The sequence below is a fragment of the Sus scrofa genome, chromosome 9, assembly GCF_000003025.6.
Source record: "Sus scrofa isolate TJ Tabasco breed Duroc chromosome 9, Sscrofa11.1, whole genome shotgun sequence".
Taxonomy (NCBI): domain Eukaryota; kingdom Metazoa; phylum Chordata; class Mammalia; order Artiodactyla; family Suidae; genus Sus; species Sus scrofa.
The window spans coordinates 27,118,682-27,179,629 of NC_010451.4; the positions used below are offsets into that span (position 1 = coordinate 27,118,682).

Genomic DNA, 60,948 nt, shown 5'->3' on the forward strand with positions numbered 1-60,948 from the left:
TCGGGCAGAGCAAGTTGCATTTCCCTAGGAGAACAGAACAGAAGGAAAGAAAGCGGACTTAGACTCTCCGAGCTTCTCTCCCCGCCCTCCCCGGATGACAGACAGCCCCAGCTTTTGACAGAGCTCCTTGTTTAAGGCTACCATGTCTCTGCTAGTGACCGAATGTTTCTCCCTCAGCGTTCGCTTTATACAAGACAATGTGACTTGTGTTTGTGGCTAATTTTAGATTTGCTGCAGATGCCCTCATTGTTGGGCCATGGGTCCCTGGGGAGCAGATTCATAAAGCAAAGACAAGGGCCTCCAATGCTCAGTAACTTCAATAGCAGGCCTTGCTGTAAGGGGCACGGGGCTCATGCTGGCTTGGGCAAAGTGAGGGGGCAGGCCCATGGGAGACCCAGGAGTGGAGGCCACAGCCTGGATGTCTTTGGCACTGCAGGCAGGGCTCTTGGAGGAAGCGGGTGGGGTGTAGAAGCATCAGAGGAGGAGTCTTTGTGGGGAGACAAACAGCAGTGTGGTTAAAATGACAAGCCATCTCGTCACCACTGGTGGCCAAAATTAGGATCCCTGGGGAACCAGACAGCAAGTCTAGGGAGACAGCAGATTTTTCAGCGAACATGGCCGATGTCATGGTTCTTTCTGCTCCTCTCCATTTTTTTCAATAAAGCCTTCTGAATACCAATCAGAGGAGGCTCGTTGTCTACCCTGCACCTCCCGGGTCTTAGCGGGGACTGCTGGGACTTTCTTTGCCCCTCCTTCATCTTCTTCTTCTTCTTTTTTTTTTTCTTTTTATGGCCGCACCTGTGGCATATGGAAGTTACCGAGCTATAGGTTGAATCAGAGCTGCAGCTGCAGGCCTACACCACAACCACAGCACCGCCAGATCTGAGCCACATCTGCAACCTATACTGTAGCTCACAGCAAGGCTAGATCCTTTAACCCACTGAGTGAGGCCAAGGATCAAACCCTCATCTGCATGGATACTGGTCAGGTTCATAACCCACTGAGCCACAATGGGAACTCCTCCCTCATCTTCTTATTGCAAGATAATTTGTGTTGTGGTTTATTTTAAAGTATATTTTATTGAGGTATAGTTGATTTACAACATGTTAATATCTGCTGTACAGCAAAGTGATTCAGTTATACACACACACATATATACATTCTTTTTCGTATTCTTTTCCATTATTATTTATCACAAGATATCAAATACAGTTCCCTGTGCTATACAGTAGGACCCTGTTGTTTATCCATTCTGTATGTAATAGTTTGCATCTCCTAATCCCAAACTCCCAATCCGTCCCTCCCCCACTCCATATTATGGTTTTTTTTTTTTTTAATATCTACTGAATGTGCTTTGCTCTGTCTCTCAAATTTGTATTTTGTTGCGTGAACCCCTGGGGGAGGTTAGTGTCTGACTCTGTCGCCTGCTACAAGGACCCACATGCTAGCAGACCTTCTCCTAATGAGCATTTTCTTCCTACAGTGATCCCAGAGCTGGTGCCTCGGAATGCTACCTGAGACTTGGTCAAAGCCAGTGGATCAAGGGTATTTTTGGGCTTAGGAGGGCTGTGCTGGAAAGTCGCTATGCTCTAAAGGTACTCTCTTGACTTGGAATTGAATTGTCAGTTTGAATCCTGCAGTGAACCTGTTTATAATCTGAGTTTAATCTTTCTGAGAATAAAAGCAGATCCCTAAAAATACCTGGCTTTTAAATTCCAGATTTTTGGTAATTGCATTTTTTTTTTTCCTAAATGAAGTCTGACTACCTGCCTATAGGGGATTTATATGGAAGAAACAAAGTAGCATTTATTGAGCTTTGCTGTAGATTAAGTGATTCACCATGTTTAGTTCATTTAATTCTCAGGTCAAAAATATGAGGAAGGTATTATTATTCTCATTTTACAAATGAGGGATTTAAGGCTCAAAGAGCTCAATCAGCTTATAAGTGGCAGAGCTCAGATTTAAATAAAAAATATCCTGATGCTCAAGCATTTGCCTTTTCCATTTATCTGTACTTCGGGAGTTCCTTTGTGACTGCCAGATGCGGTTACATTCCGACCAAGACAGACATATATAGACAGACATAGGACTGAATGTTTTCCTTAATATTTTTTTCTGTGATAAAAAATAAACAGCAATTGTTTTAAATTCATAAGTAATTACAGTGGATTAGATACTGAGGCAAATGGATTTCTGAAATAAATGTTTAAAGTCCTGTGTTGAAAATCAAGAGGACCTGGTAGAAAGCCAGATTATGAGTTCTAGGTCAGCTGAGACTCTTTTTTATTCCCTCTGTGACCCCAGTAGTCAGCACTGAGCCTAACCCACAGCGGGAAGGGAGACACTCAGTGTTTGTTGAATGAATAAATAAGTGTCTTCTCTATGCACATCAGTATTTGGAAGAGACCATTTACTCACTCAATTAATTTTTTATGGCTGCACATGCAGCATATGGAGCTTCTCAGGCCAGGGATTGAATCTGAGGCACAGCTGCAAACCGTGCTGTCCCTATGGTAACACCAGATCTTTTAACCCACTTTGCTGGGCTGGGAATCGAACCAGTGCCTCAGCAGCGATCTGAGAACCATGCTAATTCTTAACCCAATGCACCACAGAAGAAACACCCCCATCTTAATTTAAAGGGACCTCCTTCACCCGCTGAGCAGACTGCTATTGCCAACAATACTGCCATAGATGGAAGGTTTGTGTCCTATGCCTGCCCCCCCCCACCAAATTTCATGCATTAAAACTTAAGTGATGGTATTTGGAAGTGGAGTTTTGGGGAGGTGATTAGGTCATGAGAGTGGAGCCCTCATGAAAGGGATTAGTGCCCTTATAAAGAGACCTCAGAGAGCTTGCTTGCCTCTTCTGGAATGTGGGAACACGGCAAAAAGTCAACCTTCTGTGAACAGGAAGTAGGATCTTCCCCAGACACTGTCTCTGCTGACACCTTGACCTTGGACTTCCCAGCTTCCAGAACAGGGAAGAAATAAGTGTTTGTTGTTTATGATATGATACTTTGATATATCAGCCCAAATGGATTAGGAAAAATACTAAATAATATTAACAGGGGTTAGGCAAGAGAGCCAAGCCAAGCCATATCCATAACAGGAGAAGGTGGATTTTGGTTATCTTGCTTCATCAGAACCTCTATTTCATGTTTGTATTATAAGGAAGAATGGCTCAGTGCCTTGGTGATCTATGAACAACTAGTGAAAATGGAATACTTTCGAAGTTTCTCTAAATTTATGTTTACTAAAGCTACAGTGGTTTCCAAACTTGAAGTGAATTTAATATTATTTGTCCTAAAAAAGAATTTCATTTGTTCTCTTGTAAGATAGTTTCTTTTTATAAAATTTTAAATATACAAAAATAAAATAAGTTTGCTTACCTATCATGCAGAGACAATTCTTGAACTTTTCTTGACCTTTGAGTATCCTTTGCATATATTCACACACTGTGATTTCACCATGCTTCAGTTTTTTTATTCTACTTTTCTAATTATTCTTCCTATCATAAACATATTAATAGGACTTCATTTTCCTTTTTTCCCTGGAAATAAAAAAAAAACTTTATAATACAAAGGCAATATATGTTTGTTCCGGTTAAATAAAACAGTACAGATGAAAAATACACAGATTACTCAAAATTACTAAGAAAATTTAAAGTGTAGAAGTTTGAAACAGAATATGCTGCTTTCTCATGTTGAGAGTCGAACCCATTTTAGAAGGGGATGCAGTCAGTAAGAAACAAAAAGCCAGACGCTTCCTTGATCCTCTGTCGAAATATGTAACATTCACTCACATCTGCATATCTGTCATCAGCATAAAATCCTTTTTGGAGCCCAGAAGTTGAGCTGATTTAAGGTTGGTGGGGGAGGCTTACAGGACTGGCCTCTGAGGTTCACTAGAGCATCACTGGAAATTTGGTGGCATTAAAAAAATATGTTTATTGAATCTTCTCTTAGGAATAGAGCTCTCTATGATTAAAAAACACAACTCAAAAAAAAAAAAAAAAAAAAAAAAAAAACAAAACGGGAGTTCCCGTCGTGGCGCAGTGGTTAACGAATCCGACTAGGAACCATGAGGTCGCGGGTTCGGTCCCTGCCCTTGCTCAGTGGGTTAACGATCTGGCGTTGCCGTGAGCTGTGGTGTAGGTTGCAGAGGAGGCTCGGATCCTGCGTTGCTGTGGCTCTGGCGTAGGCCGGTGGCTACAGCTCCGATTCAACCTCTAGCCTGGGAACCTCCATATGCCGCGGAAGCGGCCCAAGAGATAGCAACAACAACAACAAAAGACAAAAAGACAAAAAACAAACAAACAAACAAAAAAAAACACACAACTGATTGGTCATTTGGGGGACAGTGGCCAATGGTCATTATCCTCCCAAGTAGAGTGGTTGATTAACTTAAGACTTTGGGTTTGGAGTTCCCATCGTGGCTCAGTGGTTAATGAAGCCGACTGGGAACCATGAGGTTGCGGGTTTGATCCCTGGCCTCGCTCAGTGGGTCAAGGATCCGGCGTTGCCGTGAACTGTGCTGTATGTTGAAGACACGGCTTGGATCTGGCTTTGCTGTGGCTCTGGCGCAGGCTGGTGGCAACAGCTCCGATTAGGCCCCTAGCCTGGGAACCTCCACATGCCGAAGGAATGACCCTAGAAAAGGCAAAAAGCCAAAAAAAAAAAAAAAAAAAAAGTCTTTGGGTTTGCTCCCTGGTGTATGCAGTTTTGGGGTCAAAGCCAGATTTCTGAGCCTCACAGCAGAGTTTACTTCTCTGCTGTGTCTCGAGCACCCAGCTTCTCTAACAAATGTTTGGGAAAAGAGTATTGACTTAAAGGGGCACCAAAGTTTTAGCCTGTCCAAGGTTCCCACATCTCAGTGGGTCTTAGTTATATCACCTTTCTGAAATCTTGGCTAAGATAAAGGGATAGGTACCAGATGCCTCCTTGAACCCCAAGCCAGGTGGTGAGAACAGCTTCTCTCTTTCCAGGGAAATGAGTCAGTCATGTTATTGTTTGCCATTGCTACTTTGGACATTTGTTTTAAAATGAGCTATATGGGTTGGCTCAAAAAGGAAATATTGAAAGGGCTTCTCTAAACCAAAAAGAAAGGAAGGAAAGGGAAGAAAAAAGAAAAGAAAAAAAAAAAAAAGAAGAAGAAGAAGAGGAAGAACTAGGACTGAGGAAACTGCAATCAGAGAGAAGTCACTCAAATAAGCCAGCATACAGATTTAATCATGAACATGCTTCAAACAAAATAAAATTAAAAAGAAAAAAATAAAAAAGAGTCATCAAAACCATAAAATGTGGGCAAGGGATGTCAGGAGGTAAATAACCCTTTTTGTTTATATGTATGTCTCTCTTCTTAATTTTAATATAGTAATGAAGTGGTTGAACTTACAGGACCATCAGGCTAAAACACACATTTATGGGAAGGGGTTAGCATACTTAAAAAACAGGGCAATCACAAGCCAAAACCAAATATTGCATTTGCAAAAAATGAAAAAAAAAACCACTCAAGCAGATAATAACAGGAGACCATCCAACCAAAAAAAAAAAAAGAAAAAGGAGAACCATAGAATCAACTGGAACACGAGGTTCAAATGGCAATAAATAATCATCTATCAATTATCACCTTAAATGTCAATGGACTGAATGCCCCAATCAAAAGACACAGAGTGGCTGAGTGGATAAAAAGGCAAAAACCTTCAATATGCTGCCTACAAGAAACTCACCTTAGGACAAAAGATACATATAGATTGAAAGTGAAAGGGTGGGGAAAAATATTTCACGCCAATAGACATGACAGAAAAGCAGGAGTCGCAACGCTCATATCAGACAAAATAGACTTTAAAACAAAAGACATAAAGAAAGACAAAGAAGGACACTATTTAATGATTAAGGGATCCATCCAAGGAGAGGATGTTACTATTGTCAACATATATGCCCCAAATACAGGAACACCCAGATACACACAACAAATATTAACAGACATAAAGGGAGATATTGATGAGAATACAATCATAGTAGGAGACCTTAATACCCCCCTCACATCAATGGACAGATCCTCTAGACAGAAAACCAATAAAGCAACAGAGATCCTAAAGGAAACAATAGAAAAGTTAGACTTAATTGATATCTTCAGGACACTACACCCAAAAAAAGCAGAATACACATTCTTCTCAAATGCTCATGGAACATTCTCAAGAATCGACCACATATTGGGACACAAAGCGAATCTCAATAAATTTAGGAGCATAGAAATTATCTCAAGTATCTTCTCTGACCACAATGCCATGAAATTAGAAATCAACCATGGGAAAAGCAAAGAGAAAAAACCTACTCCATGGAGACTAAACAACATGCTACTAAAAAACCAATGGGTCAATGAGGAAATCAAGAAGGAAATTAAAAACTACCTTGAAACAAATGATAATGAAGACACAACCTCTCAAAATCTATGGGATGCTGCGAAAGCAGTGCTCAGAGGGAAATTTATAGCAATCCAGGCCTTTCTCAAAAAAGAAGAAAGATCCCAAATTGACAACTTAACCCTCCACCTAAACGAATTAGAAAAAGAAGAACAAAGAAGTCCTAAAGTCAGCAGAAGGAAGGAAATTATAAAGATCAAAGAAGAAATCAATAAAATAGAGACTCAAAAAACAATAGAGAAAATTAATAAAACCAAGAGCTGGTTCTTTGAAAAGGTGAACAAAATTGACAAACCCCTGGCCAGACTCACTAAAAAGAGGAGAGAAAGAACCCAAATAACCAAAATTATAAATCAAAAAGGAGAAATCACAACGGATACAGCAGAAATACAAAAAACCATAAGAGTATACTATGAACAACTGTATGGCAACAAGTTTGACAATCTGGAAGAAATGGACAATTTTCTAGAATCTTACAGCCTGCCAAAACTGAATCAAGCAGAAACAGACCAACTGAACAGACCGATCACTAGAAATTAAATTGAAGAGGTCATAAAATCACTCCCTACAAATAAAAGTCCAGGACCAGATGGCTTCACAGGTGAATTTTATCAAACATATAAAGAGGAATTGGTGCCCATCCTCCTTAAACTCTTTCAAAAGGTTGAAGAAGAAGGAATACTCCCAAAGACATTCTATGAGGCCACCATCACCCTCATTCCAAAACCAGGCAGAGATACCACCAAAAAAGAAAACTATCGCCCAATATCATTGATGAATATAGATGCAAAAATTCTCAACAAAATCTTAGCCAACCGAATCCAACAACATACCAAAAAAATTATACACTATGACCAGGTTGGGTTCATCCCAGGTTCACAAGGATGGTTCAACATACGCAAATCAATCAGCATCATACACCACATTAACAAAAAAAAGGTCAAAAATCATATGATCATCTCAATAGACGCAGAAAAAGCATTTGACAAAGTTCAACATCCATTCATGATCAAGACCCTCGCCAAAGTGGGTATAGAGGGAACATTCCTGAATATAATCAAAGCCATTTATGATAAACCCACAGCAAATATAATCCTCAATGGGGAAAAACTGAAAGCCTTCTCACTCAAATCTGGAACAAGACAGGGATGCCCACTCTCACCACTGCTCTTCAACATCGTTTTGGAAGTCTTAGCCACAGCAATTAGACAAACAAAAGAAATCAAAGGCATCCATATAGGAAGAGAAGAGATCAAACTGTCACTGTATGCAGATGACATGATTCTATACCTAGAAAACCCTAAGGACTCAACCCCAAAACTCCTTGAACTGATTAATAAATTCAGCAAAGTGGCAGGATATAAGATTAACATTCAGAAGTCAGTTGCATTTCTGTATACCAGCAATGAAACATTAGAAAAGGAATACAAAAAAATGATACCTTTTAAAATTGTACCTCACAAAATCAAATACCTCGGAATACACCTGACCAAAGAGGTAAAGGACCTATATGCCGAGAACTATAAAACTTTAATCAAAGAAATCAAAGAAGATGTAAAGAAATGGAAAGATATTCCATGTTCCTGGATTGGAAAAATCAATATTGTGAAAATGGCCATCCTACCCAAAGCAATCTACAGATTCAATGCAATCCCTATCAAATTACCCATGACATTGTTCACAGAACTAGAACAAACAATCCAAACATTTATATGGAACCACAAAAGACCCAGAATCGCCAAAGCAATCCTGAGAAACAAAAACCAAGCAGGAGGCATAACTCTCCCAGACTTCAAGAAATACTACAAAGCCACAGTCATCAAAACAGTGTGGTACTGGTATCAAAACAGACAGACAGACCAATGGAACAAAATAGAGAATCCGGAAATAAACCTGACACCTATGGTCAATTAATCTTTGACAAGGGAGGCAGGAACATCAAATGGGAAAAGGAAAGTCTATTCAGCAAGCATTGCTGGGAAACCTGGACAGCTGTATGCAAAGCAATGAAACTAGAACACACCCTCACACCATGCACAAAAATAAACTCCAAATGGCTGAAAGACTTAAATATACGACAGGACACCATCAAACTCCTAGAAGAAAACATAGGCAAAACACTCTCTGACATCAACATCATGAATATTTTCTCAGGTCAGTCTCCCAAAGCAATAGAAATTAGAGCAAAAATAAACCCATGGGACCTCATCAAACTGAAAAGCTTTTGCACAGCAAAGGAAACCAAAAAGAAAACAAAAAGACAACTTACAGAATGGGAGAAAATAGTTTCAAATGATGCAACTGACAAGGGCTTAATCTCTAGAATATACAAGCAACTTATACAACTCAACAGCAAAAAAGCCAATCAATCAATGGAAAAATGGGCAAAAGACCTGAATAGACATTTCTCCAAGGAAGACATACAGATGGCCAACAAACACATGAAAAAATGCTCAACATCGCTGATTATAAGAGAAATGCAAATCAAAACTACCATGAGATACCACCTCACACCAGTCAGAATGGCCATCATTAATAAATCCACAAATAACAAGTGCTGGAGGGGCTGTGGAGAAAAGGGAACCCTCCTGCACTGCTGGTGGGAATGTAAACGGGTACAGCCACTATGGAGAACAGTTTGGAGATACCTTAGAAATCTATACATAGAACTTCCATATGACCCTGCAATCCCACTCTTGGGCATCTATCCGGACAAAGCTCTACTTAAAAGAGACACATGCACCCGCATGTTCATTGCAGCCCTATTCACAATAGCCAGGACATGGAAACAACCCAAATGTCCATCGACAGATGATTGGATTCGGAAGAAGTGGTATATATACACAATGGAATACTACTCAGACATAAAAAAGGATGACATCATGCCATTTGCAGCAACATGGATGGAACTAGAGAATCTCATACTGAGTGAAATGAGCCAGAAAGACAAAGACAAATACCATATGATATCACTTATAACTGGAATCTAATATCCAGCACAAATGAACATCTCCTCAGAAGAGAAAATCATGGACTTGGAGAAGAGACTTGTGGTTGCCTGATGGGAGGGGGAGGGAGTGGGAGGGATCGGGAGCTTGGGCTTATCAGACACAACCTAGAATAGATTTATAAGGAGATCCTGCTGAATAGCATTGAGAACTATGTCTAGATACTCATGTCGCAACAGAAGAAAGGGTGGGGGAAAAAACTGTAACTGCAATGTATACATCTAAGGATGACCTGACCCCCTTGCTGTACAGTGGGAAAATAATAATAATAAAAAAAAAAGAGCTATGTCCATATTTTGTATCTATATCATCTAGTAAATATTTATGTTATACTTTCTATGTGCTATGTATTTTTCTAAGCTCTTTATATCCTGAATTTCATCACATCTAAGATGTCACTGATCATAAGATACAGCATTATTTGTCATACCACTGAGACACTTAAACTATGCCACACTATCAGTTGTAAATTGCACCTCCTTTTCAGAAGTGTTAAAACGTGAAAAATGCATGTCTTAAAAATCAATGAAACATGGTATATGAATGCATGTCATATTTAAAACAACTCGAAGTTTCTATCAGTACCCTCATTTTGTTGGTGAGAAAACTCGGGTGCCATGCTTTGTCCAAGGTCATACAGCATTTGCACCCAGACTGTCTAACTCCGGGGTCCAACCTCATAATCACTACCCTCTTCTCCCTGTGGATATGGAAAGACAAAAAGGAGTTTCAGAACAATTATTTTAAATATTTCTTTGCCTGAAAGGACTCAAAGTTATTCCTGTCTGGAGTTGCCCCTGACATCTGGACAAATATCTAAAAGACAGCTGAGCAACCAGAAGTACCAGAAGTTCCATGGACCATGTGTCCTTTTTAGCTGAGGCTCCTGGGGCGGGGGGAGTGTGCATGTAGACATGTGGCTTCTTCTACAAGGACTGAGCTTGTCTAGTATTACTTCTAGACATCATCTAAGGCTGAGATTTGCTAGAAAGAAGACAGCTCTGCCCATAGTTTTAGGAGGGCATGACTCAGCCTCCTGTTGGCTTGGGTGTCAACCACCACTTTTGACTCTGAGGCTTCTGACTCTCGCTTGAGGGTTGAGCTGGGCATGCTTTTTTAGGTCTAGTCATGATTTAAAAAAATAAATCAGGCATTCTCACCCAAACAGGATCTACTTCTAAGCCTCTACACCTCTCTTCATCATCCAAATGGGATTTATTTCCTCATTAATCATCAATTTCATACAAGTACTAGACAATCAACAGAGGAGAGAGGCAAAGAAGTAGCTTCAGGGACCTAGAAATGTACTTATTATTCTAGTTTACGAGCCATGGTTTCTTTTTTCTTTTCTTTCCTTTCCTTCCTTCCTTCCTTCTTTTTTCCTACTTTCTTTCTTTCTCTTTCTCTTTCCTTCCTTCCTTCCTTCTTTTTTCCTACTTTCTTTCTCTCTCTCTCTTTCCTTCCTTCCTTCCTTCCTACCTTCCTTCCTTCCTACCTACCTTCCTTCCTTCCTTCCTTCCTCCCTTCCTTTCCTTGTCTTTTTTAGAGCCATACTCATGGCATATGGAAGTTTCCAGGCTAGGATTCAAATTGGAGCTATAGCTGCCGGCCTACGTCACAGCCACACAGGATCTGAGCTGCATCTGTGACCTACACCACAGCTCACAGCAACACCGGATCCTTAACCTGCTGAATGAGGCCAGGGGCTGAACTCGGGTCCTCATGGATGGTAGTCGGGTTGGTTACTGCTGAGCCAGGACAGGAACTCCCTACGAGCACTAGTTTCAACATGCCTCATCCCTGACTATGATTTGCCGCCAGTGCCGCTGTCTTTCCAGAACCTCTTTTCCCCTGATTAGCTTTGGTGACCCTGCTCTGCCCTCAGCACATAGCTCCCTTAAAAGCACGTCTCGCACTGTATTCTAACTGCTTGGCCATCTGTCTTCTCTACCTACTTCAAGGTCTGGGGTGCAAAGATCTGTGTCGTTCTTGCCTTGGCATGGAGCTGACACAGCGCGAAGTCTGCGTTACAGAACTCATGAAAGTTCCCCAGCACTGCCCTGCCCTGCCCTGTCCAGGGCAGGGCGTCAGGTACCTCCAGCTTTCTATCCTGGGTACGCCTGGAGCCCTGCAGGGTGCTGGCGTGAGCCCAACAGAGCAGGGACTGGGTGTAACTTTGTCCTCCACCCCTATACCCAGCATCTAGCTAGTGCTCATGCTCAATGTTTTAAAAACATTTTGAAAGAGTTCCCATTGTCACTCCACAGATTAAGAACAGAGTGTTCTAGAGGATGCGGGTTTGATCCCTGGCCTCACTCAGTGGGTTAAGGCTCCAGCCACAAGCTGAACATGCAGCTGGGATCTAATGTTGCCATGGCTATGGTGTAAGCCTGCAGCAGTAGCCCTGATCTGAGCCCTGACCAGGGAACTTCCATATGCCTCAGATGTGGCTATAAAAAAAATACTCATATGTATATATTTAAAAATGAATGAGGGAATTAGAGCCATGAAACTCCGTCGTGGTTCAGTGGTTAACAAAATCCAACTAGGAACCATGAGGTTGCAGGTTCGATCCCTGGCCTTGCTCAGTGGGTTAAGGATCCGACGTTGTCGTGAGCTGTGGTATAGGTTGCAGACGCAGCTCGGATCCCCACGTTGCTGTGGCTCTGGTGGCTACAGCTTCGATTTGACCCCTAGCCTGGGAATCTCCACATGCCATGGGAGCAGCCCAAGAAATGGCAAAAAGACAAAAAAAAAAAAAAAAAAAAAAAAGATCATAGGGAGGAGAGGGATTGAGACGTCTAGTTGTTTAATTGTGTTTAGAGTTGACAAAATTAATCAACCTTGGGGATCATGTATAAGTCAATGTAATAATATAAATATAAAAAAAATCCTGGAGTTCCCGTTGTGGTGCAGTGGAAATGAATCCAACTAGAAACCAAGAGGTTGTGGGTTCGATCCCTGGCCTCACTCAGTGGGTTAAGGATCCCGCATTGCTGTGAGCTGTGGTGTAGGTCGCAGTCTCGGCTTGGATCCCTTGTTGCTGGGGCTGTGGTGTAGGCCTGCAGCTGCAGCTCTGATTGGACCCCTAGCCTGGGAACCTCCATATGCCATGGGTGTGGCCCTAAAAAAAAAAAAAAAAATCCTATGAAAACTGTCATCCTCACAGCTTCCCATGAGAGGACGTGCCTGAAGTGTACAAGGGTGAGATGACCTGGCTGAGGGACAAGTACCTCATAACCAGGGTCGTCAACTCCAAATCCAAGAGGACTCCTAGTCTAGATGGCTCTGTGACATTATGCTATATGTGTCTGTTCGTCTTTTTTTTTTTTTTTTTAAATTAAGAAACAAATTCAGGTGTCATTTCAGGGGCCAAACCTAGTCAACATTTTCAGATATCAAAGCCTATAAGGAATTTGTTCTTAAGCTCCAAAATGTGCCTGTTAGGTTTGCCGAAGGAGGAATGCACGAGGCCAAGTCAGTAAAGCGAGAGAGATTGACTAAGGCGTCTGAAATGAAGGATGGGCTGAGCTCAGGATAGCATCAGCACTGACTTTGAGAAGAATTTGGTCCTAAAAAGGGCCATAGTGGGCATTTGTGGTGAGGGTCTATGGTAGGAACTCGTGGCAAGGACAATGAAAGGAAGGTTCCACAATTTGGGGAGGGAGTGGGGGGTCAAGTCCCATGACCAAGTGATTGTGGCAGGAAAATTTTAGGGGAAAGGAAAAATCAGAACAATGAGAGATGATTGGAGTCTGAGTCTCACGACCAGTGAAGTGCAACAACAGGAATTGACGTACAGGGGGCAGTTAATCTTTATAGGTGGTTAATCTTTGCAGGCAGTTGTTTCCTGTAGACTGTTGTCTCTTGCTGTCCAACTCTGATGGCTTCATTCCCAGGGAGTGAGTGTGGCAGCGGGAGGTGGGGGGGGCGCTTCTGCCATTCTCCTGGAAACCTATCAGTGCCCTCCTGATAGTTTGGCTCCTATTTTATAGGCTCATCTTACAGATGCGCTGTGCCTTATGGGAAAGGCCAGGCTTAGGAAACAGAGAGGCCTGTTCAAAACTAGCTCTGGACTCACCGTTTGTGCCATCTTAGTAAAGCAAGCCTCAGAACGCTCTGGTCCAGTTCCCCCTGTAGCACACTGGGGAAATAAGATTAAATAATATGATATCCCAGTGGGTGCTCTGGCTCTGTCTCTACCACCACCCTAGGCCAAGCTACCATCTCTCGTCTGTTAATGTTTTTCTGCATTCATTCTAATCCACGGCAGTCTGCTCATTTCTTCCCAGAAAGCAAAACTGATTGTGTCCCCACCAGTGAAACATCAAAATATCCAACATGATTTGTAATATTTTTTTTTCCAAACTGCAGGACAGGAGCCATTAGTGGGTCATAGAAACTTTGTGGGTTGCCACCAGAATGTTTCTTTAAAGTGGAATAAAATGGGATACAATAGAAATACCAGATTGCAATGTCAATTGTAAGCATAAGTATTACTGCATGAAGCTTGTTTCTCATTGTGGATCCCGTCAAAAACAATAGACAGCTTCCAGCCTATGACAGCCTGAATGATTCTCTGCCTCCTTCTTTAGCCCCTTTTCTCACAATCCCTTCCCCCAGTTCTCTGTTGTACACACACCCACCTTCCTTAAATTCCTCCAACACATCCTGTACCCTCCTGCTGGGAGACCCCTCGGCACAGGTTGCTTTCCTCTTTGCCTAGATCATGTCATCCTCTTGGTCTCAATTCAGATGCCACTTTTGCAGGCCAGCTTTCCCAGACCATGCCCTGAATCCCTGGAGGGGCAGGTTTCACAGCTCCATGTTAGTGTTTCATTATTCCTTTAATAGCCTGCTTCTTTGATTAACTACAAGCTTTCCCACTAGGCTTAGTCTTTAGACCACAGGGACCCTATTCTTGTTTACCATGGTACTCAGCTGCCTAATCCAGGTTGACACAGAGGTAATGAAGTAATGAATCAACAAAGGTACCAACCCAGGGATGTTCGCTTGTCGTGTTTCTTTCTTGGTTTTGGTTATATTTTATTTATTTATGTACGTATGTATGTACGTATGTATGTATGTATGTATGTCTCTTTAGGGCCACACCTGAAGCATATGGAGGTTCCCAGGATAGGGGTTGAATCCAAGCAGTAGCTGCCCGCCTACCACAACCACAGCAACTGCCAGATCTGAGCCGCCTCTGCGACCAAAACCACAGCTCTCTCGCTAGGACGGTTCCTTAACCCACTGAGCCAGGCCAGGGATCGAACCTGGGTACTCATGGATGCTAGTCAGATTCGTTGCCGCTAAGCCACGATGGGAACTCCGGTTTGGGTTTTAATACTAACCTTCGCACCAAGTAAACCACAGATAGGCTGTACTATCTGCCTAGGTTAGGAATTTCCTGTAACAGGATTTCTTGGATCTCCTGGCTTCAGATGTGCTAAAGCTACATCAAAATTGTGTTCTTATGCCGGCGAATGAGCGTTTTGTCGGGGACCGGGAGACTGCTTTTCACCGGATTTCACAGGAGGTCCCCGCCCATCCGCTCCAAAGAGCCACAGTTCTGTGGTCCTCTCAAGCCGCCCCTTAGCATCCCTGAGTGTCCCTGGGGCGCGCTAGCTCAGGAGGCTATTAGGCTCCCTGCCCCGGGGACCGTCCCTTCCCGTTCCCTTTGAGTAAGCCGACTCAGTTCAGACCTTTCAGCCTCGGGAGGACCGCCCGTTTCCGAGCCTGCGAGCGCGGACCAGGGGCGCAAGGCCGGGTGCAGCCCAGGGGATCTGGTCCGCAGCCGGGTGCCGGAGCCCTGGCCTGCGCGGCCATCTTCAGGAAGGAGGGTGCAAAGGAGGCGCGGCCTCCGGGAGCGGACCGCCCCCGCCGCCGGGGCCGCCCAGCCCGGCCCGCCCAGCGCCGCGCCCGGCTTCCGATTTCCCCGCCGCTCGGCTCGGCGGCCTCGCGCGCTCCCGGTCCGGCCGGCAGACGCGCCATGGGCCCCGCGCGCTGGTTGGCGCTGGGCGGCCTCCTCGCCCTGGCCGGGCTGCTGGAGGGCCGGCTCGTGCGCAAGGAGGAAGCCGGCTTCGGCGAATGCAACCGCTTCTTCTACGCCGGGACCCCGCCCGCGGGGCTGGCGGCCGCTGCCCACGTGAAGATCTGTCAGCGATCCGAGGGCGCCGAGCGCTTCGCCACCTTGTACAGCACCGGGGACCGCATCCCCGTGTACTCGGCGTTCCGCGCCGCGCATCCCGCGCCGCTGGGCGCAGAGCAGCGCTGGCTGGTGGAGCCGCAGGTAAGCGAGGCGCTTCCCGAGCCCGGCCGCTGGGCTGGCCTCCCCGGGGCGCTCTGTGGCCACTGCTAGCGGTAGGGTGGGGAAGGGCAGAAGGGCAGCCCCAGCCCTCGGTGCCAGGTCGGGAAACCGGGTTTCCGATCCGCCCCACCGCGCCCCCGAGTTGCAGCCTGCCTCGCCCTGCGTCAAAGCCACAGCCAGAGCTCGGTGCTGTGCGAGACTTCGCTTAAGTTCCAGGGGTCCGAGGTCCCCAGTGGGAAGGGGTTCTCCCTGCACTTCAGTGTGGACACCTGCAGTGTCTCATTCGTTTCCTGAATCGAGAGGAATATGAGACCGAGACTCAGGAAACCATTCGGATCTTCGGAAAGCCTAGGCTGGGAGCTCAGAGACCTTGGTGCAAGTCGCTGCCGCAATTCTGTGGGAGTGGGTGGGTGGCTGGGCATTTTCATGCCCAGTTTACAGAAGAGGAGATCAAGGCTCAGGGCGGGTGAAGAGACTTGCAGAGAGATGGGCAGGTCTTTTGGCTAGAAGTTCACTGCCTTTCCTAGTAGGAAAACGCTGCCCTTCTGCACAGGCCACCTGAGCCTGAAAAACCTTTCCTTCTGCATGGGACATTGAGTAAATTCGATCTGAAGTTGTGTTGAGTTAGGACAATGGAATGAAGGTGCAGATTTTTAGAAATGCAATGGGATAGTTACAAATAGCAGGGAAACATTGACTACCTCCAACTAAGAGGAAAGACAAACCAGTTTTTCCTGACTCTTCCTATCCACATTATCTGACCACTTAGAAACCGGGTCATGCCTCAGCGTTTTTACTTCTGTCTGGTGAGAGTGACCAAATATTCCAAGAGGCCCCCAGAGACCCTACTGAACCTGTCTTAACACCTCTTGTCACATGTCTACCTCCAGAGACAAGCCTCTTCTCTAGAACACCCAGCCAGGCTGGCTTGCCCCCTAGCTGGGGAAGGAGCTGACTACTCAGTTCACCCGTTCTTGATGGCCATGGCTGCCCAGGGCCGCACCATGAATAGGGGACCAGCTTCCAGCTGTTTCATTCAGAGCCCTGGGTTGTAATTTCTGTCATCACATTCAGTTATCCCTAGCTCAAGGACCTTGACCAGAACTCAAGCCATCTGCACCTGTCTTCGTACCATCTCCACATCCTGTTGCGGTCAGGACCTATAAGGTCGGGTGTAAACTGTGCACACTTAAGGCATATATTAATCTAAAGTTAGTTTGTGCCCGACTCTACCCCTTGAGCTCGAGTTAAATCTAGAAGTACCCCAGCTAGTGGGTACCCGCTGTGTGCCAGGCAATTGGGGTGCTGGAGACAGAGTGTCGTTCTGGGACTCAGAGCCCCCCTGGTCTGCTGGGTGGAAAGGGGGCATCACCTCTGATCAGGGCCACACAGCGTGTGGAATCAGGCCTTAGTTCTTCCATGGACTCACTGTAAATGTGGGCAGGTCAACTTAGAGGTCATAATGGGAATTTTGAGGATTAAGTGAGTTCCTCTATATAAAGTGCTCTCAGGCGTGCCTGGCACATAAGTCCTAGCTGTTATTGTGACATGAGCAAAACACCCTCAGGTTAAAAATGTAAAAAAAGTCCTATGAGATTTCATCTGTCTTGGAGGTGACAGGGGTAAGGCTTCAGGTCAGAGTGACATTTGTGCTGTGCCTAGAAGATGAGGCATGGTGCAGGGAGGAGACAAGGAAGAGGACACCCCCAGCAGAGGGGACATGCTGAGTGAGCACTACGGGGCCGACTCAAGGATTAGTGTGTAGGGAGTGGTTGGAGCAGCTCAACCAGTGCAAGGGAGTAGATGATGGGCTACTCAGAAGATCAGAATTGAGAGGAGTCTTGGAAGGGAGGCGGCAATGTGGAGGAGTGGTCCAGCAGGGCTTGGGGGCATCGGGGCTGACCCCTATATGCAGTTATTGAAGGAGCCCGAAGGAGCATGGCTCATTCTGCAGAGGGGAAGTGGACAGAACCGTCCTGTAGGCAGTGGAGATCCTGGGCCCCAGGGGATGGGGAATGGCACTGGGGAGCTAAAAGAGGGTGGGGAAGGAGCAAGGGGAAGACTTCCGAATGGCAGCTTGAGACGCGAGAGGTGCAGTGGTTTGGAAAAGCACAGGAGGCCAGAGTTCCCCTCTGGGGAGGTAGGAACCCTCCCGTGGCTGAGCACTGCCAGCAGGATGCTTCTCTCTGCAAGGTGGGCTTGTGCTGCCTACCTCTTCCCATCTCGGTGTCAGGTCAAGTTGGTCAGGAGCCAGGGGGGTATTAGGAAGGAGGCGAGGGAGGAAAAAGCTGCCAGATGCAATGCTGGTGGACCCTGGAACATACTGCAGCAGACCTGCCCCACTGCGGCCAGCCTCCCAGCCAAGGTCCCCACTGCAGAAAGATGCTCAGGGCTCAACGTGGACTTCTGGCTGCTTCCAAGCCGTCTGTAATGCTGAGTCACCTGTGCCCACATCACCTTTTTATGAGGTCCGTGTTACCAAGAGGTGTAGCACACAGAGGAGGAAGAGGCAGGAGACCAAAGGCATCTGGCACCTGCCCTTGGTGGTGAGTCAGGCAGGGCTGTTCTGACTCCGGGGCTCCCAAAGCCCAATTCAGCAACTCTCCAGGCTGGCCTGCAATTTTGCTATGGGAAAGAAAAACTCCTAAATCAAAGATCTTAAAAATGACTCACTCCTGTGGTTAAAACCTTTAGGGTGTTGGCTGCTTAACACCTACAGGACAAAGTTCACCCTGCAGAATGCAGTTTACAAGGCCCCCGTGCCCTGGCTCCCATCGACAGCTCCAGCCTGTCTCCCAGCCCTCCCCACCCTCCTGCAGTGTTCTGGCCTTATCCAGCTGCCTGGAGTGCCTCTTGTAAACCATCCTGCTGGGCACATTTGTTCCTCTGCTCATGCTAATTCCTCGGGCTCTGAGTGCCTTTGGTTTTTTTAATTAAAAAAAGTTTTTACTAAGGTAGAGTTAATTTACAGGGTTGCGCCCATTTCTGCTGTATGACACAGTGACCCAGTCACTCATATATATATGAATACACGTATGTGTGTGTGTATACAAAGCTCCATTCTTTTTCTCATGCTACCTTCTATCATATTCTATCCCAAGGGACTGGATAGAGTTCCCAGTGCTGTACAGTAGGACCTCACTGCCCATCTATTCTTAGTGTAATAGTTCATGTCTACCAGCCCCAAAGTCCCCATCCATCCCGCTTTCTCCCCCTCCCACTTGGCGGCCCTGAGCTGAACGCCTTTTCTATTCTGCCCCTCGCTGCTTGCCCCTTGCTGCCTCCCCTCCTCCATCCTTTAAGACTTCTGATTTGTCACCTCCTCCAGAAAGGCTAGGCCCCCGGGGGGAGGTCCACTTCCTGAGTTAGATCCGCCCCGTGATGCTCCCTATAACGTCTCTATTTTTGGACTCGCCACGTTGGCTTATAAATACCTGCTCCTGGGTCTGTTCCCCCCAGTGTGAGCCCTTGACAGCTGAGGGCAGAGTTTTCCTCCTGCTGGCATCCCTGGTGCCTAGGACACAGAAAGCCCTCGAGACGTGTTGAATAAAGTCACTCGATGTTAGCAGGGTTGGGAAGACAGGAGTGGGTGAGACGGTCAGCTTGAGTTTTCTTGGTGGAGAGCTGCCTGCTTTAGAGGCTTCTCCACACAGCCCGCCCCCTCTCCCCCAGCCCCCGCTGGCCAGCAGCCACTCTTCCAAACATAGTCCACATGCAGAGCAGGAACCTTCTCCTGAATCCACCCCATCAGTTCGCGCTCTGGCTTTCGGAACTACCCCAGAGGCTCTGGCTCACTTCTCTAGATAGTAGCTCTCTAGAGTCAGATGACAGGATCCCACGACGGAGGGGGATCTTTAAAGGAAACGGCGAAAACAGAGGGCTGTTGTGGGTTTTGTGTGCAATGTGGTCACCTCTCAATTGAGAATGGGGAGAAGGCAAGAAAGAGATGGGGCCACGTGTCCCCATTAGCACCATGGAGACGGTCAGGGTGTGCCGCCAAAACTGAGAATAGGGTTTTAGTTTAGATAGGGAGCCTTAAACCTTTTAGTCACTCAGCTCATTTCCATTTAAAGGAAGAATTTTTGGACAAAGAACTGGTGATGCCTTTGCAAAGGGTGTTAATTCAGGCTAGAAGCCAACGTAAAAGACCCTTCTTCTTTTTATAGCCCCACCTGCAGCATATTGGAAGTTCCTGGGCTAGAGGTTGGATTGGAACTCCAGCTGCCGGCCTGTGCCACAGGCAACACTGGATCCAAGCCACGTCTGCGACCTATACCGCAGCTTGCGGCAGTGCCAGATCTTTAACCCACTGAGCAGGGCCAGGGTTTGAACCCACATCCTCACGGAGTCTATGCTGGGTTCTTAAACCACTGAGCCACAATGGGAACTCCTCCTGCCGTTTTATAAGCATTAATACTGGAAGGAGCTGACTTTCTATTCAGCTTATATTTATTTAATCTTATAAAAACACTGTGAGGTAAATCTCATTCTCTTCATTGTAGAAATGAGGAAACTGGCTCAGAGAGGTTAATGGTTTGTGCCCAAGGTCACACAGCTTGGACTTGAACTCATGACTAATTGTTCTTGGTCTGGTGCTCTTTTGATGCACCACGGAGATTATTTGACCTCTCATGGATCCACTGCATTACTGGTCATAGGACTTTAATTCTCATCTTTTATGGGGAAATCTTAATTTCTATTCCATTTCTCTTCCCCAACAGTTGTAGGACAATTGGGAGCGCATATTTGGCCACATGAATGTCGCTCAGGGGTCAGTGGCTCCAGGACGAAGCAGATATTTCTGGTTAACACAATTGTATTTGCCTAGGGCCCGATGAAGTCATGTTTCAGATCTTAGTAAATATATGGGAACAGTTGTCACAGTTAGAGCCTCAGTGACGTCCTTAATCTTTAATTTACATCAATGGCTTCTCACTTGCTCATCCTGAAACTGTTAGACACACTGTTTCATTTATTCCAGCATCCGTCCTCTTGATACTGTGTCAGAGAACAGACATCAAGAAGACCTCATCCACTGCCATCTCTATGTAGGGGACACAGCAAACAGGACAGATCCATTTCTTACTTACAAAACTCATTAAGAAACTCAGAGTTCAGATCCCTGCTCTGCCATGTACACGGTGTGCGATCTTAAATTCTTCTGGTCCTGTTTTTCTGATCTGTGCATTAAAGATAATAACGGTGTTTACTTCATAGACTGGTTGTGCAAATAAACAAGATAACACATATAAGCATGTGACATAGAACCTAGAATGTGGCAAGTTCTTAATAATGGGTATTCTTTATTAAGGTCTTACTCTAATAGGTGTTGGGCACACATGAATGGAATGTTGGATTGGATAAGTAACTCCTGCAGGTCTATAAATCTCTCCCAAAACACAAAGCATTCATCTGTGTATCTTCTCAAATGCTTGGTATATATCCCACATTCATATAACAGGTGCTCGGGAGGTAGGTGGTGAGAGATTGAATGAAAGATGAAGAGGATGGGTGGACGGATGGATGGATAGATTTAGGTGATTAGAAAAACAAAAACAGGTGCCAGAGATACCTCCACCCTCCATGTCTCAAGCAACCAAGAGGCGTGTTGTCACAAAACAAACAGAGAGCAGTTGCATTCCAGCCTGCTGTGCCCTGCGGAGGAAGGCTGGGAAGCACCTGACTCACCGGGACAGTTCCAGCGTCAATTGCTCACAATTTCTTCCTTACTGGAATGCAGATAGAAAAAACAGAAGTCATACCTGCTACTCTTCCTGGCTTTTTTTCTCCTTTCTTAGCTTGTCCTTCATCTTGGAATTTAGTGTTCCTATCTAATCTGTGGTCATTCTCAGGAGCAAGTTAAGGTCCTTGCCCTATATTGGTAGAACATTGTAGTGACATTTTGTCCTGGAAGAGTCTCATGGTGATGGACCTGTATACCATTCCTTCAGCTCAGACTTAAATTTGGACGGTCCAGGAAAGGAGCTCTCATTGATTGATCCCTTACTATGTGCAAGGATCTTCACAAATGAACTCATTTATGTAACAACTCTAGGTACTATGACCCATGGCTTATCATTTCGAGAACTGAGGACCAGAGTGGTTGAGTAACTTATCCAAGGTCACACAGCTGCTGGATGGCAGTGTTTGGACTGGAGCTTACGGCCACTCTGCTCCACAGTGCTCAGCCCTCTTTTTGCTCTGTCACGCTGGTTTCCAACTACAGCATCAGTGTTTTCAGATTCCAAGTTTACTGACTCAATTTGTTATTTTAGTTTTATTTTACCTAATTAATCCCGTTCTTTGGATGATGTTTGGCTTGGCTTCTTCTTTTTTCTTTTTTTTTCCCCCTTTTTTTTTTTTTTTTTTGCTTTTTAGGGCTGCACCTGCAGCATATGGAGGTTCCCAAGCTAGGGGTCTAATTGGAGCTGCAGCTGCCGGCCTACACCACAGCCACAGCAACGCCAGATCCGAGCTGCATCTGTGACCTACAGCACAACTCATGGCAATGCTGGGTCCCAGACCCACTGAGCAAGGCCAGGGATCGAACCTGCAACTTCATCGTTCCTAGTTGGATTCATTTCCACTGCGCCATGATGGGAACTCCTTGGCTTGGCTTCTGGCACACCATTCTGGAAATCTTAGTTATAGCTCATGGTGATTGAGTGGAGCTTGCCTGGAAGAGTAAAGATTTTATTCTTTGGATTTCAGATTCTTCTTCCTTTTCGACTGTCAGCTCTACAAGTGAAAATTGGAGACAGTAAACCCTCCCACTTGCCAGGAGCTTTTGCTGCCAGTGATCTGCTCTTGCTCCTAGAATTCCTGTTAGTTCAAGAATGTTTTTCTTCTTGTTAAGTGTCATGTTCCCTGAGTGGTCACATATTCTTTTGATTCCATAGAACTTGACATCTCTGGCCACAATAATTCATTGCCCTCCGACATATGTGTTTGGCCACTTAAAGGAAGGAGAAATAAAAAAGAAACCAGCTCATAGGGTGAACCCAAAATAGAAGCACGATTTAGGATTCCAGTCATGCTTGTATTGACCCAGTGCCTGACAGATGGGTGGCTCAATCAAAGGAGCTCACATGAGGGCATTTTATGTTTTTAATAAAAACTGAAAATATGAGTACTTCTCATTTTGCAGAGTAAATAGATGGCCGAAGCAGGATTTGGAAATATAATTAGATTACATGTTCCAGTTGCCTTGCACCTTAATTTTAGGGGTGATTGAGTTAACCAGGATGCATGACTGAATAGGGATCATGTAAGGAGATGGCCACTGTTTATATTTCTGAAAGGCTGGTATCCAGTGTGGTTTCAGGACATGCGGAAGCTCGGGGAAAGGAAAGCTGGGTCTATGAGGCGTAAAAGCTCTCTTCTCATTCTTGGATATTTCTATTGCATCTGAAGCCATGGAGCCCATGATAACATTGGAGGCCTCCTCCAGGGCCAAGTGAACCGTTTTTGGGGGGGTTGATGGCCTTGCCTCTGCCCCTCGGTTGACCGACGTCACCCCTATAGACCTGACCACCTGGACCCTGAGGTCCAAGCTCCCATCAGCTTCATTCAGGCTTCTGCAAAACAGCTTCCTGATGGCTTAAACCTTCTCCCCAGGTCTCCCTCAGCCTTTTTCCACCCTGCAGCCAGAAAGACACTCTCACAACTTTCATCTCACTGTGTCTCCAGCGGCCTCACTGCAAAGCCTTTGGGGCTCCCCATTTCCCCTCCAATAAAGACAGGTCCTTATCGGGGTCTCCAGAGCCCTGGGTGGTCGGTCTCCCATTCCCCGCCCAGCCTTATCTGGTGACACACATTCCAGGCCTTAACCTCAGCCACTTTGGCTTTTCTGTTGTTGTTGTTTGTTTTATTTATTTATTTTAATTAATTTTTTTTTTTTTTTTTTTTTTTGGTTCTTTTCTAGGGCTGTACCACGGCATATGGAGGTTCCCAGGCTAGGAGCTGTGGCTGCTGCTGGCCTACACCACAGCCACAGCAATGTGGGATCCGAGCCGAATCTGCAACGTACACCACGGCTCAGGCTCCAGATCCTTAACCCACTGAATGAGGCCAGGGATTGAACCCGCAACCTCGTGGTTCCTAGTCAGATTTGTTAACCACTGAGCCACGACGGGAACTCCCTGTTGTTGTTTGTCATTTCTGTGTTCTCTCCCATCATAGGACCTTTGTACCTGCTGGGGGGGGGGGTTGACTTCTGTGATATTCCTAATAGGTCAGTTGCCCATAATACTCTCTAGTGGCACCAAACATACCTTTCTTTGCCAGGGTGGTACACTTGCACATTAAATTTGTGTGACTCATTGAGTGCCACCGGCTAGACTCTTAAGTTCCATGAGGGCAGGGCACTGACCTATCCTCCTCACCGTACAGTCCTCGTTACCTAACACAGGGGCTGGCTACCTTTTCTGTAAAGGGCCAAATGGTAAATATTTTAGGCTTTAGGATCATATGGCCTTGGTGGCAACTATTTAGCCCAGCTGATCTAGCAGAAAAGCAGCCACAGACAGTGCATAAGCGAGCAAGTGTGGCTGTGTTCCAAGAAATTTTTATTTATGAAGCAGGTGGTGGGCTGGATTTGGCGCACAGGCTGTAGTTTTCCAGCTCCTGGTCAAGCATGATGCCAGCACTGGGTACGTGCTTATTAATAAGTGTTCTTGGATAGTGAGCACATCGTAAATATGGATTCAGCGTGGGTGGTGAAATTTGAAAGTTCTGCAGTCTTATTAAATGGCAGCCCTAGATTTAGACCTACAGACAATTGCAATGAACATTTTTAATGGGGTGGTGGTTCTTTATCATATTTAGGGGTTTTTTTTTAAGAATTAGGAAAGTAATATGTGCTTTTTCTATCTTTTTTTTTTTTTTTTTTGGTCTTTTTACGGCCGAACCCATGGCATATGGAGGCTCCCAGGCTGGGGGTCACATCAGAGCTATAGCTACTGGCCTACATAACAGCCACAGCAACACCAGTTATGAGCTGCGTCTGAGACCTACACCACAGCTCACAGCAGCGCTGGATCCTTAACCCACTGAGTGAGGCCAGGGATCAAACCTGCATCCTCATGGATACGAGTCAGATTCATTTCCACTGAGGAACTCCAGTGATATGTGCTTATGATAAACATTTTTTTCTGAGCATTTTGGAAGGATATAAAGCAAAAAGATCCTGCTTCTCACAGATAGCCAGTCTTCACAGTTTGTGTGTGTATGTGTATGGTGTGTGTGACATTCCAGAAATTTCCCTTACATGTAGAGGGGCTGTGTGCACTCGCATCCTTTATTCTTGTCAAGGTTGAGCAAGAATTGAGCAAATCCCTTTTGGATTCTGTGAAGCCACATCTAACGCCTCTCAGATGCTCAGCGCCGCCATGGAGCGGGAGAAGGAAGGGACCCTCTAGACGAGCAACTTTGCACAGAAACATAAACAATTGGTCTCATTAAGCATTTTCATTTAAAAGCAGAAGTCCTGGGGACTTGAAATGCAAGACTCTTTCATCACTTTTTCAAGTCTGTATCATGTATAACTCAGGGTCAGTCTGAAACAGTCCTGCCTTCCTGAACAGAGGCGGTGTTATCCTTCTCCTCTTATAGAGGAAACTGGGGGCCAGGGAATCCCTGGTGTGTCCAGAGTCACAAGGCCAGGAAATGACACAGGTGACAGATCTCACTTCCAATCTGTGTTCGTCACTCAACCCTGCCAGCCTGTAGTCTCACCTTTAGAGGCACTTGAAGAAAAGCAACACTCACAAAACCCCGAAGAGGTCAAAGAAACAGAAATGATTTTGCCTGGGGGCAGATTTACTAGATGGGAGGCGCCACATTGAGAACAGAGGCTTTAGTTTTGTGCAAAAGATGAGAGGTCTGGAGTTCCCGTCGTGGCGCAGTGGTTAACGAATCCGACTAGGAACCATGAGGTTGCGGGTTCGGTCCCTGCCCTTGCTCAGTGGGTTAACGATCCGGCGTTGCCGTGAGCTGTGGTGTAGGTCGCAGACGCGGCTCGGATCCCCAGTTGCTGTGGCTCTGGCGTAGACCGGTGGCTACAGCTCCGATTCAACCCCTAGCCTGGGAACCTCCATATGCCGCGGGAGCGGCCCAAGAAATAGCAACAACAACAACAACAGACAAAAAGACAAAAAAAAAAAAAAAAAAAAAAAGATGAGAGGTCTGAAGCGTCAGACGCACCTTGAGGAGGGTTGAGGGCGGATGCGAATAAATCCTTTCCTGACAAGAGAGCTGTTCTGCTGTCGACAAGGACCAAGGGCCGCCGAGTCCTCTTTGATGCCCTTTAAGATGAAGGGGGCATTTCACCTCTTGGCTTTGGAGAAGCTCCTCTGTTATGGTTAGTTATACGCCTGCGTGGAGACTGGCTATAATAAGCCTTTTCCAGTTTTCAGATGAAGGGGAAGCACAATTGAGTTGACAGGGCTACCTCGCAGGTTGCAGTTCTGCACTCAGGCGGCTCATTGCCCGGGCCTGTGACTGCTGATGCTTCCTACTCTCCATAAGGGCGGCCCCATTGCCCCTCTGTTCCTGCCCCAGGCCAGTCAGAGCCTGGGAGTTTCCTCACGTTCATTTGCATTATAAAAGTGGTCACAGCCAATCAGCGACAAGAGTTTATCATTAATTTGTTCTCTTCTCTGTCAATGAATTGAGGTTTAAGAGATAAGCATACAGGCTTCCTCAGGGGAAGAAACAAGCTCATCCTGTTTCTTATCTGCTCCTCCATTTGTTCATTCCTGGTCAGCAGGTGAACGGTGTTAGCATTTCGAGGGTGAGTCCTCAGACATCCAGGGGCTGATTGATCCTTTTATCAGTGTTATTATTATGAGCATCATAATCTGTGACTGAGTTCTTGGGATTAAGCCCAGAAATAGGAATCCATGACATGGGGCTGGAATGAGACCCAGTCTCTGCCCTCAGGTGTCTTGTTACTTAGTCAGGAAGGCAGATAGTGTGCAAGAATTAGCTGACTTAACCCTCTCCCACCAGACTCGTAGCCCTAAGGGGGAAAGGAATGGGCACACAGAGTAGTTTGAAACTATGTGAGGTTTTTTTGTTGGGTTTTGGGTGAGTGGGTGGGGGATTTGGCTGCACCCCAGGCATGAAGAAGATCCAGGCCAGGAATCGAACCCACGCCACAGCAGCAACCTGAACTACTGCAGTGACAATGTTGGATCCTTAACTCGCCGAGCCACCAAGGAACTCCCCCCAGTGGGCTTTGTGGTGAAACAAAATTGGGCTGAGTCCCATCTCTGTCAGTTACCAGCTATGTGACCTTGGAAATGGCACTGAATCTCAGGGAGCCTCATCTCCCATCTGTGTCCCAGGGCTCGTAAATCATACCTGCCCTATGGACGAGTTAGGGGGGTTCGATACGATAGCGTATGCAGGAGGCACTCTGCGGTGTATCCACATACTCAGTACATGTAGGGGAAGCATATGGGATGAATAAGTAACCTTTGCTTCCCAGACTGTGCCTGCCTCGGAGACAACTAGAAGAGGGTACCGTGCTCCTAGGTCTGACCCAGTGATGTTGCCCTTTTTCCCTCCATGCTTCTGCTTCATCGCCACCTTGTCTGGGACTGGCCCCAGCTTCTGCTCTGAGTTCAGCTGTTCCTGCATTACCCTCTGTGTTACTTTGCCCCGGGATACTCTTTTCTGTTGAAGAATTTAGTAGGAATACCTTCTGGCAGCCCCCTCTGATCTGTCCCTAGACTTGTGCAACCAAGGCACCCGTGCCTCTTTCTTGGTGCCTGAGATTTGATCCAGGCATCTAGAAGGTTCCTGGCCTGCAAGGTCCCTGCCCCAGTTCCCTTGGGTTCTCCTAAAAGTAGGACTCCTGAGGCTTGTTGGTGCATGAATCGTGAGCTTACCCAGGCTTATTCGGGTGAAGGGCAGGACTGTTATAAGAAATCACTGGTAGATGCACAGCCACAGGAACAGAGATACACACAGGCCTCAAAGGATCCAGAACTGGGAAACTTCTAGAAACCAAAGGGTCCCACAAAGTCTTCAGGATCCTTCTCCCATTCTCTGTCTTTTCTCTCTTAACCAGTTCTGCTTTCCCATGCACCAGCCTGGCTGCCAGTCCTAAAGTCCCCCCAGCAACCTCCACACTCTGACCATTGTCAGGCTCTGAGCTTCTTGGATGGAAAACCCAAGAGAGCCATCTGAGAGGGGGCTGGCCAGATTGGCTGTCCTTTGGTTAAGATGGGCGGGGAGGTGGTAAGAGAGGGTCAGGTGGTAAGCAATACTGCTCTCTTAGAGACTGTGTCAGAAAAACTTGGTTACATTGGAAGTCGGGGTTGAATGTGGTATGTTGGCTGATGGCGTTGGCATACCTGGTGGTTGGCTGGGAGGGCCAGGGTGGGCAGCAGGAATGGTCTACCTAAGAGACCCTCACTCCTCTAAAGAACCTGTTGTTCGTACCAACCCTGTGGGTACTTGATTCTGCAAAAGGTCCTGAGGTGGGGGTGACCTCCCAGGATGGGGTGAGTTGGCATTTTGGAAAAGATCTTACTGGGGCTGTATCAGCCAGGGTCCTTCCTGGCAGGAAACCGTCGGAGCGGAGTAGTTTAACTGAGAGGATTGAATACTATTTACGGAGAATGAAAGGAAGCCACAAGAAATGGTAACGTACCTACCGAGGGCCTAGCCATCACGGGAAGCTGTCACTGTCGCGGGAAGCTATCACCATCCCAGGCCTGCTGCGTCGGGGAGAGGGAGGCTGCTGAGAACCATGACTCCAGAGAAAGTTCGACTGGAGCCAGAACAGCAGGGACCTGGTGGGGAGGGAGCATGGGAATAAATCTCATTCCTGCCCCATCCCATTGGCTGCTCTGGTCAGAAGCCAGAGGGGAGAGAGCTCAGGGGAGGGGGTCCCCAGAAGTCCGCCAGCTGGGACACAGAGAGAGCACAGAAGAGCATGGAGAGTGGATCCGGGAGGCCAGACGCAACCACCCGACAGGGGAGCTGTGAGGTTGGAACCAGAGAGTAGCGGAGTGGCGAGAGGAGTGGCAAAGGCACCCCAGCCAGTGATGACGAGGACGGCAGTGCAGAAGGAGCAGGGCAGCCTGTACACCGAGACTATGAACTGACACGGTTGGGGAATGGGGATTGTTTTGTTCTGGGTGAACATAAGAGACGATGTGTGAGAAGAGGCTGGAGGAACTGGGGCTGAGGGGTCATGACACCTCTTCAATAGAACCTGTGAGATACGAGCAAAAAAAGCATAAACAGCAAGATAGCCTTCTCATTCCATATACAGATGAAGCAGGAAATCCGTGGTATCCATTTTTTGTGTTCGGATATTAGCTGCTCCGATGGGCAGAGGATGCAAAGGGCCCTATAATAAATACTTGATTCCTTTTCTTGGCTTTGTCATCCCAGCTCTTGCAATGCGCTGCTGATACCTCCAGCAAAGTCTTAATAGCGTGAGAATAAATCAAGCCCTGTGGGGCCACTCCCAGAGTTGCAGTGGTAATCATTCGTTTTCCTGTGTCCTCGGACCTCCCGCATCAGCAGCACTTGGGGTGGTGGTGAAAAATGCACTTTTGGAGTTTCTGTTGTGGCTCGGCAGGTTAAGAATCTGACTAGTATCCATGAGGATGCAGGTTCCATCCCTGGCCTCACTCGGTGGGTTAAGGGTCTGGCATTGCCTTGAGCTGTGGTGTAGGTCACAGATGTGGCTCGGATCCTGCATCACTGTGGCTGTGGCGTAGGCTAGCAGTTGCACTCCAGTTTTGACCCCTAAACTGGGAACCTCCATATGCTGCAGGTAGGCAGTAAAAAGAAAAAAAGTGAACTTCTGAGCCCACCTCAGGCCTACTGAAGACACCTCTGGTGTGAAGTCAGGAATCTGCATTTTTAACAAGGAGCAAGTTGCTTCTAATACAAACGGAATTTTGAGAACTATTAAATTGAAGAGAAATCACTACTTGTCTTGCCTAGCCATTTAGGCAGGGGCTTAATTCCACGAAGACAGACAAAGGCCCATCTGATAGCGATCAAGCCCAAGGGGCCTCCACTTAGAATCACCGAGAGAACTTTAAAAAAAATTAATAATAAGCTGATCTCCATGCACCACCCCCAGCTCAAACTTTTTAAAGCTTCCAGGGGATTCTTATGTGCAGCCAGGCCAAAGAACCTCTGATCTTGTTTGAACTCGGAAGGTGAAAAAAATTAGAAACAGTGGTGTCTCAATTGAATGGACTTCTCTGAGTTCTGTACCACAGAGTCAAGTGCTAAGAATAATTGCTCTGGAAAAGAAAGCCAGAGAGGAGAGTGGAAAACTGGCCTCGGGTGAGTAAGCACCAGGGGTGCTGTAAGCGGAGAAGGGCTGGGGAGGGCTTAAAGGAGACCGCACACTTTCTGAGGCTCCCAGGGGAGCAGCCACAGGCTTCCGTGGAGTTTGCCCTCAGGGCCACCTCCTTGGCCTCTTCGCAGGCCTCCGGTTGCCTGCATGCATCGCCCCAGCCCGTTTAGGAATGGGGCTTTTGGAGTTCCCACTGTGGCTCAGCGGGTTACAGACCTTAGTATCCATGAGGTTGCAGGTTCCATCCCTAGCCTCACTCAGTGGGTTAAGGATCCAGCGTTGCCACAAGCTGCAGAGTCAATGGAAGAAGCGGCTTGGATCCAGCATTGCCAGGGCTGTGGTGTCGGCTGGCAGCTGCAGCTCTGATTCTACCCCTTGCCTGGGAACTTCCATGTGCTGAAGGTGCCGCCGTAAAAAGACCAAAAAGGGGGGGGGGACTTTTTTTTTTAAAAATCCTTCCTGCTTTTCTTTTTCTTTTTTCAACTTTTGAAGGAAAAGGGAAGTCTGTGATGGAGGTGAGACATCCTTTCCTTCCTCCTCTCCACCGTTCCCTGGACCCAGACACGAGACAGGCACCTATAGTGTATAGAGCCCAGGGAAAGCTGGGGGTGCCCGCCCTCCCCGAAGGCAGGGAGGAGTGTGAGCGGCCGGGAGCCCAGAGGAAGGGTGGAGGAAGGCCGCCCCAGCGCTGGAGGGCCGTTCAGGAAATGAGAAGCCTGCATTTCTCATTCCTTAGGAGAAGAGGGAAAAAAAAAAAAAAAAAGAAAGGGAAAAGCATCTTTCTAGTTCTTCTAAAGCTGTCTCTTTTCCCAAGAGGTGAAGAATACTTTAGATGACAAGCAGGGAGGGTTTATTTATGTATTTTTTCTTCTCTTAAATGGGTGGGTTGGAACTCTGTTTAAGCCTTTCCTGCGAGCCCAGAGCCCTCCTGGATTTTTCCTTCTTAAATGCCCTTCTTCGGCTCTCGTGGCCCCGCCGATCAGCCTCCCTCTGCTTTTCTGAAAGGCAGCTCTTTCCCTCGCTGGGTATTTTCCGTGGTGAGCCCTCGGATCTAGTTCATTCTGACATGAGGGACTGTGCCAGGGGCCTGTCTGCGGCGTCCGGCTCCAGCTCTGATAAGATTATCTGATGTTCCGACCGCCAGCTGCAGGCTTGGCTCCTGGTGAGGGGGCCTCCGACCCACTTAGTGATGGGCAGCAGGGTGATAGCATCTCTCTAATGCCCCTGTGCGTGCATGCATGTGTGTGTGTGTGTGTGTGTGTGTGTGTGTGTGTGAGTTCACAGCAGAAACAAAATTGGAACACCCACGGTTCAACTTGTTTGATATATAACTCTTTTCTTCTTTTTTTAGGGCTGTACCCATGGTATATGGAAAGATCCCAGGCTAGGGGTTGAATCTGAGCTGCAGCTGCCAGTCTTCGTCACAGCCATGCTTCATCTTGTGGTAACGCCAGATCCTTAACCCCCTGAGCGAGGCCAGGGATGGAACCTGTATCTTCATGGATACTAGTCGGGTTCTTTACCCGCTGAGCCACAATGGGAATCCTGATGATAGAAATTGTGTTGAAAAATAAAACACAGCCCAAAGGCAGTAGCTCCTCTGTCCCTGCAGAGTTCGTTGGGCGCTCGCTACGTCTCTCCCCAATCACTGGATCTTCTCTGAATCATCCCCAGCAAGTGCTTATCTAGCTTCAGCCGAAGATTCTGGGGGAAGGAAACGCCACCCTTCCCAGGGTGAATCATCGCAGTGTCACCACTGTTTCCATGGGCAGATCCTGGAGCAGAACCAGAGGTCGGTCTGTTCTCTCTGGAGCCGCTCTTGTCTCTGCAGATTGGAGGAGACGGGGTGTGCAGGTTGCTGTGGAGCTCAGAGCATTCTTCGACATGTTGAAATTCTCTCACTGCAGTGAAGGGCAGACCCTTCCCCACTAGGTCTTTAGCAGTCAGCGCCCCCCCCCCCCCCCCACAGGACCGTCCCCTCATGTCCCACGCTCCTCAGCACTGTCTGCCCTGGTGTCAGCTGCCCATCAGCGGCAGGGCTGCCCCGAGCCCTCCACCTGTAGCTGTCCTTCTCTTTCTATTCTCTCAGCTGCCTCGTGGTCCAGGCTTTTCTGGCCAGTGCGGGCAGGTATTTCTCTCCCTGGAATTACAGGTCCCTAATGATGCTCTGGCCTCCAAAGCCATCAGGAAATGTCCCCTGTGTACAGGCCAAGTCCACACTTGGAAGCATAGCATTGAAAGCACCAGAAAAGCAGAAGGGAGCAGAAGTGTGTTATGGTTGCCGAAGTCAGGCCACGTGGGTGTGGGACCGCTCCCTCCTCTGGTAGTGTGACATCAGTACCTGACTCAACAATTGAGCCTCAGTTACACTTTCTATAAAGGAAGAAATAGGGACCCTGTTAGGATTTTTTAAAAAAGAGACTTTATGTAAAGCCTTTACCACGGTGCCTGGTCCATCGTGAGCACTCGATGCGTTAGAGTTATAATTATTCTGTGCTTAGTTACCGTAGATCAAGTCCTTTACCCTTGCTGTCCCTTCCAATTAAACCTTTCCCTTTTCCTCACTCAGAATCCCATTTTCACAGGCTGCGGTCTCTGCCCCCAAGCCTTTGTATAGATGTCTTGTCGGCCTTACTATCTTTCTATTTCTCTGAATGTATCAAAATCTTGCACAGCCTCCTAACCTCAGTCATATTTGTTTTCTCCAAAATGTAAGAGGTCCTCTCTGACAGGTTCATTGTACCTTTCCTTCCTCTAAAATCTGATTGCTCTTTTTCTTTATCACATTGTTTGGCACTTAACTGTATCTGCCTTACACTCTTGTTTTCTCTGGGTTTCCGATTTAACTTTGTATGTATCTGTATCTTATTTTCCTAAATAGATGACAAGTTTCTTAATGTGAAGGCCTATTTCTATTTTTGTTTGTTTGAATGTTTGTTTGTTTGCATCCACAGTATGTGGAAGTGCCCAGGCTAGGGACTGAACCCATGCAACGGCTTGGGCCGCTGTGATAGCATCAGGTTCTTAACCCACTATGCCACAAGGGAACTCCCATGAAGACCTATTTTGAGGCTTCTGAAGCAGTGATTAAGAACAGCACCTGTGGGGCTGGACTTCTGAGTTGACACGTGAGCTGCTTGATCTTCACATGCCTCTGTTTCTCCACTTGTCAAAACAAGATCATGACAGCACCTAGGTTTTGTGAGTTTAAATGAGTGAATATTTAGTGTAGCCACTTCCTGATTTAGTACCTGCAAAATTCTTAGAATAGTGCCTGGCATATATACTCGATCAATGTTGATGGTTGTTATTATTGTTATTATTACCAGGCCTGATGCTTTCTGCTCCACTAGTGATCGCACATAAATATGCTTAATGCGTATTGTTGGATGGGTGCCTATTTCCGCTCCAGCCCTCCTTCTCAATTTTCTACTAGTCTCTTTTTCTTTCATGCGTATTAGCAGGAACATTGAAAGTCTCCTTTCATTTAATTCCAGAGCAAAAAGGAAATCCCATGGGTTTAAGAAGCTTTTGCTGTCTGGTATAAGAAAACAGACCAACTTGTTGAGAGAAGCAATTTTTTTTTCTTGTACTAAATTTGAAAAGAAATTTATTGTAAGATTATTTAAGGGGCTGGATATTGGTGGAGGGGGAGAGCTCCTCCTTCTAAAACCTCCTGAACATGTTGTGATTAGCAAAAAAAAAAAAAAAAAAAAAAAAAAAAATTGTTTTCCGCTAAACCCAGGAACTGTATCAGATTACATCGGCAGCCCAGGGGGATCAGGTCAGCCAGAAGGCAGATAACACAGAGCTTTGTACCTGCCCCTTCATCCCGCCCTTCTGCCGGGAAACCCAAGAGAAAGATCACTGGTGCTTGCAAAAGGGCACGTGTAACCCAGAAATTGCAATTCCCTCTTACATCATAGGTGTGTTTTTGTCTTTAGGGAGCAGTGTTGTTGGTAATTTACTGTTATTGCCAGAGCCAGATCATTAAACTGTGGCTACAGAGAGCATGGAAAAATACACCTGCCCTTTATGTGACAGCGTATCAAAGGATATATCACACTTTTAAATCAAATCATCTCATTTTTAGTACAGTTTTCCATACACAAGTCAGGTATTTCAGTTACACACACACTTTGCCCTTCTTTCTGAAAGCAAGAGCTTTCCAAGACAGGATGGTGGTTTTGTAGAATTAAGTAAGCATGATGATGATGGGGAGCTGTTATTCCAATTTTATTTAGATTTTAGATGATTCTTGCACAAATGATATTAGAACACGAGTTATCTTGAGATCAAAAGAAAGTTTTGGGAGTTCCCATTGTGGCTCAGCCGGTTAAGAATCCAACCACTATCTCTGAGGATGCAGGTTCAATCCCTGGCCTCATTCAGTGGGTTAAGGATGCGGCGTTGCCACAAGCTGCAGTGTAGGTCACTGAGGGGGCTTGGATCCTGCGTTGTTGCTATGGCTGTGGTGTAGGCCAGTAGCTGCAGCTCTGATTCAGCTCCTAGCGTGGGAACTTCCATACGCTGCGGGTATGCCCCACCCCCCAAAAAAAGTTTTTTTCATAGGTTAAAAAACTAGTGTTAAGATAGGATGTAGGAATCATAATGGACACACCTCTCAGTGGAGATCAGTTAGCAGACTGTTATAAGGTCCTAAGATTTAATATGTTTTGTAGATGATATGATAATGTAACATACTATACATTTTTTAGTGACTCCCAGTTTCAAAGTACAGAGTCAATGGAAATAAATTTCAGTAAGACAGAATGCCTACATGCACAGACACGAGAATTACAGATAATAATAATTATTATCTTTGTGTAATAGATAACAAAGGAATTGGTCAAAATAAACAAAAACCATACAGAATTGGATTGTTTGTAAACTGGCTGATGTGATTTAAGAAAGAGCTGGGAGGCCCTCTAGCCTATTCTGAGTGAAAGACTTCAGCTTGTAAAGTTCTTGGCACATCAGTAAAGTGTTGAATGATGCTGTTTCTCCTTATTCCAGACAATTAATCCAGGAGTTGCTCTAAGTAGAAAAAATGAGATTTAAGCAAAATCAGTAAATCTATAATGAGTTATGAAAAGAAACATAATCTATAATGAGTTAGAAGAAACTTTTTAAACCTTAGACAGCAGGGAAACAAAGTCCCGGGCAGATGTGGAATTCCTCTCCTCCCAGTACAAACATATAGAGATATTGGATTTAAAAAAAATTAGGTACAAGTGTTCCCATTTGTGGCTCCGTGGGTTAAGGCCCAATGTGTTCTCTTTGAGGATGCAGGTTCAATCCCTGGCCTCGCTCAGTGGATTAAGGATCCAGTATTGCCACAAGCTCCAGCATAGGCTGCAGATGCGGCTCAGATCCTGCGTGGCTGTGGCTGCAATATAGGCTCCAGTTGTAGGTCCGATCTGACCCCTGGACCGGGAACTTCCATATGCCACAGGTGCAGCCATAAAAAGAAAATAATTAAATAAAAATGAAAACTATGTATATATTTAAGTTAAATTCATATTTCAGCAAAAATGTAAGAACACTTTTCAGGTGTCAGAAATGTTTAAGGGACCAAGAGCTAAAGTGGTTCCCTGTGTGGGAAACCACATGGAAGCTCGGGGCTAGGGCTCTAACCTGCCTGGGACAGGAATCAAGGTCACATAACCTGTTCACGACATGGATCTGGAACTAGGCACACCAGGTAAAGCAGAGGGCTGGCAAATTGCTGCAGCACTGCTGAACCAGACAGGAAAACGACCTTCAAGTTGTTATAGGAAGTAGCTGCCCACACCATGTCATTAGTGGAAATAGTCACCTTCCAGAAATAAGCTTAAAGCCATCGTCTTTCCTTTGTGTGGATCCAAATGTGCATTGCTTTTTCCATGTAGAAACCCTGAATGATCAGAAACTAGTTCAGAATCATTGAACTCTTTTGGGTACCAGCAGAGGCAACTGCAAAAGCAATCCTATTAGATTTGTTTTGTTTTCATTTTTTTTCCCCAACAAAACATCATGGATCTCTTATGAAGACAAGCTCACAAGTGAAAATTACAAAGCCCTTAGGCATACCCACCATCTTAAAGTCAACCAGTAGGAGCAAGAAAACAAACTGAAAAACCAAATAAAAATAGATCTTAAAGAACTTGAAGAATGTCTAGACTATTGAAAGATAAAAAAGAATTCCGTAAGAGGAAAAAAAATAGAATTTTAAATAGAACCAAATAGAAATGCTAGAAAAGAAAAAAAGAGTCATTGAAATGAAAAACAAAAAAGCAAAACACCTCAACAAAATACATAGGAAACTAAACATAGCTAAACACAGATTTAGTAAATTGGAAGATAGACCTGCGGAACTCCCCTGGAATGCAGTATAGTTACTGAGATATGAAATAGGAAAAAAAAAAGTTACAAAAAGGATTGAGAGGCTTTGATGTAATTGGATCTTCAAAGGAGAGAATAGAGGAGTCATTCAGCATATGATCTTATTAAACAGTCTCTGCTATTTTTATCAGAGACTTAAGACTGGATTAGATAAACCTTGGAAAATGTCTCTGTTACTTCCTTTGTGTTTTCATTTTGACTGGGTGCACTCGCACGAATGTATATACACTAGTGTATTGAACTAATATGATGACCAGACAAGCCAAGCCTAGAACACCTGACACCGTTTTCTCCATGGAGTTTTGCTCTGCCTGTTCTCTGTTACACCTGCTGGTGTAGAGAAGAAAAAGTGAGTCGCCAAGTGAGGTGCTAATAGGAAGCCAGCCGACTGGTTTCTAAGGGTGGTGGGACTCTGAAACTCCTGTGGCCCGTTGCCTACTGCCCGTGCTGCCACGTTTCTTAGACTGATGCTAGAGGCTCAGTGTCCGTGTGCCCTGGGCAAAGACAGACAGGAAGCACGGGGGCCACCCTGTCCCTATGTCCTTTTATCGTCTCCTTTCCAGTCTCCACAGTCTGGGGACTGCAGCCCCAGAAGACTCAGGCATCGACTTCTCTCCTTGCATCCTTACGCAACTTCATTTATTCCGTGACATAGAGAGAAAAACGAGACTCGAGTGGGGTTTTCTACGCTTTGGTAGAGAAAGCTGGTAGAGCGGTGTCCATTCAGATGGAGGAACATATGGCTTAGTGGTGAAGAACATACCTTAGGAATCAAAAGACTGACCTCAGTTCAAATCCTGTGCAGCTAATGATTGAACGACTATGGAAAAGATATTCAGGAGTTCCTGTTGTGGCTCAGCAGGTGAAGGCCCCCGTGTTGTCTCTCTGAGGATGCAAGTTCGATCCCTGGCCTCCATAGGTTAAGGATCCAGCATTGCTACAAGCTGTGGCATAGGTCGAAGAGGCAGCTCACATCCAGTGGCATGGCTGTGGCTGTGGTGGAGGCCTCAGCTGCAGCTCTGATTTGACCCCTAGACTGGGAACTTTTCCCATAAAAAAGAAAAAAAGGAAGAGAAAAGTTAGTTCACTTTTCTCTGTTTCAGTTTCCCTACCTATAAAATCAGGTAAAAACACCTTCTCTGTAATGTTATATTGAAAGCATTTCATTGATAGTTTTTTTTTTTTTTTTTTTTTTTTTTTTAAATGTGAGTTCTTGACCTCCTGTCATATCTATCACCTCCTGTTCAGGCATTTTTGTCTTGATTTCAGATACTCTATTCTACTTTGTCACCAAACTGTAGGGCCAGATTTGGGGTTCCTAAGAATCTAGTGACCATAGACATGGGATTCCAGAGAAAGCAAAGTGAGGGAACACGCGCTCCCTTCTGCTGGTCCATCCAGAGGGTACAGTTTAACTTGTGCTCTGCGGGGGAGGCCCTGGGCAGGGAGGTGAACAGGGCCCATTGCAGAATTGACCCTGGCCTTCCTAACTGCCTCGGTTCATCCTGGCCCATTTCCCATATGCCTGTGAACTGTGGGCAGGAAAGGCCTCACCTGGTGGCCAGGTGCACGGCTATGGCAGACATCTGGGGCCCCTTGAACTCAAGTGGCCTAAGAGGGTACAGAAGCAACCAGCTAGGTCTCCTCTGACCTTGGCTTTTGGGAGACCATGCTTGCCTGACCTTTGGGAGTAAATCAACCCACAGTCCTGGTTTCTGCCTAAGAGCAGGATATTGTATTTTCTCTTACACAAACGCGCGCACACACACACACACACACACACGCAATCCCTCTCACTCTCTCTTTTTTTTTTCTTTCCCCTATCTTTTATCTCTTCCCTCTTCTTCTCCTGCCTGGCTCTCTTTTGTTCCCTCCCCTTCTTCATCTAAGAATCTCTCTTCTCTGCTTGTGCTCCAGCTGGACTTCTGTCCCTGTAGGCTTTGATTCTTTCCAGGGTGGCCCTTGGGCTGAAGATGAACCACTATGTTGCCTTACACTCTGTCACACAGCTACCAATTAAAACAAAACAAAACAAAACAACAAAGCAGTTCCAGGCTTCCTCTAGATGGGATAAAGAAGCTACACTAGAAATTCCCATTGTGGAGTTCCCGTCGTGGCGCAGTGGTTAATGAATGCGACTAGGAACCATGAGATTGTGGGTTCGTTCCCTGGCCTTGCTCAGTGGGTTAAGGATCTGGCGTTGTCCTGAGCTGTGGTGTAGGTCACAGACAAGGCTTGGATCTGGTGTGGCTGTGGCTGTGGAGCAGGCTGGCAGCTGCAGCTCTGAATCAACCCCTAGCCTCCATATGCTGTGGGTGCAGCCCTAAAAAACACAAAAAAGAAGCTACACCAGGCTAAAATAAAAGCAGACCCAAGGCCCTAGTAGAGATGGAGAAACACACCTCTTTAAATTCCTGACCTGGAGTTCCCGTCGTGGCGCAGTGGTTAACAAATCCGACTAGGAACCATGAGGTTGCGGGTTTGGTCCCTGCCCTTGCTCAGTGGGTTGACGATCCGGCGTTGCCATGAGCTGTGGTGTAGGTTGCAGACGCGGCTCGGATCCCCAGTTGCTGTGGCTCTGGCGTAGGCCGGTGGCTACAGCTCCGATTGGACCCCGAGCCTGGGAACCTCCATATGCCGCGGGAGCAGCCCAAGAAATAGCAAAAAGACAAAAAAAAAAAAAAAAAAATTCCTGACCTTCCACCCAAGCCTACACAATCTTGGCTATGCTGTAACTTGATCTCATGATTCAAGAATGAGGCTAATATTTCCACGGGGGTATTTCTTTCAGTTACAGGAGAGCAGCAGCGGCAGTTTTATAAAATGAATGAACTTTTTATCGATGTCCTATGGGGATACGGTGGGAATGAGGAACATCTAGGTTCCCTTTTAAGACAAGGCTTAAGGGTTGGAGCAGCCTTGAAGGGTGAGGCTCTGTATTACTCCATTAGGCTTCAGTAAAGAGCCTGCCTTCATACCAGCTTGCTCCTCCATTGCCCTCGCCATCCCTACACATCCCTGCGTGAGCCTGCCTACACGTGCCATCGCAGAGCTGGAGAAATGCACGCAGCTCAAATGCACACAGTTGAACTTGGGTTCAACAACAAATTTAGTGAGTGGCACCAACTCCAGAGAATAGGGTAGTAGGAATTTCCTTATCTTAATTACTTTCCTTTTTGTTTTTGTTTTTTCCTTTTGAAAGAAACATGCACATACTTTGTGGGTTGATGTGGGTAGGAAAGGTACAGGGAGAGAAATAAGAAATTAGAAAAAAAAGTTTCCCTTGCATCCCCAGGAGGCGGACAACTATTGTGGACATTTTCATGTATTTCCTTCCAAAGTTTTTTCCTGCCTATTTTTACACTTAAAAACAAATTATCATTTAATTTTTTAGTCTGCCTTTTTCCTTTCAACATTACAGCACGTATTTCCCCTTCATTACGAATGCTTTTCAATGGCTTTAAGATATCTCTTTGATGGATATAACACCGTTTGCTTAACCATTCCCAATTTCAGGAAATGTAGGTTGGTTCGACTTGCTACTATAAATAGTGCAGTGATAACCATCTCAGTTTAACAAGAATGTGTTGAGATTCTAGTATGTGTCAGTCCTTGACTGGATCCTATATATAGAGTCCTTGGTGTCAAGGAATTTACAGTCTAGTTTGGGGGCTAAAAACCGAATTTGGGGTCAGTCCTGAGCTCTTTCCTTTCATCCTTTCAGAATGATAAAGTGAAAGTATATATTATACTGCTGGGGGAAAAAAAAGCAGAACCAAGAGGGATATATACATATACACACACACACACATATATAGGCATATATAGAGAGAGATCAACATATGTATTGATGATTATTGTTATATAGCACATAGCTAGATTGGTCCAGACAAAAAATTATACAATTGTATAATTATAAAAATAACAATTATAAAAAATTAACAATGTATAATTTTTATAAAAAATTAACAATTTTACCTTGTTAATAATAGCAAATTATGAGATTAATTTTGAAGAGCAGTTGGTCAGGTTTAAGCCTGGCCTGGTACGTATCTAATAACTGGCAATGATCTATACATTTCCTCCCATTTGATTTAAATGCTCTGATTAGGGTTGATTGTTTTTTCGTATATCCCAAAGCATGTAAAATCCCTTAAGAATGTGTTCATTTAATTGCAGCCACCTTGATGGCGCATGATCTGAATTGCAGTCCTGACTTTTATGGGCCTGCTGAGATCTACTTTTCCCCTTGTTCTCATGTGTACGATCAATTTGAATCTCATGGGAAAATATTCCCCCAAAGGGCTGTGAAATTTGTAGAACCACAGCAGACTGAAAACCGATGTCCGATGGTGTGTTTGTGTGAGCATGTTGTGGGGCATTTCTGTAGGGCAGGAGGGGTGTACAAAGACAGTGAAATGGCAAACAGCCAGGTTCCCGTGTGCCTCAGTGAGTTACAAACCTGACCTAGTGTCGGTGAGGATGCAGGTTTGATCCCTGGTCTTGCTTGGTGGGTTAAGGATCTGGCCATGGCTGCCAGCTGGGGTGTAGGTTGCAAATGTGGCTTGGATCCAGTGTTGCTGTGGCTGTGGCTGAGGCCTGCAGCTCTGATTCTACTCCAAGCCCAGGAGCTTCCATGGGCCACAGGGGCAGCCCCAAAAGGGGGAAAAAATAGGAACCAGCCTATTTAAAAGATGCTTTCAGACACCAGGACTGTGGACTATTAGAACAAACAGTGTGTGCACTTCCAAATCTATGCCTCAAAAGTGCTTGTGCAACAGAGTCTTCTCTAGGGTCTTGGCAGAATGATCCAAGGACGCCCTGTCCGCAGTGAACTGAGATGCATCTCACTCTTGTTCTCGTCTTTCAGATCGATGACCCCAGCAGCAGCCTTGAGGAGGTGACTGATGAGGCAGATGCCACCAGCTCTGTGAACAACCTGGGAAGCAAGCAAGCCTTGAACGCTGATTACCTGGGCTCTGATTACCAGACAGGACAGCTCTACCCATTCTCCCTCAGCAGTGACCCCCACACGGCCACGTTCACTCTCACCAATGCCGCTCCGATGACCCCATCCTTCCAGAAACAGTGGTATCTGACTCTCAACAGCCTGATGGACCTGGCCCTGAGCCCACAGTGTGGCAATGGGGAAGAGCTCTATATCCTCACAGGGGCCGTGCCCTCCGACCTCAAGGTCAAAGACAAAGTGACCATCCCTGAGTTTGTTTGGCTGGCTGCCTGTTGCGCTGTCCCTGGAGGAGGCTGGGCCATGGGCTTTGTCAAGCACACCCGGGACGGGGAGGTCATAGAAGATGTGATGGTGAAAGAGCTCGAGAAATTGCTTCCATTCAACCCTCAGCTGTTCCAGGACAACTGTGGGGAAATGGAACAAGACACAGAGAAAATGAAGAAGATCCTGGAAATGGTTAACCAAGTCCAGGACGAGGAGCGGAGGGCGCACACTGAGGGAGCCTCCAGAACCCCTTCTAGCACAAGGAGCACGAGATCCGCTCTGCTGCCTCCAGAAACTTCTGGGGAAAAGAGCAGCCTTTTGGGGAAACTCTTGGGCTTCATCACTACCCCATTCATCAAACTTTGCCAATTAATTTATTGCCTTGCCATAGGAATCCTGAAGTACACTGTGTATTTCGTGTGGTATGTCACCAAGCAGGTGACCTATGGTCTGGAAAGCTGCCTTTATCGCCTGGGTTCAGCCACCATCTCTTACTTCTTGGCCATTGGGGAGGAGCTGGCCAGCATTCCCTGGAAGGTGCTCAAAGTCATGGTCAGGATCACCAGGGCCATTCTCCGGATCCTCTGTTGCCTGCTGAAGGTTGTCTGCCGAGTTCTGGGCCTCCCCGTCCGAGTCCTTGTGGACGTAGCCACCTTCCCTGTCTACACCGTGGGCGCGGTTCCAATCGTGTGCAGGGACATTGCAGTGGGCCTTGGTGGCATCATCTCTCTGCTCTTTGACACCGCTTTTGGCACCATGGGTGGCATATTTCAGGTCCTTTTTAATGTCTGCAAGCGGATTGGCTTTAAGATTACTTCTGACAATCCTGGGGAGTTATAGAACTTGAAAAACTGAGTGCCCAGTCACAGTGAATTTGATTTTTTTTTTTTTTTTAAAAAAAGCTGGAAGAGAAAGCTGGAATATTTTATCTATACAGTGGATTTCTGTTCACTGTCAATTATCATAGTTTGGCCTTTGGTGGGGGTATCTGCACATTTTTTGCCAAGGGAGATGGTACAGTTTAGACTTGACCCAAGAGAAATGTTCAGGGTGGGATTGTGTGTAGGTTGTCTGCTAAAATGTGGGTGAACTTCCCAGCTGTAACCTTCAGTTATTCTCTCTGACACAGAGGACCACCTATGATATGCTGCTGGTCATTTTGATCATTAAAAAGTTATAGGAGAGGGAAGAACTAGAAGGAGGACAACTTTAAACCAAAGGGTTTTTGAGAAAAGGAGAAAGGCATCTTGTTCCTCTGATTACTCTCTGAGACTTAAGCAAAACTGACATAAATATTCCTGGCCAGTTTGTTATCATGTGCTTCTCTTTCTCCCCAACTTGGCTGACTTGGCGAGGTGCAGACGTGCTTCCCTATTGAAATAAGCTTTCTTAGGATATAGAATCTCCTATATCCCTTAGCTTTCCATGGCTCCCAAGGACCTGGAATGTTGATTTTGGTGTTTATCTAAAGTTGAATTCTGCTGCATTTTTTTTCCTTTTAGGTAATGATAAGCATTTTATGCCAGTCGTGGCATAACAAATTCTGAATGCAAAGATTAAGATCATTTGCCCCTTGGAAACTATAGTACAGTTGTCCTGGGTATAAAAATGGGAGTGCAAAGGTCAGACCTCTGCTCTGAGTAGGTGCTGTAGATCTGAGGACATCCTTAGTCAAGTTTGGATTATCTTGACTTATGTTAAATCTCTGGCTGACAAGACAGAGCTCAAAGATCTACGTGTTAAGCTAATAAGAAGCCAGGGTCTTCTGAACCCATCCCATCGCACCTGGGATGTCAGGTGTGCGGTCCAGTTGCTTCCCTGGACCACAGCAGAGTTTTCTCCATCGTTCGCCAAACAGACTAGGTGCTGATGAATCAATTGGATTTGGCCTGTATGATGTAACATTTAGCCACCCATGCACAACATCATGCTCCCATGGAATTGATATTCCCACCGAGTACTTAATTGCGCACTGAAAGGCCCAAAGAGGGCATCCGTGGCAGCTTGAGCCCCTTGGTATCATGGGCTGGGTATCCAAACTGCATCTTGAGAACCACTTGCAATGTCTTCCTTTTCCGTTCTAGTTGCTTAGTGTCTTATTTATTTATTATGGTGTGGCCTTTTGTTTGGTTTTGTTTTTGTTTTTAAATCTAGAAAGGGGTAATAAAGCAAAAAATAGCCCTGAGGTTAGGTGGCTGAGACCCACTGCTCAGGACCGCTGGTATTGGCTCTGCCTCTGGTTCACTGGCTCTAGCAGGTGTTCTTGTTGTCTTGTTCCCAGTGAGCTACTTTGGGCTTTGCGGTGGGAGCTGGGGTTGATAAACCCCATCTCAACCCCAGCGCTAGCTTGAAGATTTTTTCTATGGCTCTGCTACGTTTTCGGGCTCTTGGGGAGGTCAGCCAACTCTTCCTGATTATGGAGCTGATTTTCTAGTCTGTGGGTCAGCCACGCCTTTGGACGTTCCTCTTTTCCATTGTGCCTTGTAAGGGTTTGCTTCTCATTCAGCATCAGCGCTTGCCCCTCAGTGAAGATAAAGGGGTTGGGAGAAGGAACTAGAGGAAAACACTGGTCGTTCATTCCGTCATTCACCCATCACATGTGTATTTGAACATCAAGGTTGCAGAAATCAACAGCACATGGACACCATCCTTGAGGAGTTCAGACCTCTAGGGGGGAGAACATAGTGCAGTTAATCCATGTGCAGCATCATGGTAAGCTTGTAACAGAGGTGCCAGCAGCGTAGGCTAAAAGGAGGAAAAACCACAAAACCATGGACATTGCGGGAACCTTAACAGAATGTGACAAAAGTCAATTTGACATTTTCAAGCTCTGTACAATGCTATGCACCTTGAAACGCTCAATAAAGTAATTGTTGACAACTCATTAGCTGTTCTGTAAAACATCTAAAGTGGGAGAATCCTGATTGTTGTCATGAGGTTTGGGGAGTCATCTGTGATTTTCCTTCTTCCCCCCCCATCTTCTTTTTGATTCACAAGCCGTTTCCACTCCCATCTGCAGTTCTTTCTTTCTCTCTTTCTTCTCTCATCTTGAATCACACATGAGAAAACAAAGAAATGGTTAGATCCTTGAAACAGGCCCGGAACTTCTTTTCCATGTCATTTTTCTGAAAAGCTATTTGGCACATGAAACATTTGTGATGGGTCCTTCATAAGCAAGCACCCGGGGCTAATTGCTGCACTGATTCTGAATCACATGGGAAGTGATAGAAACTCTCTTATTTGTTTATTCATGGGGAACCCCCACCCCAAGTGTGACCAATGACAAGCAGTCTTTGAAGCTGGGTGGTCCTCTGTGGCCTTTAGTAGGGCACTGTCCCTGGGGTGGAGGTGGCAGTAAAGCTTGGCTGCCTTCCCAGTGTGGGCAGTCTTAAGTGTGACACGATACGCACTTTTCAAAATGTGAGCCATAAAGGGTGAACCCTTTGACCTTCATAAATGACTTAGACAGAATTCTCTTCCTCTCTTTTTTCCTTTGTCTTTATCTTTGTCTTTTCTAGGGCCACACCCACGGTATATGGAGATTCCCAGGCTAGGGGTTGAATCAGAGCTGTAGCTCCCCGGGCCTATACCACAGCCACAGCAACTGGGGAGGCAAGCCTCATCTTCAACCTACACCACAGCTCATGGCAACGTCGGATCCTTAACCTGCCGAGCAAGGCCAGGGATCGAACCCGCAACCTCATGGTTCCTAGTCGGATTCGTTAACCACGGAGTCATGACGGGAACTCCTCTTCATCTCTTTGTATAGGTATTTTCTCCCAGATCATGGCTTGATTTCTTTCTTTCTTTCCTTTTTTTTTTCTTTTTAGGGCTGCACCTGAGGCATATGGAAGTTCCCAGGCTAAGTGTCAAGTCAGAGCTGTAGCAACTCAGCATCTGAGCCTCAGCTGCAACCTATGCTGCAGCTCGAAGCGCAGTGCTGACCCTTAATCCACTTTGCAAGGCCAGGGATTGAACCCGTATTCTCATGGATAAATAGTCGGGTTCTTAATCTGCTAAGCCACAACAGGAACTCTTTTTAAAAAAAGCAAAACAAAAAAAACAGCTTATTTTTATCTTTTTTTTTTCTTTGAGTTCTAATAATTGCACTCCAAACCGATTATTCTTAAATTTCAACAAAGAAAGCACTCATGACCACTGGTCCTTGTTGCTTGTGTGCAGTGAGTTGGCGTCCACAGGGAGATGGTCTCAGGAAGGGATCAAGGTCAAGGTCACTCCTGGAGGCCGTGTTGCCTGATGGTTAAGAGCCCAGGCTTGTTGCTGTGGCTCTGGCATAGGCTGGCAGCTGTAGCTCTGATTCGACCCTAGATAAAAAGACAAAAAAAAAAAAAAAGAGAAAGAAAGCCCAGGCTCTGGAGTCACGATGACTGGGGCTCGGGTCCTGGCTTCACTGCTTAACACCTATGTGACATTGGGCAACTTACCACCCAATGCCTCAGCGTCCTCACTCATACAATGGGGCTCCTTATTAGTACCCACCTCAGGGAGATGTTTTAGGAATTCAAAAAGTTAACAAAGATAGATAAAGCATTTCCTACCATGCCTGTCACATGGCAAGTGCTCAGTAAATGTTCATTGCTGTTAACATAGCAACTGTGGACCCTAATATCTGTACATCCTGGATGAAATAGCTGGAAATGGCTTTAGGGCTCAAGGATGTTGCTTGAGCAGAGCTGGAAAGGCAAGGGTGAAATTCCAGTCTGGGCGTTGAGGTCTGTGAATGAAAATGAGGGACTCTAGAGTCTCCTCTGCGGGGTCAACCTATCTGAAGGGACAGGTGAGAGCCGGACCTAGAGTCTAGAGAAAGGAGATTCTGAGAACAGGAACTCTTGGTGTTTGCGGCATGGTTCAGGAAGGGAGGCGTGGGGAGTTCTGGTCTCCGGGAGCAGAGAAGAATCTCCCCTCCAGATTCTTCCTTGCTAAGTCCATAGTTTGACAACAGATTCACTTTCCCAAAAACCCCATTACTTGGAAGAGAGTTAATTAAACAGAGAGTGTGTACATTTTAGTGGCTGTAAATAGTCAATCTTCTTTATTCTTCAGCCCCTCGTGAGTTAAGGCGTTTATGAATTGGTGCCCAAGGACTAAATGATCCTGGAGTGTTGATTAGGAGAAATTTACGGGCCTGCATAGTTCACCCCTAGTCTGACCTTGCGCTGGAGTGATCCCCCACCCTCTTCCTCACCCACGCACCCTCACCAGGTGCAATCTCCAGGAAGCCCTGCTACTCAGCCTCAGTGCCATCCTTGGCTGATCTCATCCCATCCAAGCAGATGGAGACAACACATTTGGACTTTGGAGCCTTGAGTTTGATATAAAACTGCATCTGTCGTGAAGATTGCATACCTTTAAAAACATTATAGGAGTTCCTGTGGTGGCACAGTGGGTTAAGAACCTGACTAATATTTATGAGGATGCAAGTTTGATCCCTGGCCCTGCTCGGTGGGTTAAGGATCTGGCTGTGAGCTGTGGTGTAGGTCACAGACTAGGCTCAGATCCCACGTTGCTGTGGTGTGGCATAGGCCAGCAGCTACAGCTCTGATTCAACCCCTAGCCCGGGAATTTCCATATGCTGAAGGTGCAGCCTTAAAAAAAAAAAAAAAAGATTATAAAGAAGAATGCACACTAATCAGATGAACCAAAATATAATTTGATGAATAATTAAGAAATTATAAGAGGTCTACTTATTCTGTGTGTCCTAACATGACCCACCTAATGGATCACTCCAGTTCAAACATTAAAACTGAAAGAAATCATGCTGGCAGATGCCCAGAGCTCAAGGACTTAGCCCCTGAAGCACCCTTTCCATTGGCAAGTTCCACTCCCTCTTTCTGACCCCCTGCCACGCATCTTTTTACCCTTCTGCCTCCCACTCCGAGTGATGCACATATTAGGTAGCTTCTGGGGTTTCTAAGATTTGACCCTTTAGAACCAATCTTGCTTCTTTTAATCTTGAGGTGGTTATACCCCGAGAGAGATCACTTTTCCAACCAGATCCCCTTCCATATGGACAGTTGCTCAGGTAGCCCCAGCCAGGATCCTGCCTCACGGGCACTTAAACCCGAAGGCTCCAGGCTGATGGGAGAGAGGTTCAGGGGAGTAACAGAGGGGCTTTGGCCCATGCGACCACCCAGAGTTAAACTTACATGATTTTTTAAAAGTATAGGAGAAGGTAATTCATGCTGAATGGAAAGGGCTTTGAGAATAAATACAATAATTTGGTTGGGGGAGGGTTTAGAGTGATGTCTAGAGACACTTCAAACCAGCTCTTATTAAGATTCTCATATATGTCTAAAGTGTTTCCTAAATACAAGTGTAAGTCTGGACAGTCCTTGCCTATCTGAACAAGTTTATTTGCATCTGAAGGTGACAGGCTTTCTTCTCATCTGAAGGTAACAGTCGCACCCCCATGGAACCCTACAGTTTGCAGAAGTACTTTCATCTGCAGGGACTCATCTGATCTTCCCAAACATTGCATAGACTGGAGTACTAGCAGGTCCACCCACAGCCATCTAGTCTCTGATGCCAAGAGCTTAAAGTTCCTATCCTCTTTCCCTAGGGTGTATTTCTTTCTCTTTTGCATAGGAAAAGGGTGCATGTCCTAAGGTGGACCAATATTCAGTTTTTAAAAAGTAGGTTTTTTCGGCTTGTTTATTTATTTTACTTGATGGGTGCAAAGAGAAGTTCCATCCAGCATTGCATCGATCGTGCTACTCCAATTTAAACATCACTATGCAGAACCATCTCGAAGACCCCATGTTATGGGAGAGGCCATGTCATAACAAGAGCTTCCAGGATTTCTGGCATCTTTGTAACAAAAAAAAAAAAAAAAAAGAAGCTTAAGATGAAATTTACCTTGAATTTTGCATTACAGTGCTTTCACAAAGAGCTAAGGAATAGGACTCTGGGGGTTAGTTTTGTTTGTTTGTTTGTTTGTTTGTTTGTAAGCCTGCACTCTGGATTATGTAGACCTGGGTTCAACTCTTAGTTGTCCTACTTTTGGAAAAGTCTCTAAACCTCTGTGCTTGGCGAGCTTTCATTCCTTTTCTGTAAAATGTGGGTAATAAAAATATCAACCTCAGAAGGTTTGTACAAGAATCAAATGAGATAATATGCTTTGTAAACTACAAAGTATTATAGAAATATAAAGATTTATTATTTTGGGGGGAGCACGCCCACGTTATGTGGAAGTTCCTGGGCTAGAGATTGAACCCATGCCACATCAGTGAGCAGAACAACAGCAGTGACAATGGCAGGTCCTTAACCTGCTGAGCCACCAGGGAACTCCAAGATTTATTATTACAGGAGGCTCCGGAGTTGGTTCTATTTTCTTAAAATTAGTGTCTAGTTCTTTTTTTTAAAGGCAAAAAAAATAAAGGTGAATAGGAGTTCCCTGGTGGTGCAGCAGGTTAAGGTCCAGCATTGTCACTGCTGTGGCTTGGATTGCTGTTGTGGTGAGGGTTTGATCTCTGTCCTAGGAACTTCCACATGCCATGGCCCAAAAAGAAACAAATGAAAATTTTAAAATAAAGTAAAAATAAAATTTAAAAAGTGAATAGACACAAATGAAAATTATGCAGTTACTCAGAAAGTGTAAATGGCTTAGTCAAAAGTTGGGTTTGACAGTAAATGTTGAACCTTATGCTCTGGAAAGTCTCTGAAGTTAAGGTCCTCAGAGTCCTGCCTTTCATCTCCCCTTAAGTTCTGTTTTCTTAAACTCAGTGAATCATGTCTTCGGTAGCCTATTCTGTACACACCTCATGCTCATTTGCTTTCCTCTTGTATGAATCAGCCGAGTCCCTGCAATATTGGGCATTAAAAAAAAAAAAAAGACACTATATGAGTCATAAACAGTAAGAGCTGACCAAGGAACAGGTGCCAGAGAGTGAAAAGTTCCAGGGGAGTCTCTGAGTACCAGCAAAAGCAGCCAGATGTCTCCTGGCAGCCCTTCAGTGGGAGGCCAGCCCAGGCCTGCCACTGAGTCCCTGTCCTCAAGAACAGCAGACAGCAGCTCCTGGGATTATGTGTGATCCTGGAAGTTGTGTACCCTGTTCACTGCATTTGGAAGGAAACTTCCAGGGAAGGGAGAGTTCCGGGAAGGAGGAATCTGTAGACTGGTCGAAGGGTGGACACTCCTGGGACCAGGGAGATGGGCGTCACTGTGCCTTTTCCAGATGCCATGCAGTTATCGGGTATGTTTGCAAAAGAAGAAGAGAGGGAGGGACAGGACCAGCTGTAGGCCCTTTATTGCAGGTAATAAATCTTTGCTTTTCAATGAGTATTTTCATATCACTGAGTCACAGAGATTAAGTTTTGTCAGCTTCTCTCTCCTATGGGAGGGTTCCCCAAAGTCAGACAAATCCCCTAGGACCTTATCGGAAGACAGGGAAACATTGTCAGCATCATCCTCCGATTATTATGATCATCCGTTCCTCCCAGACTTGCAAAATTGATTAGCAGGGTTACCCTTAGGTGGCAGCCATCCTGAGAGCATTTAAGAAATATCTTGGGGGCGGGGAGGGGGATAAATGAGGAATCTGGGATTAACACACACACACTACTGCGTGTAAAATAGATCACTATCAAGGACCGACGCTATAGCACAGGGAATGCCAGTCACTACTGTGTCATAATCTATACGGGAAAAGAATCTGAAAAAGAATGGATCCATGTAGCCGTACATCTGAAACGAACTCACCATTGTAAGTCAACTATACTGCAATTAAAATTAAAAAAAATAAAAGGTCCCAAGTCACGCCCTCCGCCCCTCCCTGCACAGCAGCCGGCAGTGTTGCCAGAATCTGACCCCTTGGCTCCCTTAGGCCATCTGTTTCCCACGAAAATAAGCAATCTAAGGAGAGTTAGCCCATTGTGTCCATACGAGCAACTTCAAATAAATGAACCTATGAAATCCTTCCCACTGGCTGCAGAAGCTCCCCCCCCCCGACCACATTAATTAATTCACTAGGTGAGAGGCGTTGGGCTGAGAGGCTCGGGAGGTGCCCTTAGACCAGCTTCCCAAGGACTGGTGTCTGGCCCAGGCAAGCCCTTTCCTTGAGGGCTGGGGCCAAAGTGAGGTGCCCTCTAAGGTCTCAGAAAGAATGCCAACAAACCCTCTCTACTTGTCAAACATAAGATCAGCCTGTAATACAGCAAAGAAAAAACCTCCACCTGGAAGAAGTCACAAGGCTCATTACCTGTGGTGACCTGGTGAACGCTGAACACCCAGACACCCAGCTTGCTGAAGGGACAAACACCCTGACTGGGTATATTTGCCTTTTTATTATTTTGCTCTTTAGGGCCGCGCCCATGGCATATGGAAGTTCCCAGGCTAGGAGTCGAATCAGAGCTGCAGCGGCAGGCCTACGCCACAGCCCCAGCCATACAGGATCCGAGCCCCATCTGTGACCTACACCACAGCTCACAGCAACGCCAAATCCTTAACCCACTGAGCGAGGCCAAGGATTGAACCCACATCCTCCTGGTTACTAGTTGGATTCATGACTGCTGAGCCACAAAGGGAACTCTGCCAATTTCTTGAGTATAAACACTCCCACTGTGTCGATAGCCAGCCGCCAATGTGATATCACCAAAAGCAGAGTCAAAAAGTACAGTCTATTCTTCTGAACTGGCCACACACACCACAACTCCAGACTATGGAGGGCATCATGGCATATATAGAAAAAGTGTGGAGCCCCCTGGTGGCTCAATGGGTTGAGAACCCAACATAGTGTCTATGCGGTTGCGAATTCGATCCCTGGCCTCGCTCAGTGGGTTGAGGATCCAGCATTGCCGAGAACTGTGGCTCGAATCCCAAGTGGCTGCGGCTGTGGTGTAGGCCAGCAGCTGCATCTCCAATCTGACCCCTAGACTGGGAACTTCCATATGTTGCAGGTGTGGCCATAAAAAGAAAATAAAAAAGTGTTTCCAGCAGAAAAGGAGGTGCCCAGCCTTGGTTTGGCAGAGAAAGAAAAATCACCGAGACCGACACTGACCACACCCAGATGAGGGCTCTCCGGGAGAGAGGAAGGCTTGGCAACTTGAACTTGGAATATTTCCCAATCCAAAGGCTACATCGCCTGCCCTGTAAAATGAATGCATCATTATTTTCAACTCAGCACCATTAAACCTCGGTTTACCTAACACTTCTTTTCTGATCCCATTCCAACCAAAGAAACTTCTGATTGTGACCTGGCTTCCGATATTGGTTTGCCTCCAAAGTGGGTACACTGAACACATGGATTTCACCCCCACCCCAGGGATTTTATCACTGCAAATTTTTTTTTTTTTTTTCCTTTTCTTGAGCCGCTCCCACGGCATACGGAGGTTCCCAGGCTAGGGGTCGAATCGGAGCTGTAGCCACCGGCCTACACCAGAGCCACAGCAATGCGGGATCTGAGCCGCGTCTGCGACCTACACCACAGCTCACGGCAACGCCGGATCGTTAACCCACTGAGCAAGGGCAGGGATAGAACCCTCAACCTCATGATTCCTAGTCGGATTCGTTAACCACTGCACCACGAAGGGAGCTCCAAATCACTGCAAATTTTAAGAAAGTGGCTTTTCATTATGTTTTGGTTTCCTGTGCAGCTTAAGAACATCAAGTATGAGGGGAGTTCCCTTCATGGCTCAGTGGCTACTGGTTAGCGAACCCAACCAGCATCCATGAGGATGCGGGTTTGATCCCTGGTCTTGTCCAGTGGGTTAAGGAGCCGGTGTTGCTGTGAGCTGCAGTATAGGTCGCAGACATGGCTTGGATCCCGCGTTGCTGTGGCTGTGGCATAGACCGGTGGCTACAGCTCCGATTTGACCCCTGGCCTGGGAACCTCCATGTGCCGCATGTGCGGCCCTAAAAAGACAAAAAAATAAAAATAAAAATAAAAAATGAACGAACATCAAGTATTAAGATGCTGATGATGGAAGTGTTCCAGTCTACAGATCAGTTCTATTTTTCAGTGTAAATGAATAAACTCCTGCAGTGGTGTGGCCCTCGGTCTCTCACGTGTCCTACTGTAAATCCCTTTCTTAAAGCTTGTCACTTCCAGAAGCTCCTTGGATCCCACCTCTGAGCTTCTAAATCTGAGAAAAATATCTCAAGTTGCAGTGTCCAAATCAACACAGAGAATTCTACACAGCCTTGGTAGGCTTCCCCTGAAACACCACGGCCACCTTCCCATCTCCTCTCTCAAGACTCGCTTCTGAGCTCTGTAACCTCAATCCATGAAACACACACACTATGAGGATGTGTTAAAAATCAAGGCAAATTCATCTGCTGCTATTGTACTTCAAGATGGCAAAATACATTTGCCTGAAGTCCTTTGGTTGCATGCAGCACAACCTCTGCCTCTTTTTTCTTTTTTTTAGGGCTGCACCCGCAGCATATGGAGGTTCCCAGGCTAGGGGTTGACTCATAGTTGCAGCTGCCAGCCTACACCACAGTCACAGCAACGCAGGATCTCAGCTGCGTCTGTGACCTACCCTGCAGCTTGAAGCAAAGCCGGATCCTTAACCCACAGATTGAAGCCAGGGATCTAACCCGCATCCTCATGGACAGACACTACATAGGGTACTTAACCTGTTGAGCCATAATGAGAACTCCCAGAAACACTTTTCTGAAGGTAGCCCAGTCTCAAATTTACTGGATCATGTAACGAAAGCTTGGAGAGTCGCTTTTGCTCTCAGGGTCTCAGGGGAAGACAGAACTCTAACACGGAATTGTCTGTATTCTGGAGGAAATGGTCTTTCTTCAAACAGCATGGAGCCTGGTCACTGGTGGTCCTGGATATTCACCCTATGGCCTCACATCTAGAGAGGGAGGGACGTCTCTGTTACCTCTTGTTAGGAACATCTCCAGGGAGTGCTTTGATTTGCTTTGCTTAGCTTTTCACAGTTGGATACATTCCATCTTGGGTCAATCATTGTATCTAGGAAGATAGGAGAAGATGAGTGACCCAGTCTGGGTCACAGACCCACATGATGGTGAGGTACTTGTCATGAGAATGTTGGAGGGGGGTGTGTGTGCAAAAGAGACACCTACAATAGACCCTCATAGACTCACAGCTTAATTTAAGACATATAGTGAGGCCTTTTCACTATATAAGGTGTGCTATGATTTACAAAACACTTTCAAATTTATCAGTGGACATCTGAACCACAGATATTTTAGTTTCTGACTTCTCTTAAAAATAGAAGCTCTGGAAGTTCCCGTCGTGGCACAGTGGTTAACGAATCCGACTAGGAACCATGAGGTTGCGGGTTCGGTCCCTGCCCTTGCTCAGTGGGTTAACGATCTGGCGTTGCCGTGAGCTGTGGTGCAGTTTGCAGATGTGGCTCGGATCCCGCATTGCTGTGGCTCTGGCGTAGGCCGGTGGCTATGGCTCCGATTCGACCCCTAGCCTGGAAACCTCCATATGCCGCAGGGGCGGCCCAAGAAATGGCAAAAAGACAAAAAAAAAAAAAAAAAAAAAAAAAAAAAGAAGCTCTGGTAATGCTGGGCTAGCATTTTTCCAAGACCATAATCAGCTAGAGCTGAGTAGGTAGGTTGTCATGGGCCCCATCCCTTCTCTGTCACCTCTCTGAACCACTTTGCTCATTTAAGTCACTTGCTTAGCTCCTGGAGCCACCTGGGTTGACTAATCCCTAACAATCTCATTTCATTTCTACCTGCCCTGTGAACACTAATTATCCAAATTTTATGGCTTTTAAGCCAAGATTCAGAGATTCGACTGACTTTCCTAGGATGACACAGTGAGAAGGTGAGATTCAGAATCTAGATCTTAGAGAGTTTAAGGTTGTTCAGGGTCACTCTATAAGGTTGTTCAGGTGTGTACTGCACACCATGTCCATTGAATGGAGCCCTCTAGAGTTATGAAGTCAACCCTCTATGTGGAAGCCCTGAGACTATTTTCCCTTCCATTTCACTGCAGTTATAATACTGTCACTGATTTGGTCAAAAGAAGTCAATCTTCGGTTCCTTCAAATGTTTATTATGGAACAAATACTCAGATGACTCAGACGAATGATGCATGATCAAGTTGGAACAAAGACCAGTGAGTCGTAGCATGGATAGATACCTTGTCCAGCTTATGGAAAGGGTGCAGTCAGGTCTGCAGTGAAGACCTTGTTCCCTAATGGCCACAATCCTGTTAAGGGTGATTTCACAGTCTCGTGACCTTCCTTGCTTTACAAGTAATCCAATCTCTCCCCAGATTACAGTTTCCACATGATTAAAATGGGAGGCTGGCACTCAATTTTCCATTCGGACAGGAGTGCTTAATCCTGACGGAACATGAGAATCACCAGGGAGCTTTGACTTATTTTTAACAGGTGCTTCTGGCTTAATCCCTAAAGATTTGCACAGAAACTTGACCCCAAAAGATATGCACAAAAAAAAGAAAAAAAGCACATGAAAAGATGCTCAACATCATTGGTCATGATGAAAATTCAAATTCGAATTGCAATGAAACGTATTCTACACTGACACCCACAAGCATGGTGAGGATGTGGAGCAAGCTGAACCCTCATTTGCTCTTGTTGGAAATGTAAAATCGTGCAAGCACTTGGAAAACTGTTTTGCGGCTTCTCAAAGTGTTAAACATATACTCAACAAATGAGTCAGTCATTCCACTCCTGAGAATTTATCCAAGAGAAAAAAAAAAAGATCCTTTTTTTTTTTTTTTTTAATGGCCGCCTTCAAGCATATGGAAGATCCTGGGCTGAGCTGCTGCAGTCTGATTCTTAACCCACTGCACCACAGTGGGAACTCTGAAAATATATATCTTTACAAAGATTTGGACATGTCTGTTCAGACCAGCTTGATTTGTCATACCATCCAGTTGTTACCAAACTGGAAACAGTTCAAATGTTCAGTGACAGGTGAATAGATCAAGAAAGAAACAGGTATACTCACACAATGGGATGGAATACTACTCAGCAATAAAAGGGAATTGACCCACAACTCCATGGGTATATCTCAAAATAATTTTGAGTTAATGAAGCCAGACAAAAGAAAGGGAACATACTCCATGATTCCATTTATATAAAATTATAGAAAATGAAAATTAACCTATGGCAGCAGAAAGTAGATCAATGGTTGCCTAGTGGTGGGATGGGGGAAGTAGGGAAGGATTAAAAGGGGGGGTCATGAGGAAACTATAGGAGGGGATGTCCGTGTTCATTTTCTTGATAATGGCGATGGGTCAAGATGTAAGCTTATGTCAAAACTCATCAAATTGTTTATTAAATATGTTTATGGTATATCGGTTGTATAAGGCATACAACACAATGCATATCAATATAGCTATAACAATAATGATGCCTGGATCTCAGACTTAAAGCCTGATTGAATTAGTCTAGCCATCACTATTTACTAAAACCTTCGTCAACAATTCTGTTGTGTATAGCCAGCGTCGGTTCTACAAGACATTTAGGTCATTACAGTTGCCCTGGGACTGGTACTTTGGGAGCGCCCTTCCCTCCTCTGTGGACTAGAGCAGAAGGGAATGGTCCAAAGCAGCTGTTTCTTGTGCAGAAGGATTGAAAAATTCTCAAATCCTATGCCTAGGCACCCAGAGGTCAGGCCGTTTAGGAGGCAATTTCTATATTCCCAGCTGTGGGTTCAGCACTTTTCATCAGATGTCTCACTCTCACTCTCACAATACTCGCTGATAATAAATGAATAACTCTCCAGGGCCACATGGTTCTGGGAATGTGTAAGTAAACAAGCTGGGAGGCAAGGATACTTGATGAACTGACCAATCAGAGGGTCAACCTGACTGTGAGTTCCTTGAGGATGGAGTCGTCATCTGACTCAGTTTTATTCTTACAGACTGAGGCCCTGGAAGACTCAGGGACAGTTTCTGGGCAGGTTAAACAGGCTTCCAGGCTGAAGAGAGCAAGAGGGGCTTAGGAAGCAACACAGGCTGCCAGTTGAACCACAGTTCTAAGTCCCTTTCGAAGGAAGGTTGGAATTTCTCTGAGATTTCTCCAAATTTTCCATCTGGACCATTTAGCTGCAGACTGCAAGGCTATGAGATATTTCACGAGTACCTGGGCACACCCTTTTTTTGGTGGAATCCAGTTCTCATATTTTCTGGGTCCCCACAATGCTTATGATCAGTGCTACTTAATCTTGGTTTTCCTGCAGATGACTCTTCGCAGACTTTGAAAGCAGATGATGCAAATGTGGGTGCTGGGATTACCCAGGGAAGGCAGGAGTTAAGTGCCTGTCCACGATGATGGGGGTTTCACGTGAAGTGGTGGAAACGGGTTGTAGAGTTCTACAACGTCACCTCTGGTCAGAACAGCAGAACGTGTTTGTAAATCTGGGTCCCTTCCTAAAGGCACATTTTGAGGTAATAATTTTGCATTACAAAATCAATTCCCTTCTCAAAAAGGGGACTTAGGTTATTTTGAGATTCTTTGCCCATTAGAAACACGTATCAGTAAAAGATGTCATCCGGGAAAAATTGCATTCTTAATCTGCCTTTCTGTAAACTTATTCCTTATAAAAGATAAACTGTGACTTTATAAAACAGCAAAAATTTGGCAACAATGTTCTTCTTAAGCAGTTTTGTGACATGTATATATTAAGGATGTTTGCTGTTGATCTCTCTCCAGGAGGACCTATCATACTGTCCAGAAATATCTCAACCCAAGAGGGCTCTGGCCTCCCCAGACACTTCCTTGCAACCCAAGAGCCATCGTGATTCCCCAGGTTTGGCTTTTCCCATCCATCACTTCCTGTCACAAGCCAAAAGGAGTGAGATACTAGAAAGAGCCTCCAGCAAGTCTTTTTCACATTGGAAGGGCCAAAGACGCTCCATTAGTCACTCCCAAAGGACAGCAAATATAAATACAATTTAGACTCTTTCCTCCATGAAAAAATAAATAAATAAATAAAAAAGCAAGAAAAATCCTATTCTGGAAGTAAGAAGCTCCATGACTTCAGAGGCTCGTTTCCTAGCCGTAGGGAATTTCTAAATAAACATTATCTAGAGGTTAGGTCTTATAATCTGCCTCCCACTACCATGGGGACAGGAAGGCCTCTAACTCAGACCTATCTTCACCATGGGATAGACCTTGACCATGGAGCTTTGATTCTGGAACCAAGAGGAAACAGAAAACCAACTCTTTTTTTTTTTTTAGGGCATGACTGCTTGCTGGGCCTTCACTAAACCGAAAACCCCTTCACCTCCAATGTTGATCCATCTCCTCCAACCAGCCCAAGTGACTTCCTTTTTTTTCAAAGCTGTGTTGGGTGAGAATGTTAATGATGCTTAAAGTCAATAAAGATGTCAGTTGGGAGGCTTTGTCTGTGTAGAAACAGTAATTGGCCCCAGTGAGGTGCCTCCTAGTGACACGTGTCTGGTAAAACCTTGGGCAGGATGAGAGGCTGATACCAGATGCTCAGGCTTCAGAGCTAAGCCAGCGAACTGTGGACTCAGAATCCCAGGAAGTGGAGGAGAAATCCTTCCCAACCTGATGGGACAGTGACATGGACCAGGGAACATGGCAGTCAGGAGCTCACACTAGGGGGATGATACTTTTTTGCCAAGTTCTTTCTGATCAGCCCAGAGTCACGACCAGAAAGATGATGCTTCACGTCCCATTCCATCTGTTACTCTGGGGAAAGGTCATTTAACCCCTCTTTTGCCTTCACTTCCTCATCTGTAAAATGGAGACAACAAGATCTTTCTCATTTACTTCCTTGGAGTTACCATGGGGATCAAATATGAAAACGGATGTGATCACACCTTATAAACACAAAGGGGCTGTTATTTGCCAGATCATCTCATTGTCCTATAGAAGGGAGAAGCAAAGGCATAGACTCAACAGGTAGGAAACTGTATGAACCTGGGGAAGGACATGATTGCCGTCTCCAGAAACGATTCTTGCTGTGTACGTGGCTTAGGTGGTAGCATGGTCATAATACAACATAAGAGCTCACATTTATGGAACACTTACCTGAAGTGCACATCAATTTTTTACAAGGGAATTTTACAAAGGAAGGAGCCGAGGACCAGGAAGGTTAACAATCTGTCCAGGGTTGCATAGTCAGGAGTGAACTTGAATCTCGACATGCCACAATCCAGCTCCAGAGCCCCTAGTTATGACCAGCTAAGCTTTCTCATCCAAGGGAATGTCTCTCAGCTTGGTTTTTTTTTTTTTGTCTTTTTTTAGCTATTTCTTGGGCCACTCCCGCGGCATATGGAGGTTCCCAGGATAGGGGTCGAATCGGAGCTGTAGCCACCGGCCTACGCCAGAGCCACAGCAACGCGGGATCCGAGCCGCGTCTGCAACCTACACCACAGCTCAGGGCAATGCTGGATTGTCAACCCACTGAGCAAGGGCAGGGACCGAACCCGCAACCTCATGGTTCCTAGTCGGATTCGTTAACCACTGCGCCACGACGGGAACTCCTCAGCTTGGTTTTTAATAATAAATGACTCAGGGGCTCTCCGCAAACTTTCTCTCTCAATCCCAAAGCAGGCAGGGCTCTGCCAGGAATCAGGAGACAATCATTCTGTGTTCTAGAATTTTCTGTGTTATCTAAACACAAGAGAGGGTGTTTATGATTGAGTCTTCAATGCAAATATTTCCCCTTAGCATCTTAAAATAAGCCTAATGAAATAAGATTAGGATTTTCAGATAGGTCAAAAAATGCAGGGTGACCTGCCTTTAGAGTTTCTGATGAATATTCATTTGTTGAACACGTCACAGCCACTGGGCTACTTGGTAGGCACAGAGGGTAGACCAGAAATACAGTTGCATACTTGACCTGTATGCTCTAAGTTGATTGGGAAGAAGAAGAGAAGACGGGTAAATGTAATACAGCAGATATCCTTTTTTAAAGCTGTGCCTATGGCATATTTAAATTCCCAGGCTAGGGGTCGAATCCGATGTGCAGCTGGCAGCCTACACCGCAGCCACAGCAACGCCAGATCTGAGATGCATCACAACCTACCCCACAGCTCACTGCAGTTTCCTCTTCTGGGGGTCCCTGCAGCTTCTTCAAGGGCCTCCCACTGACCCCAACATACACAGTGTTTCCCACCTTCCCAGTGAGGAGACCCCCACTCATCTCTAAAGTTCCTGGAGACATTCCCGCCCCTCTTCCTCATGGAAAACTCTGCCCTTTCCCCACCAAGTTTTCCTTTCTTTTCTGACCTCCCATATTTTCCTCCATGGAGGAGTTTTTGGTGATTTTGTAGAGGAGGCTGCATTATTTCCAGAGCTGATTATACAGATTCTACCCCTCCCCCATTGATATGACCACATTGTAGCAACCAAAAATAGAAACAAATGGCTAAATAAGACTGCGCTGCATTTGATGTAAACTATAATTACAGCCATACAGAGAAATGCTCAGACAAGTGATAACATTTTTTTTTTACTTTTTTGGCTGCACCCAGGGCAATTGAAAGTTGTGCAAGTTCCCAGGCCAGGGACTGAGTCTGCGCCACAGAAGCAGCCGCTGCAGTGAAAATGTGGGTCCTTAACCCACTGCGCCACAAGAGAAGGAGCCAGAGATACAGTCTGACCGTACCCTGAGGTGCAGGCAGCGGGAATGAATCCGACGAGGAAACATGAGTTTGCAGGTTTGATCCCTGGCCTCGCTCAGTGGGTTTGTGGGTTTATGGTTTAAAGATCCGGCTTTGCCGTGAACTGCGGTGTACGTCACAGATGCGGCTTGGATTTGGTGTTGCTGTGGCTGTGGCTGGCAGCTGTGGTGCCAATTGGACCCCTAGCCTGGGAACGTCCATATGCTGTGGGTGCAGCCTTTAAAAAAAAAAAAAAAAGGAGTTCCCGTCGTGGCGCAGTGGTTGACAAATCCGACTAGGAACCGTGAGGTTGCGCGTTCGGTCCCTGCCCTTGCTCAGTGGGTTACGATCCAGCATTGCCCTGAGCTGTGGTGTAGGTTGCAGACGCGGCTCGGATCCCGCGTTGCTGTGGCTCTGGCGTAAGCCGGTGGCTACAGCTCCGATTAGACCCCTAGCCTGGGAACCTCCACATGCTGCGGGAGCGGCCCAAGAAATAGCAAAAAGACAAAAAAAAAAAAAAAAAAAAAAGTCTACCCCTTATTTTTGTGTAAAGCTCACGCTTTGTAAAATATTCTTTTAAAAGAGCAGTTTAAGAAGCCATAAACCATGGCTGTGTGTGGGAAAACAGTGTCAGCTCATAAATTGTTGCAACTCTTAACTACCTGGCTGGAATGAACTCAAAGTGAATT

At 45.8% G+C, this 60,948-nt stretch overlaps 1 protein-coding gene across 1 annotated transcript; it reads left to right on the forward strand.

Annotated features, from left to right (window-relative positions):
- On the forward strand, positions 15,358–44,597 carry ENDOD1 (endonuclease domain containing 1). Its single transcript, XM_005667250.3, has 2 exons — positions 15,358–15,726; positions 41,334–44,597. The coding sequence occupies exons 1-2, from the start codon at positions 15,427–15,429 to the stop codon at positions 42,534–42,536; spliced, it is 1,503 nt and encodes a 500-aa protein (XP_005667307.1). The 5' UTR covers positions 15,358–15,426; the 3' UTR covers positions 42,537–44,597.

What these genes read in the sequence shown, in the direction of transcription:
- ENDOD1 (XM_005667250.3), top strand. Translation starts at nt 15,427, where the DNA reads ATGGGCCCCGCGCGCTGGTTGGCGCTGGGCGGCCTCCTCGCCCTGGCC. An exon ending in GCTGGCTGGTGGAGCCGCAG is followed by an intron (nt 15,727 to 41,333) that starts GTAAGCGAGGCG and finishes CTCGTCTTTCAG; the next exon opens with ATCGATGACCCCAGCAGCAG.